The 72,089-nt window shown below is 39.2% G+C and overlaps 1 protein-coding gene across 1 annotated transcript; it reads right to left on the reverse strand.

Annotated features, from left to right (window-relative positions):
* Window positions 1–26,229: 26,229 nt before the first annotated feature.
* On the reverse strand, window positions 26,230–32,089 carry LOC136048388 (speedy protein A-like). Its single transcript, XM_065736038.1, is given in 8 exon segments — window positions 26,230–26,314; window positions 27,092–27,141; window positions 27,144–27,389; window positions 28,425–28,591; window positions 29,841–29,925; window positions 30,175–30,233; window positions 30,436–30,685; window positions 32,006–32,089. Coding segments are annotated over 8 exon segments (1,026 nt in total).
* Between the last annotated feature and the right edge of the window lie 40,000 nt (window positions 32,090–72,089).

Raw genomic sequence — 72,089 nt, forward strand, 5'->3', positions numbered from 1 at the left:
TGTGCAAATGAATTCAATCAATGTAGCAATAGCTGTATTGGACCAAAATTGACTGTGGTATTTCAGGCACGCTCCAGAAGTGACTATCCACCACTGCAAGAACAAAGAGTATGAGGTCAGCAAAAATCCCTCATTTCCAATCCAAATGAAAGCTAGCTATAAAGAACAAGTTCAGATTTCTGTTTAATTCCTATATTTAAAATTGTTTGATGAATTGTTACAATACTATACAGTAATATAAGCAATATCACGGAATCACAGAATTGTAGGGGTTGGAAGGGACCTGTAGAGATCATCTAGTCCAACCCCCCCCTTGCCAAAGCAGGCTCCCAAGACCAGGTTGCATCCAGGTGGGACTTGAACACCTCCAGAGAAGAATACTCCACAACTTTTCTGGACAGTCTGTTCCAGTGCTGTGTCACCCTTGCTGTGGAGAAGTTCCCATGCACATTTGTGCAGAACTTCCTATGCATCAGCTTATGACCATGTCTCCTTATCCTACCACCACACACTTCTGAGAAGAGTCCGTCCTCGTCCCTTTGCCTCCCACACCTTAGATATTTATAGACATAGATCACATCCCCTCTGAGTGTTCTTTTTTCATGGCTGAACACACCCAGGTCTCTCAGCCTCTCCTCATGAGGGAGGTGTTCCACGCCCTTTAGCATCTTTGTGGCCCTTTGCTGGACTCTTTTAAGGAGTTCCCTGTCTTTTTTGTACTGAGGAGCCTGAACTGGACACAATATCCCAGGTGAGGCCTCACCAGGGCAGAGTAGAGGGGAAAGATCACCTCTCTTCACTTGCTGGTCATGCTCTTTTTAATGCACCCCAGGATACCATTGGCCCTCTTGGCCACCAGGGCACACTGCTGGCTCATGGCCAGCCTGTCATCCACCAGGATATCCAGGTCCCTCTCCTCAGAGCTCATCACCAGCAGGTCACCCCCCCAACCTGTACTGGTGCATGTGGTTATTCTGCCCTTGGTGCAGCACTCTACACTTGTTCTTGTTAAATTTCATTTTGTTTTGGTTCCCTTCTACCGAGCTCTCCAGCCTGTCCAGGTCTCACTCATTGGCAGCACAGCCTCCTGGTATTTCAGCCATTCCTCCCAGCTTTGTATCATCAGCAAACTTGCTGAGGGTGTACTCAGCCAGTCAGCCAGTTCTCAACCCACCTCACCATCCACTCTTCCACACTTCCTCAGCCTTGTTATAAAGATGCTGTGAGAGACAGTGTCAAATGCCTTGCTGAAACCAAGCTAGACTACGTTCACTGCTCTCAAGCTCGACCTCCCCCTGGTGAACCCACGCTGACTACTCCTGACAACTCTCTTCCAATTGCCTAGAGATTGCATCCAGACCAAACTGTTCCATCAGCTTTCCAGGGACAGAGGTGAGGCTGAGTGGCCTGTAGTTTCCCAGATCCTCCTTCTTGCCCTTTTTGAAGATCAGAGTGACACTGGCTATCCTCCAGTCTTCAGGCTTCTCTCTCATTCTCCAAGACCTCTCAAAGATGATAGAGAGTAGTTTAGCAGCCACCTCTGCCAACTCCCTCAGCACACATGGATGTATCCAATCAGGGCCCATGGATTTACGTACACTGATGTTGCATAGATGCTCTAGGACATGTCCCTCGCCAAAGGGGAGCCTTCCATTCCCCAGACCCTTTCACTTACCACCACAGTCCAGGAGTCCCGAGGGGGAGCTACTACAGTGAAGACAAGCAAAGGAGGTATTCAGTATCTCTGTCTTCTCAGCATCCTCCATTTCAAGAACACCCCCTCATTTAGTAGGAGACCCACAGTTTCACACATTTTTGACATACTTAAAAAAACCTTTCATGTTATCCTTTATCGCCTTTGCCAGACCCAATTCCAGGTTGGATTTGGCCTTCCTTGTTGCATCCCTGCAGGTCCTGACAACATTTCTATATTCTTCCCAAGTGGTCAGACCCTTTTTCCACATTTCACAGACCTTTCTCTTCCCTTTGAATTTATGCATGAGCTCTTTGCTCATCCACACAGGTCTCCTGTCACCCTTGCCCAATTCCTTACTCACAGGGAAGAGCTGTTTAAATGCTCATCAGTTCTCACAGGTCGCCTTGCCTTCAGACACCCTAGCCCACAGGATAGCTCCAAGGTCCCCCAAAGAGATCAAAGTTGGCTCTCCAGAAGTCCAGGGTAGCAATCATATTTTTTGGTTTGCTTCTTCCACTCAAGATCTTGAACTCCACCATCTCATGACTGCTACATCCTAATATGCCCCTGAACTTCACTTCCTTAACAAGCCAATCCTAATTAGTAAGAACAAAGTTCAGTAACACCCCACTCCTCTTTGTCTCCTCTACCACCTGCATCAGAAAGTTATCTTCATCACACTGCAGGAACCATCTAGAGCGTGCACACCTGGCCATGTTGCTTTTGCAACAAAAATATCAGTAAGAAAATAATTACGAAGAGAAATAATATATTTCCTTAAATAGGTCCTGGTATGAAGTACCAATAATGCTAATGAAAAAGCTAACTTCTCTTGTTAATAAAAAATATTTTAATGTAGATTTGAATAACTAATTCGAGAAAAAAATATGTCAAATATGTCACCTTTCAAATTCTATCCCTAGATTTCATCACAGCATTATCAGGTAATAGAAATTGCTTCTGGCCATACTTATCTGCATATAATGCATGAAATTTTTAAGATATGGAAAGGTCTGTATGGAGGCCAGCTACTTCATCCATATCATATCTTAACATTTACTACTTCAATTTAAAACTAAATCTAATGCTTCTTCTATTTCTTTTGATATTAGAATCAGGAACAGGTAATATATGGGGAAAAATTCTCAGCAAAAGAAACTTCTATAGCTCCATTGACTTCAACAATTCATATCATCTACCAATCTGACGCTGTATCTTTAATCCGTCATTACAGTCTCAGCAATTTGCCTCACAGGTTTTTGTTTTTTTTTTTTGTCATCTTTGAATTCTTCTTACAATAAAATACAAAATAAACAATTTAACTTATTTGAAATTATTTATGTACCCGAAAACCCCAAATTTGTTCAGCTCCCAAGTGTTCTTCCAATTTCTTGAACAGTTTATTAGCACATATCACAATAGCATCCTAGAAATAGAAACTTCTTTTTCCTATTACTATCTCCTTTTCAGTCCGTAGGAGTTTTCTCCAGCTCTAGTCAGTGTCAGTATTCTCTTGGCCTAGGTAATGATCACATACTCTCAATGCAAAGAGCATACTGTTTAAAAAATGCAATGGGTAAAATATTTTTAAAATGAATTACAAATTACAGCATTAGCCATCTGCAGCTTGGTAACAAATAACTTGGAAACAAGTCTTGCCATAGACTTAACTATTCCCTGTGCTAAACAGAAAATGTGGGAGCTAGACAGGGTCAAGGCAGTATCAATGAACAGATGTACTCTGGTAGTTGGTTATGGCTCTGATTCAGGAATATATTTAAACATAGGGCTATGCTTAAAGACACTGCTGCATAGGGATGGATGTAAAGCTGTGCTTAGAGCTAAATGTTGGCTGAGACATCCTGCTAAATTGCATATATAAGAGCAAGGTCTCTTCTGCAGTCATGTTTTACACTGCAGTGACTGGTGTTGGGATATCTCCCATCGGGATGTGAAGCTCCATCAGATAGGAAGGAGTATTTATTTATTTATTTGGTTGGTTGGTTTGTTTTGCAATCTAGTGATTATATTATTATATTTATTTAAGGTAGACCAATTCTGATTCTGTCAGCAAATCAGGAGAGAATTCAGCTTGGACTCACAAGGAATTTATTTTTTCTTTCAAAACATCTGAGGGTATGTGAAGGTGAACCATTGCTATTGCAGTAGTTTTCTTCAAAATTAATCTAAATTTCATTAATTTCAACTCTAAATATCAGTCAGGCTCTTCCATTTTTCTCATCAGTTCTTGCTACTGACATACAGATAGATTGCATTTTAGAAGATAAATTATTGAGTTGTAAAATTCTATATCATTCTTTACTACATTTGCTGAGATACTTTTCTCATGTATGTTTGCAGAAATAATTGGATACCATCCAGAGACAACAAAATAGTAAAAAGTACAAAATGTTGATAAATGGTATCTTCTTTTGAGATATATTTTTCTATCTGCCTAAGGGACATCATTATGAATCCCACAATTCAAAGTGGACTTCTATATGAGTGTGTGAAATATTCTTACAGGACCATTTTAAAGCATATATTTGATGAGACAGTGCACGTATACTGAAGTTCTGAGGAATATGAATTTCAGCCTCTCCCCACTAATCATGATTTGGCTGATAACGGTCATTATGTCTAACCTCTCCAAATAGCTCACCTCTTTCCAAGAACATTTATATTATTGTCAGCTCTAGCAACTGTCACGCTCCAATATAAAGGAGGGAGACGAGGTTCTTTATATGTATATGTGATAAAGAGATGAAAAGCAAGGAGACTTGGCAGAAAGCAAGAGAGATATAATCACCACCGTGGATCCAGCGAGGTTCGTAGTAGGTCCGTTGATCTCAGGAACTTGTCTGGTCACCGCAGGGGATGGGAGATGGCAGCAAGCAGGCCTCAGGGTCCGTCCTAAGTCTCTTCGGGAGTTCTCCTCAAAGATTTTTTCTTTGGGAGTTCTTCTCCAAAATCCTTAGTTCAGTGAAGGCCTTTTATCCCCATTTCTCAGGAGGTTTATTTGTGTGTGACATGTCTGGCCCAACAGATAAGCCAGCAGCGGATGTGGCCTTCATTGCCATGCAGGAGCATTGTCTGTGTGGTGGTCAGCTTCTCCAAGCCATACCCCACCAGAAAAGACTATTTGCACCTATTTCTGCTTATCTTTACAACCTAGCAGAGACAATGAGGCACCATAACACCCATCCAGATAACCGGCAGTTATCAGTCAGAGTCTTGTCACCAGAAAAGGCCTTACGAAGCAAGCTTTGAGACAAAAGAAAGGAAAACAGTTTCTGTCTTTCACAGCAACTGCTTGAAAATTCTCAGTTCTATTCTCTTCTCCAAACCTAGAGCCTTTGAACATTTTAAGATGTCTGGTAGAAAAGAGTTAATTGTTAGAGCCAGAGAGATAATGAGCTCATCAAGCAAATCCAGTTGCTTCCTATACAAGGAAGAAAAAGGCACTAGCCAGTAGTGAAGGGAAGAAGATGATTTTATCTCAGGAGATGCAGCTGACATGAAAACACCAAGCACGTAACACCATCTGCTTAATGCCTAAAGTCACATTTGTATCACAGACTGGAAGAACCTTAATTTGAGGACCATGTTTGCTCTGAAGATAAAATAAAGAAGGGAGAGCGGTCCTCATTCTTCTGATCTGTTCTGCATATTGCACTATTTAATTTTTAAATTCAAAGGGAAAAAAAACCCAGCAAAAACAAACAAAAAACAACAAACTATTCAGAAATATATATGGATTCTTTGTGAGACATGGAAACTCAGGAGAGTAGTATACTAAAATGAAAAACCTTGGGAAAAATATAGTAGTGGCAATTCTCTGTACTCAACTGCAGTTTCCAAATCTGCATGGAAAGCCTCCAGAAAGAGTCAGCCTGCTCAAGTGGTGGTAAAGTTGGAAAGCAAAAGGTGATGTTGTGAGCTCTACTTGCTGCAAGAGCCCTTTTCTGACCCTAGTATGTTTGTTGTGGTTAGATGTTTTTTTGTTTTGTTTTTTTTCAATTATAAGAAGGATTAGTGAATCATTTCTTTAGTAAGTTAATTGTGCATTCAAGTATGGTGGAAATTTAAAATTAATCAGATATTCTAAATAACTTCTGTTTGTTTGTTTGTTTGGGTGCTTTTACTTTGTTTTGATTTGTTTCCTCTGGATTAGCAATGTTCTCATGAGCAGTTATGAAGAGCAGTTAGTGCTTGGTAAAGCCCTACTAACACTGACTGCATGCCAGCCGTACCGAGTGGAAAAGCCTGGAGAAGTGATTGCTCTTGTCATGCTGAAAAACAAAATATCTTTAAGGGCCACACTAGAAAGAATAATAAATCATAAATGAAAAAATATTAGAACCACTGTGATCAAAGCAGAATAACACTTTAATTTTGAGTTAGAATACAATGCAGAAAAATTCACTCTTCTCATTTCGCATCTAGTATGTGAGAAAAGCCTAGTATATTTATTGCCTGTAAGTTCTATTTGAGAGCACATTTAAGCAAGTTTACAAATGCTATGCTAAATATTTATTGATACAAATTGCATGGCACTGTCTCTGAACCTCACTGGAAACTGCTCCTAATATTTGATCTCAAGATACTGCACATGACAGCCCTGAAATTTAAAGCTAGACAGTAATTTTCAAAAGGATAATATACTGTCTTGTGTCATAGGAAAGAACTGAGTGAAGGTGGAGGGGATAGGTGTAACAAAGTTATACAGATACAGCTTCCAAAAGCTGTGTTGGAATAGGGTCTGTCAGTTGTCTCACTGCAATTTATAGGAGGAAGAGGTTCTTTTTAATCTGTGTATACCCAACAATGAGATTAAGACACAATGGGTCAAATGTTAGCTTGACCTGTTTATTACAAATCCTAGTTGCTTAGGGATATGGAGATGAGAAGATGGGTGATAGAAAAGAGATAAAAAAGCAAGGAGTCTTGGTAGAAAGGTAGAGAGTGAAAGTCACCTCTGTGCATCCAGCGAGGTTCGTAGTTCAGGCACTGATCTCCAGTAGTGATGGGTCACTCTGTTGTTTAGTTGATGATGTTGACCTTTTTTCCTTCTTCCATTTCTTTTTCTCTCTTCTAAATTCTTGATGAAGGTATAACTTATTTCTAGGTCCAAGGTGGTTGAGTCAGCTCTTTTTGGAGAGGCAGCTCCTGGCTTTTGGATCTACACAGGAACTCTTTTTGTTCCCATTTTCTGGGCCTTGCCAGTAGATAAGAGAAGATAGGGAAAAGACAAATTGTATCTTGCCTTCACTGGATACAGTGGTATAATTCCCCAATTTCCTGTATCAGATATCCAGTCACAGGCCAGATCTTCTGCCAGTAAACACTCTTGAGCAAAACACCTCCAAAGAAGTGCTTTCAGTTGTAAACACTGTACACAAAGGTTTGCTGGCTACGTAACACCCACCTAGATAATTTGTAATTGTCCAGTTAGAGTCTTATCACCAGAAAGATTCACCTCACAAAGAAAGCTTTGAGACAAAGAAAATCAGACTTAATGAAGTAGATATATATCTAATGCACTGGCATTACTCTGAAGCCAAAACTTTCATTTTTAGTATAAAAATTTCTTTCTATAGCAAGTTGAGACCAGTGAGATAAACAGGGCTGCACCTCCAAAATATGTGTGAAAGAAGCTATAATAACCAGAGTGAGGGAATCCAATGTTCTCTCAGTTCTGCTTTGTTTAATCCTGATAACATATTAAAACTATCAACTGTCAGAAGTAGAGGTACCCAGACAGAAACCTTACTCCGCCCTACATTTTAATTAATGGGATAAGTTTTTGTGGGTCGGGATTAATTAATAAGTACTCCTGCCTGCCAGTTTGTATCTAGTCTCCTAATAGACACAGCTTCCTCTTCAGAGTGAAGCCAACTTCAGGTAGGCTTAAGCAACAAAAATGAAGGTGGTTATTGAGAGAAGAAAGTGCATGAAAATGAAAATGAGTAATATGCAGTCTTCTGAGTCTTCCTATTTTGTGGCTTCTTACTCCTTGTCTGCTGCCCATGCATTTAAATCTACTTTAAGAACTCTTAGCTTTTATTTCACTTAATATAACTTTAGAGTCATTTCCATTTTTTGTGGTAGTTTATGGTCCTGTTGTAACCATGCTGTTCTATAATTTGTGTTTTAAAGCAGCTGTTGTTGTAAAGAAAAGTCCTCATTTTTTGTTCTCAGTTGTGGTCAGAATTTTGGTTTCTCTAAGCTTAAGCACTTGATTTTTCATCAGGCAGCCTAATGATTTTCCTTTGAAGGCTTGCAATCTGTCAATCTGTTATTTTAATGTAACCAGATTTGTATTTTATTACAGAACTTGGTTTGTTGGCAGATTTAGTCAAATGTTCTCAGCATACCTTGACAAGGTGAACGGGATAAAAGAGTTTTGTGACCTTCTTTGTAGAGGATAAAGGGCAGAGGCTCAGCTTCATTTTTATTCATAAGATTTTGGTTAGAAGAAATGAGGTTCTAATCCCACAGCTGAAGTGAGCAGAGGGAATCAATTTGCTTGTAGAATTTTTCAACAAAACACGTGACTGGTTCACAGCAAGAGCTTATTTATTTATTTATTTTTAAGTATCTTTCTTATAGCTTCCCAACTTCCATTCTTTGGTACTGGAGGCAAACACCTGATAATTCTCTTAATGTAGTTGCAGTTGGCTTTGAGGTGAAAATGGAGAGAATGAAAAAATAAAAGTTTCTGAGTAATCTGGAAAACTTGGGAAACGTGCTGAGACATGGCAGAAAGGCATGCTTGTTTCAGGCCCATGCATACAGAATCTGAATCTTCAAGTTTTTCTATAAGGAATATTAAATTGAACCTCAAATGAAGTAATTCTTACATGGCTCTTACGTTGTGTGGCTGAATTCCATCTGGAGTGAAAACTCTCACTTGAAGTCTGAAAATGTAAAAATCTAGTAGAACCAGAATTCAAATTGTATCTTAATATCAGGATTTCCTTTGTCTACCTGTAGACTTGGGCACTGATTCTGAGTGGAAAAAAATATATTATTTCATCATTTGTGAATTAGTAATAGCATTTTGTTGTGGTTTTGTGGTGCTGACACTGGTATTCCACATCAGGACATCATGTTGGGAGTTAAAGAGTTAATTAAGATTAAGTTAATTAAGAGTTAATGCTCTGGCGTAGAGCGGAAGAGGGGTGGAGGTCCGGACAGGACAGGACACCACACTCTCTCTCGGCTGCTGTGGAAGGAAAGCGTGTGTGCTTCAGCTGAAGAGCTGACTTTAGTAAAACTGAAGATTTGGTTTGGAAACATTTGTCTCTCCCAATTGTTCGATTTTGTTAGATTTAGTAAAGTTACTGTTCCTCCTCAAATCGTTGCCGTTTTTATATTTTTATTTTATTTTTTGACTCATCTGTTATCTCCGTGCCCTTCCCCATTTCCTCTGATCCTGGAGCACAGGGCTCTGCTCGGGCAGCCACGTGGCCACCTCTCCCTTTTTTCCTCCACCTCTCTCTTCTTTTTTCCCTTGACACACGCTGTGACACATTGATTTATAGTCTGTGATCCAAGGAAAATATTCTCACAGCTAGTGATCATTTTCAAGGTTTTTGAGATCTAAACCTATGATCTACCCTGTTATCTATTTTCTAAACTCATATTAAACTGCAGTCTTTCTAGTTGATCTAGTTCATCAAAGTTGAACTATTTATTTCTTTTTTCTTTTTCTCTTTTTTTTTTTTTCCAGTAATAGATATTGGCATCTGTATTGAGTTTCCATGGCAAGATTTTGGAAGGAAGGGGAAAACAGCAGGAGTACTCTTCTTGAGATATTAGGGGATGCTTACAATGATTACAATTGGTTTCAACTAGCTCCGCTCCAGTCCTATCCCTGGACCTAGATGATTTCATTAGCAGAGTTGTTGGTAAAAAGGAATTTAATAAAGGACAGAAAGAACTGGACAGGAAAACTAAGTGAGTGGGAAGGAGTAGAAGAAATGTGAAGGTTGGAGAAAGAGGTGTTCCATGTTGGAGCAAGCAACCTAGGCATGGATAACTCACCCAAGGGTGGTTGCTTAACCAGAGGGACTGTTGCCTCTGGATGAGCCCCCAGTGGAGTGAGTATACCCTGAAGGGACCCTACAGGGGGCTGTATTAGAGCAGAGAAAAAGAGTGAGGGAAGGAACAGTGGAGAGAAACCAGAATGTGACCCTTCACTGTCTACTCCATCACAGAAGGGTCTGAGCATAACCCGCAGCGATAATAGCGAGACCCTTAGTGAGAAGTTAGGCCCTGGAAAGTGGGGGAAGAAATGTGTTTTCCCAAAGCATATATTTTTTAAATTATTATTTTTTTTATTTCCTGCTACCCAAATGTCACGCTCCAATACAAAGGAGGGAGACGAGGTTCTTTGATTACGTGTATACCCGGCATGAGATTAAGAAGCAACGGTTCAAATGTTGATCCGACCAGTTTATTACCAATACTGAAAAGGGAGATGGGGAAGGCGGACACTGTTAGGGTGATGGGGAAGGGAAGGCGAGCCATAGGAAAGATAGGAAAGAAGCAAGGGCTTGTACAGCGCGGGGAAAGTCAGCAGCCAGGATCCCAGGGGCGGTCCGGTTGAGGCAGAAGAGCAGGGGCGGCAGAAGCGGGGAGAACAGCAGCAGCGACGGGCAGCCCTGAGCAGCAAGCAGCTGTCCTGGAGAAGCAGTTCACTTTTAGGTACTGCTGGACAAAATGAAACTCCTTGTCATCTGTCGCCTCTGCTTGAATATGAAATAGGTAGCAGTCTTAATTCTTCTTAGTTTAGAATAATATTTTGAGTTTGACTAAATTTGTGCAAAAAAAATACAGCCTAGAAATGAGAAACTATTATTTCCCATCACTGCGAGAGTTAATTTGCATAAGGGAATACATCAAGAAGACAGTAAGTTTTCAGTAGCCAGGAATAATTATTCACTTCCAATTAACAAAGAAATTATTTCAAAGTGAAGCCAGGGAATATGACATCCATGATAACCAATTGTTGTGAGAATTGGTGAGTGGCAGTGTTAATATTAACTATTAAAAATGTAACTATTAACTATTAAATTAACTATTTAGGCTTACCTTGATGATACTTATATAGTCCTTCTACCAATTGTGTCATTGTAGTTTGAGTTTGAGGTCTCTATTTTTTAATTATTTGTTAGAACATTAGCTAGAAAAAGTTAATAAGTTGTACCTGAATTCAGCAATGTGATCATTGACTAACTTGAACTTGATACATCACTTGTGCAATGAATACTTTGCCTAAACTGAACAAAATTTTATGAATAGAAACCTGATCAAAAGTCGTTTTAGTGCTCTGCTCTTAATTTAGGAATGGCTTACAATGTTGTATTTCTATGCAATCATATACTGTGAATGTAAAAAAAAAAAAATTGGCTCAGCCTCATACACTTCAGGCTCATACACTCATATACTCAGGCTCACACACTTCTATCATAGAATGGTTTGCATTCCCAGATCTCATTTAAAGGTTGATGGTGGAGGTGAGGATATCTCTGCCTACCTGAGGCCTTCCAGAGATTACCTTTGAAAGCTTTTTCATTTGTTTCTGCATCCCTGGCTGCTACAATGGGGCTGTGTCCTCATTTGCTGCAGCCAAGAACTTTTCCACCCTGCTATTCTCACTGTACTTTCTGTTACATTATAGTGTTACACAGACAGTGTAAAAAGTCAGTTGCCCTCCTGTTTATAAGCTCCCTTCAAGTGCTAGAAAGCTGCAATGAGGCTTTTTCTTCTCCAAGATACACAAACCTGATTCTCTCAACTTTGCTTCACAGGAAAGGTGCTGCAGCCCTTTGATCATCTTTGTGGCCTTCCTCTGAACCCACTCCAACAGCTCCACATATTTCTCATGCTGAGGGCCCTAGGACTCTCCAGATAGGTCCTTGTGAGGGTAGATTAGAGGGGGGACGATCACCTCCTTCTTCCTGATGGACACCTTTCTTCTGATACAGTCCAAGATGCTGTTGGTTTTCTGGGCTGTAAGTGCTCACTGTTGGCTTGTGTCAAGCTTTTAGTCCACCAAAACCCCCAAGTCCTTCTCCACAGGACTGATCTCAGTGAGTTCTTTTCCCTATCTGTACTCATTTCTAGGAAGGCCCAAGCCCAAGTGCAACACTTACCAATGTTGAACCTCATTAGGTTCATGTGGGCTCACTTTTCAGGTTTGTCTAGATCCCTTTGGATGGCATCCATCCCTCCTATTGTAGCAGCTGCATCACTCAGCTTGATGTCATCAGCAAACATGTAAAGGGTGCCCTCAGCCTTTCTATTCAGGTCATTGGATGCAATGTTGAAGAGCGCTTTTTCCAAGACAGGCCCCTGGGAGACACCATTCATCACTGCCCCCCTCTCCCCCCCACCTGGACATATAGACAATCACCTCAACCTTCTTGCTGTAACAATCCAACTAATTTCTTGTCTATTGAATTATGAAATATTGGTGAAAACACCCTTCAAAACCATCTCTGCTCAATTTAGAGATAAGAATGTCATGCAGGACCGTATCAAGTCTTGGTATATTATATCAGTTGTTCTTCCTTTGTCTGCTGATGCTGTCGCTCCATTGTATAAGGCTACCAGTTAGATCAGGCACGGTATGTCCTCAGTGAAGCCACAATGGCTGTCACAGATCACTTCCTTATCTTGCATGTGCCATAGCATAACTTCTAGAAGGATGTGCTCCGTGATTTTCCCAGGCACAGAGGTGAGGCTCTCTGGCCCTTAGTTCCCCATGTCTTCCTTTTTCCCTTTCTTAAAAATGGGTGTGATGTTTTTCTGTCATGGAAGACTTGCCTGACAGTCATGATTTCTCAAAAACGATGGAGAGCAGCATGGCAATTGTATTGGGCAGTCCCTTCAGGATCCTGGGATAAATGTTGTCAGGTCCCATAGACTTCTACAGACTTCTACATATTCAATCTAATCAGGTGGTCTCAGATTTGCTCTTTTCTTATGGTGGGAGGTATTTTGTTCCCCCCACCCCCCATCTAGAAGTTTAGGGACATGAAAGATAATGGAAAGCCTGACTGACAGCAAAGTTCAATGCAAAGGACATGCCAAGCACCTCAGCCTTCCCTATGTTTGTCATTGCCTTTTCTCCCTTCTCACTTATCAGGAGGATGCTTTCCTTGGCCTTTCTCTGCTGAATAGTGTACCTGTAGCAATCCCTTCTTGTTATTTTTTAAATCTGCTGAGTTCACTTTCATCTGTGTGTTGGTTTATTCATCTCTACATGTCTGGAAAGTGTTTCTGTATTCTTTCCATTTTACATGTCCCTGTTTCTGCTGCCTTTACATTTTCCTTCTTTTTCCCTGTTTTTGTTTTGTTTTGTTTTTCCCAGCAGGTCATTGCTCTGCCACGCATCAGTTTCCTGCCTTCTCTACTTGGTTTCTAATGCTGGGGGCTGGAAACTCTTGTGCTCTCAGAAAGGCAACCTTAAAGTGCTCCTTTTATGCTCTTTTCCAACTCAGCATTTGAGAACACATTCTTGTTTTTTCTTCTGTACATGGAGTGCTGTATTCTATTTTCTGTAGTATTTTCATAATTAGCCTCCTCTGCCTAAGTCAACTCAAAGCTGTGAAGCATATCAAATGTTGCAGAAATAGAACCTGTCCAACATAATGCTGCTTGACTGCCTTTATTCCCTGTTGCTGGTAATTCTTTTTCTTTTTTTTTTTTTTTTTTTTTTAGGTGTGGGAAGGGGAAAGAACCAAGGAGACAACGTTAGATCTTTTTATTTTCCAGGTATTTCATAATGACAGGGCTTTTAATACCGGAACTCATTTTTTTTCTTCAGTTTTTTGTTTGTTTGTTTGTCTGTGTGTTTGTTTGTTAGTTTGGTTTTGTTTATTGTATTCATGATTCTATATGCTGTTCAGATACGATTGCTCAGAGGTAAGCACCTTACAGAGCACCTGTTTCATTCACTGTCAAGTTTTGACTGAGGAGTGTAGTGTTACCTGATCCTTCTGTGGAGATGGCCACTTCCAACATGCTTTGCACTTTACAGGGACTCTATACATACTGTAGTGCCTCTTTGAGATGAAAGACACTTCAAAGCATAAGAATTGTTCTCCAGAGGTGAATCCTTTTGTCACTTAGCTGAAATTTCTCAAAGGTACTAGTGAGGTGGATAAGGTATTCTCTAAGACAGGGAGAATTTAGATCTGCCTCTCTTTAGCTTGAGGGAGAAATTGGATAATGGAGTAATACACTGTTTGGAAGGCCAAGTTCAAAGCACTTGTTTCTTTTGTGAAACTGGAGAACAGACACAGAGGTTTTGCTTCTGAGACAGAGACAAAGAGAGCAAGTGTGAGTACATTTGTTTCAGCACACCACTGAACCAGCTTTATTTTCCTTTGTTTTTCTTGTCAGGTTTAATTTTTAGCTCCCATCAATCCTTAGTTGGCCTGTTGCCCATTCATAAAGTTATCTGGGGCCTGTTGAAAGGATGGTGTGAATACAGTGATAAGCTCTTACCAAGAAGGATATACTTGTGGAATCACAATTACTGTGGTCTGAGGAGGAAGAAAAATGCTGTCAATCCGACAGCTGTTTTGCACCACATAGAGAACCTAAGCACTTCAATATAGGGTTACTGAATCTAAAAATCTAAGAGCTCAAATATCCTACAGAAATGCTAGGGAGAGTAAGGAGCTGGAACTTCTCTGCGGCGGTTAATCCCTTAGCTGCTAGACATTAGATTTTCTTTTTGATTACCTTTTGATTTTTCTTTTTCCAAATGGTTATTTCTACTCAAATTCTTCTCATCTTACAAGCTAAAATTGCACTTTGTTCTGAGGAATGTACTAATTGCTTTGCAGAGAAAAGAAATCGTATAGGGTGATGATAGCACGATGGTGTTGCTAAACACTTCTCTGAGCACACAGTTATTCACAATTTCACAGGAGAATGTCAGTCTGATTCTAAGCAAATCCATCCAAAAGGGAAAAAGTTTAGTCTTGTGATCCATGAAGAGTCTTGGAGGTTAATTCACCTTTCTGAAAACTCCTGAAATTCTTGACCATTTCAACAAGTGGGACTTCTTAATGTCATGAATCTTCTGTTGGATAAATAACACTAAGAATTCTCCAAGCAGAAATGTGGTGGGGTTAATAATTTGGGATTCAGAAAAAAAAAGGATTTTTCCTAGATAATTTTTTAGAAAAGTACGTAAAATACTCTGTGTTCGAGGGAAACAAAAATTGCCATTGCAAACTTACATCTGGAAATCAGATTTGCTGGAAAGCAGTTAGTTCCTAAGGATACGACAATTAAATTTCTCAAAAGAGGTAGATAATTGCCTTGTTTTGGAATCAAGCAAATTCTTCCTGTGGCTTTTCTAAGTAAAATTTGATTTGACCTTCTCTTTCACCATAAATAAATGTGAAGAGGGTTCAGCGATTCAGACAATGAATGCACTTTTCTGTTTGATTGTCATATTTTATCAGACTACCATTAAAAACAAAACAATAAAAAAAAAGCATGTCAGCCCAACCATCTCTACAGCTGTCTTCCCGAGCAGTACCAACTAATGAGCTCATTTTTCTTCCTTGGAATTCATTCATCCCATCCTCACGTGCTTTTGCTAGGCTTGTGAAATTTGCAGGATCTCTTCTCTTGGGAGATGTGTTTAGAAGAATTAGCAATTCAGTTTCTCTCCAGGAAGCAGTTCCTCTTGACTTCTCTAAAGCTGGTGGATTTAGGCAGTCTAAACAGTTTACCCTGTAAGCAATAAGATTTGAAACATAGATTTGACCGTATCTGAAACACGTATTCCTCTTTCTTTACATTTCCTACTTCCACCACTGTCTTCTGTTGTGTTGAGTACTTAAGAACCTATGAACAACTGAGAACCATGAGATTGGGTGAAGAAGTTTATAAGACCAACTATTGTCCTTGCATATCTCATTTTTATTTTTATTTATTTTTAAATTTATAAAGTTCCCTTAGTTTGACATTCATTGTGTAGGTTTGTGGGAAAGGATTTATCTTATCAGCTTAGTAACTTGACTTGATGTGGAAGTGGGATTGCTGTGTACATAATTGCCACACACGAGTATAGAAATTGGAGAAGGTTGGATCCTCTTCATATGCTAGGGAGTGAGTAGGGATCAGTGCTCAATATAAACAAGGAACAAAGGTCAGATGTGTGAAACTGCTCACAGTCAAACACTGTTCACATTGTTAAGCCCGAGTGAATTAAGATTTAGAGCTTTTATTTCTGATTTATCATAAAAATGAAAAACGTTAAGAAAGGAAACCCTTTCTTCTATTCACTGAAGGAGGAATACACTTACACAGCCTGGGCCTCTGGCTACAGAGACAGTATAAAAAGCTTCCATTTACAAGGAAAGATGCGTTATAAGGACTTACACATTGGAAACTCTCTTCTGATTGTATGTGCCCTGGAAATATGTTATTTCTCAATTGAAGGGGTTTTTTTGTTGTTGTTTTTTTGTTTTGTTTTGTTTTGGTTTTGGTCAGTTTTAGGCTTTCTAGTTGCAAACTGTGCTTCTCATGCAGCCATTCCAGATATTAATAGCAGAATACCTAATAATAATGTTACTATGCAGAAAATTTTAATAGTAAAATGACTTGGATTGTAGTGGTTAAAAATGTCCAACTTTGGGCAGGAGAAAATCTTTACTCGTTAGATATGAATTTTTTACCTAATAAACACTGATCTTGTTAAACTCCTATAGAAGAACATGTCCATTAACTTCAACTGTTTAATACGTTCTGATTCAATAATTGTTCTCTCTTATTTTTTAATTTAACTGTTCCTATGAGTTTATCGCTGCTCTGTGACATCCAGCCACTGAAGAGAAGCTCTGGATTACAAAAACTAGATAAATTAACCTGTGGTCTAGTTCAAAGTGTGTATTATTGGTTTGAGTATGTATGGAAAATCCTTGTCAGGCAAGCAAATCCAAAACCTAAATCCTATGTCAGGAAACGACCCTTTGTAATCGTGCATCTTAAAACAAACAAGCAAAATACTATACAATTATTCAGCCCCATATGAAAGAGTCTCAACTTGTTAGAACAAGATTGTGGAAGGCTGGCAATCACTAGTCAGGTTCTGCAGGGCTTCATTTTAGGGCCAGTTCCCTTTAGTGTTTCTATAAATGAACTGGGTATGGGAATTGAATGCATATTAAGTATGTTTGCTGATGTTGTTAAATTAGGAGGAGCTGTCAACTCCTCAGAGAATAGAAAGGCTTTGCAGAGAGCTCTCAGTGCATTAGTAAGCTGTGCAGTCACCCATCAACCACATGAATTTTGGCAAGAGTGAGTGCTGGATTCTGTACCCCGGATGGGCCAACCATAGCTGTATGTGAAGACAGGAGGATGAGAGGTCAAAAAGATGCCTCACAGGAAGGAATGTGGGGGCTGTGGTCCATGGAGAGTTAAATTCAGGTCAGCCATTTGACCTGACACTCAAGAAGGCAAACTGTATCCTGGACTGCATCAAGCCCAGCTGTACTAGCCAACCAATAGAAGGGATTGTCCCACTCCAGAGTGATACAACCTTGCTTTGAGGGCTGCATGCTGTCTTGGGCACCACAGTATAAAAAAAAGAAATGTAACTCCTAGTGTCCAAAGAAGGGCTACAACTCGCTCTCTACAACTACAGGAGAGGACACTGCAGCACAGTGGGGGTCAGCTTCTTTTCCCAGGTAGCTAGCAATAGGATGAGAGGGAATGTCATTACACTGTGTCAGAGGAGGTTCAGGTTGGACATTAGGAAAAATTTATTCTCAGAAAGGGTAGGTTTTGCATTAAATTACATGGTTTAGTGGTGTGGCTGTGATGGGTTGATGGTTGGACTAAATTATCTTAGTGGCCTTTTCCATCCTCAATGATTCTATGATAGAAAGATGGTGAGGGGTCTGGAGGGCAAGATTTACAAGAAGTTGCTGAGCTCCTGTAGTTTGTTCGATCAGAGGAGGCTGAGACTACAGCTCCTCACAAAGCAAGTGGAGGGGCAGTGCTGAGCTTCACTCTCTGGGGCCAATGATGGGACCTGAGGGAATGGCATGAAACTACATCAGGGGAGAGTCACATTGGATATTATGAAAAGTTTATTTCCCAGAGGCCAGTCAGGCACCGGGACGGGCTTCCCAGGGCAGTGGATGCAGCCCCAGGCTGACAGAGTTTGAGAAGCATTTGGACAACCCTCTGAAATACAGCATTTGAATTTAGGGTGGTCTCACAGAGAACTGGGATTTGCAGGACCCTTCTGACCCAGAATGCTTTATGATTCTATAAACAAAAAAAAGTAGACACTTCCTTGAGTTTCTATATATATATTTTTAATAAACTTTTCCTCAAATCTCAGTAACGTACATTTTAGACACCCCTCTGGAGAAAAATATATGTTCTGTTTATCATGAGGAGGGACACATTCATTGCCTGAAGACATCTTCTTGAACTAACGAGTAAAATAACCTAATAACTAATTGAAACTCAGTTGAAGTAAAGTCATTAGGAAAGTAGTATCATATCTAAGTAAATTAACTCAATTTTCTATCCTGAATTATCTAGCCATTGTGCTTTGATCACATTTGAATTGGATCATTAACTAATTAAAAGTGAAGCCAATTAATAATTGCAGACTCTTGTATAATGATACTCCTCTTTCACAAGGCTTTTCAAGAGAGAGTTTGGCTCTTTGAAAATTTTCTTCTGCACATGTTTAAGAATACATGAATGACAAGGAATGAGACTCTGGAAAGGAAAATATCCTTTAGACTAGAGTTAAGGAATTGTCCAGGAAACCAAACTTTTACTGAAATAACTTTTGTGTGTGTGTGTGTATGTGAATGCTTTTCAAGACTGTAACTCTTTGAATAATTTTTTAAGGATTATCATAATTTTTTAATAATAAAACAAATTCTCATTTTTGTTATTGGGAGGATTATAGGCTTTAAAAGACTTCACTGAAGAAGGCTAGCTAAGGTCAGCTTTAGCTTGCCTGATATGGTAATGCCATTCAGTTGAGCTAACAGCTAGGCTCAATGAGCCTCTCAAATCCATGACACAGAACCAATAATCTTGGATATCAATAATTAGTCATTTCTCAGCCATCTGTAGGGATCTTGAAGTCTCTGTATTTCCAGATCAGTTGGTGCAGAACTGGGAGCTTTTATCTTAAAGCTTTCCCTTCTATATTTTAAACCTTAGAGACTGAGGAGCTAAGGACCTACAATGCCTGTGAGATTAAGAAATGCTTTTCAAGCGAATGAGAAATTTTGTGAATTTCAAGCCTCTTATGGAGAAAAATATTTGCATTTTTTCAAGATATCATGTGAAAAAGGTGTCACTCTCCTGCAGCTGGAGCTTGTCCCGATGCTGTGTGGTTGAAGGCATCAACTGCATTTCCAAGCAACTTTGGAACATAAAAATCATTCTGCTTCTCAGGTCTCTGAATAAAAACAAGTAGCTGAATCAATACAAAACAAACAAAACTAACCCATTGCAAACAGGATGTTAGGTGGTTAAATGGAAAAAGCAAACATGGAAGAAAAAAAAAGAAAAAAAAGATTTTCTATCTCCTCGGTATATCAAACTCAACTAAGATACAAGTATGTCTAGAATATCTGCAAGATTGCAGAAGCATTAAGCAAATGCTTCTTTTGCTTAAGTTATATGAATTTGCAACGTCTAACTTTCTCCTCCTTCCTGACAGTATGGTTTCTGTGTTAAACTAAAGAATAATTGCCCTTCTAGTTTTGTCTCTGGGAAGAATGCTGACTATCTGCTCTCACTGTAACTCTGAACTAAGCAGCTTCCTGATTGAGAGAGAGGTTGTGTTATATATGGTGGTCGATCTCTTTCCAAATTCAGTGATGTAGATTTGTCAGATTTGGAAAAACATATTCTGATCAGGTGGCATTAAAGCTAATGTTAAAATGCTGAGCTATACAAAATGATATTATTACTGAAGGAACTGGGGCCACTTGGTCTGGACTGAAGTAACTGGGGCTGTTTAGTCCAGAGAACAGGAGGGGAGGACCTTACTGTCTCTTCAAATACCTGTAAGGTGACTGAAGCGAGAATGGGGTTGGTCTCTTCTCAATGGCGACAGGACAAAGGGAAATGGCCTCAAGTTGCAACAGGAGAGGATTAGGTTGGATTGGATAGGAAAATATTATTTACAGAAAAGGTTGTTAAGCACTGGAATAGGCTCCCCAGGGAGGTGGTTGAGTCACCATCCCTGAATGTGTTTAAAATCCATATGGATGTAGTGCTCAGGGACGTGAACTAGCTATGGGTTGTTAAGAGTAGTATGGTTAGGTTGCAGTTGGACTTGATGATCTTGAAAGTCTTTTCTAACCTGAACAAATCTATGGTTCTATTAAATCTAAGTTGCTGAAGGATAAAACATAAATCTTCACGTAAAATGAAAGCACCCATTACTGATTAATCAATGCAGCATAGAACATACTTATCTCATGGTCTTCAAATAAGTCACAGATGAAGTGATACGTGAGATTTTTGCTGGCCTTGTGCCCCAAGATAAATTTGCATTTAATTATCAACTTTGTTTAATTGGTGGGTCAAGAAATATGGGTCTGATTCCATTATGTTTGCTGTCGAAATGCCAGAAACAGATAATTGGACAGTGAAGTATGGGGAAAATAAAAGGAAGCCCTCCAAGTAAACTCTTGCTCCATGAAGTTCCTTCTTAATGAAGAATTTTCTCCTTATGTTTTGTGTCTTCTTTTGATTTTCTCTGAACAGTTTCATACTGCAGAAGCTGTTACTTAAAAAAAAAAAAATACATATATATAGATATAAATCTGACATTATCACCTCTGTGGAAAATACTGGTTTTAAACAGAGCTGTTATGAAGTAGGTAGGCAGTTAGGATTTAACACACAGGGGAAGTAACCCAATCTTAGCAGAAAAGAGTATGCAACTTATTGAGATAACACTTGTGTACAGGCAGTAAAACTTTTTTAGTATAAAATGCTTTACAAGAACAAACAACTTAAGCTGACACACATTTCTTCCATAACTCCAAAATAATTTCCCAAAGCAGCTATTTATGTTGCTTGTTTAAAATGCAGCATGAATGATTATGAGGTGACAAAGATTAACGAGACTTCATTGTTACTCAGTTGGGACTTATAAGATTGTGCATTGTCTGAAAGACTACTTAAAGAAAATGCTATTCAAGAAAATTGGAAAAAATCAATGGTAAAGCTCATTAATTTTAAATCTGAATTAGGTATTAATTCACACAGTTCTGCTTTCAAAGTTGTAAGAACACAATGCTATTATCTTGTTAATAAAATTGTTGGAACGATAAAATGTAAAGTTTATTTATTTTGTCAAGAAGTAATTATTTTTTACATCCAGTTCCTGCTGACAGTAGCATTGTTTCCACAGTGGAAAAACTTATTACAGTTGTATATGATTATTGTGTACCCATCATTTTGTCTTTAAAATATTCCATGATTCCAGAAGCCCAGAACAATTTTTTTTTTTCATACACATGTATTTCACATGATGAATTTTGTTATTTTTTCATCAATTTATGAATTGAAATTTTATTAATGCTATATAGCAACTCAAAATGTTACTATTTTAGAAGTCTTTTCAGGATGTTTCCCACAGATGAATTATTTTTTATCAATATTCATTCTTTCTAATAAATTGCTTTTCAATCTCACATTCCTCTTTTTTGTAACATCTTTTCATTGCACCAATCCTTCTGCCTTTATATTCTGTCATATGATTCTCCAAACGTGAATATCTTCTACCACGTGATGTTGGCATGGAGGGGCTGAGGAGGACTTCCTGTTGCCCCTGATAGTTGGAAGCTGTGCCCATAGGGTAGGCAATGGTCACTCCCCATTTAGCAGCTATCACACCTAAAGCCAGGGCAAAAATTTTGCCTGCTCTGAGATGTGGTCCTGTTGGGTCTGTACAAAGTCTGTGCCCGTTTTCTAGCAATATCAAAACTGTCGTTACTGAGCTACATTTGAGTGAGGCACTTGAGATGTGAGATATCAACATAGAGTCTAGCTTTGAATGTTCTTCCATGTTGTGTTTCTTGAGTGTGTTCTATTGATTCTATTTTGATGGAGTATGAGTTACATGTTTATTATTTATAATTGTATATTAAGAACAGCAATTTTTTTTTTTTCTGGTGTTACTAGTTTGTCATATGGACTGTCCCAGTTACAGTGTTGAGATTAAAACCTCTTCAAAATCACTGCTTCAAAAATGGTGTTGGTGTTTACAATTAGACTACTAGACTTGGAAGGAAAAAAATGTATTTAAGGGAGCACTTCTTCCAAGTATCACTAAGAACAAAATACTAGTGATTAGGAAAAAGGAAACTTCAGCACTACAGAATAATCAATATTTTAAGTTCAGGCCAAACTGTGTTGCTCTGAATACATGCCCTAAGTACTATTTATTTAAATAATTCATATCTGGCCTGTTTCCATTACGAAATAACTAAGCTGAAAAGTTATGTTTTAGTTGTCTTTCATGGATTCTTTGTAGAGGATATTATGAATAATGAAATCTCTTTTTGAGTTTGAAAGGTCATTTTACCACAGTACTTGGCAAAACTATTTTTTGTGTTATGCATTGCTAATTATATATTTAATTGGAAAATATACAGCATAATTTTCTCAGAGAACAAACGATTCTAGAAAGCTACAAATACAGATAAATGAAATAGTTTTCAAAGCTTTAGGGTGTCTGAACAGCTCTTGAATTATACTTGGAATTTTCTGTTGGAACAATTTACAATTGCTTTCAGTGCAGTACATTCGTCATATTAGGCAATTTTAGATTCAAAGTGTGCTGAGAAAAACTGAAAATGCATTCTGTATTTAGAAGTACATTGCACTGGTTAGCTATAAATCTTGTCTGGAAGCAGACTTCTTTAACTCCAACATGCATAGGCACTGCTAACAGTGCTCAGGCATACTGTGTTCTGGTTAGTTTCTAAATTTTAGAAACGTTCTATATTCTGTTACCATGAAAAGCAGTATATACAAGTTAGTGACAGGATTAAATCCACGTATGCAAACGAACACATATGTAATTCAACTCCTTTTCTGAAATAAGTGCTATTAAGTACTTATCACCAATTTTAGCAATTAAGATTAAAAAAAACCCAAATCATTCTTTGCTTCTGTGGCCAATTAAAAGTGCCATCAATCGCTTACAAGAAAACTGCTGCTGCTATACAAGAATCAGCCCCGCTGAACAGCTTGCTGCACTCTGTCATGGATCTCTTGTTCCTTCAGTCCTTTAAAAAAAAAAAAAAAGACCTTGGTTTGCTTCTGTTGGATGTCTATTTGTTTAATTTTTAAGCCTATGGCACTCACAATTCTCTTTTGTTTCGTACATCCTCAATGATCCACAGACAAGGAAATTTCTTTGACAGAGATACAGTTAGAGCTGTATAGGTAGATGAGGAGCAGGGAAGCCCACTGTGCTTTGCTCTCCTGGAATAATAACGCCTGCTGAAGAGAAACCTGTTTCCTGACTTGACTTGGGGTTCACAGTCCATCAGTTAACTTCATGATCCTCCTGTCTTGGAAGCTGTCATAGCAATCTTTCGAAGTGGAAGAGAAGTGGTGAGATAGCTGAATTTTGTAGATGCTGAAGGAGGTAATAGTGGAGATTCAGTTAACCTGAGGAGGCAGAGATTTTTATCTCCTGTTGTCCAGTAGAGTATATTAACTAGCAGCTCTAGATGGGCAGGGAGGTTGGACTTAGATGATCTCTAGAGATCTTTTCCAACCCCTACAATTCTACAATTCTGTGATTGAAATGTATATTCTCTGTTCAGTCCACTGATCCACAGCAAACAATTCACTCATGATATGAAAAAGAGCAGATGAATTGGTATGACTTGGTTAGTAATAGATGTGAGATCTACCTTTTGCAACTGGTGGCCAGAGCCTATAGGACAACCCATATCTCTGCTTCATCAGCACAGTGGAAGTGGAGGTTACTGATTTGCTCATCAGCACTGTGGATACTGAGGTCCTAGTCATGCATCTGCAACAACTTCTCTTGCTTCATCCCTTAGTTATTTCCAGACTCTCTCAATTGGCTTTGACTGTGGAATGAATGTGACTTTCCTGGCATGCAAAAATTGTGGAAGAGGTACATCTAATACTTCTGTGGTATGCTACATTGGCTTAACTGGCTGCTTGATCCCTTTATTGACAGGGAAGTGAATTTTGATGAAAGAGGTGTATTTGTCTAACATCACTTCCATTCTTGGCTTCAGCTTGTACATACAAGACATCTGTCCTTTCAAATTACTTGTCTAGTACAAGTCTCTTGTTATACTCTTTACTTCTGAAGTCTGTGAAACTCAGATGAAAACATCCATTCAGCAGAGGAGAAAAAGGTCCACGCTAACTTATGCAGTAACTTTTTAAAGACTGCTTTTGAAGAAGCCACAGGAGAATTAAAAAAAAAAAAAACATAAATAGCTCGAGACAAAAAACAAGTAACCGTACTTGTTCAAATAATTGTGGAAATAAAAGCAGCAAAAAAACACCTGATCTAGTAGACAACAGCTCAAATAGTAGAGGATAGAACTAAAAAAGATTTACTCAGCCATTGCCATAAATGCTAACACAGCTGTCAGGCATTTGGTGGAAAGTTGAAATTGACATTTCAACTTCTATATTTATTTGCAGGAGTGCTCGGAGTATTTACACAGATTAGAGCTGGAACAAGAAAACAAGAAAGGCACTAGATGAAATAGTTGCTTATCCGTAGTTGCCGTTTGGATGGAGCACTGTCATGAAGATTAGAAAAAAGATTAAGATATCCATGCAGGTGTTAAATGTTCACTGCGAGCACTAAAAGAAAGTGTATTTAAATGGTTCGGAATTAGGTTGAAAATGTTTAGCACTCCATGTTTTGTGACAAAGGAAGATATTGGCGAGGAAAAAAGCTTAAGTTGGATATTCTATGCATCCTCATGGTTTTGCTTCAGTTTTTGACCACATAGACTCTATGCTTAAAATCTTTTGTTACACTGTCTATGTGTGTATTTTTCAAATGAAACCTTATTCATTTGGAAGCTTTCAGCAGACATGGGCATCTGTACAACTGCTTAAATGTTTTTGCTGATAAAATGAAAAATAATGCTATAAACAAAACATGGTGTTCTCCATAGGAAAAGGATGCAGGTACTGACTGAACGTAATGGGTACATGTTGGGTACGTACCGCAGTACCTGACCGAGATGAACTCTCATTTAGTAATAATACATATCTGTGTAAGTTTATCATTTGAATTCAGTGTTTTTGAATGCCCTAATAAGCCAAAAACACTAAGCAAAAATATAATCAGAAATGTTTGTATTTTGAGAAAAGCAAAACAAAATACAAGAGACTGATTTTATGATGTTTTTTTTTTGTTGTTTACTTTCCTGTTAATGAAAAAGGAGGTACTAAGAGAAGGTTTGTGTTACTCAAGTAACCTTTTGTTATTCTAATGTGTAATATTCAAATGACAGATTGCACTAAGTAAATTCTTATTGAGGCTAAGGAACACCATCATACATGTTATAATTTCAACTGCTTTAGATGCATCTTAGTGTTTAGTTATTGTAGAAAAAAAGTGCTCTATATCTGATGGATATTAAACACTAGCTTTATGAAACTGCAATTACAGTTCTTTGGGATATTAGTAATGCTTTGTTTTAATCACTACAATGGCACTGATTGTAAGAACTCATCTGGGATTCACCTAGAACTAACATTTCCATTACGCATTTCACAGTAATTGAGCACTAGCTCAGTTACAAATGTTGAATTGCTGCCAAAATGTTTTTCACCTCTGTTTCCTCACAATTGATCTTTGTATACCTGTCATCCTGCTTCATTACCAATCAGACTGGTAATCTAAGGCTGGAATCTTGGTTAGTATAAATTGTAGATATGGATTATCTACATTATCTAAACTAGGATTACCCTAATTTACCAGATGTCTTTATACCATCTGGATAAGCCATACAAAAATACACTGTCCACCTTCATTATTTTGTGTGGGTAATATTCTTTCAGGGTATTCACCCTACACTGGAAATAACCAACATAAGAGGACCTGAAGTCATCTGTTAGACTACCACACTCCAATCACCATTCATGAACAGTACCATTTCCCGACAACGTGGAAACGCACTGCTCAGTGCCTTACAGTGCTGGACCGTCTCGCTGGCAGGATGCTCACTCAGGTGAGATGGTTGGAAACTGCTTCGCAGGAAATGTTGTATTTTCAAAATTTTATTTTCAAAAACAACAACTCCTATACTACCACTTAACCTATTGCTATACCAAATATACAAACAAATTACTAACCTAACCAATTACTAAACAAACCTATTACTATACCAAATATATAAACCAATTACTAACCAAACCTACTACTATACCTATTACTATGTTGCTATACGAAAACCATTTCATTTATAATAAATTAAAAGTTAAATATCCAAAGAGTAACATTTTTCGTATCTATCGTCTTCATTCAAGGTGTTCTCCCTCCTTCTGTTGGACAGGCTCTGACAGAAATCAGGAAAGGGAAAAAAAATGGTAAGAAAATAAGGTATTGGTGTCTGAGTTCTGAAATGCAAATGAAGCAGCTTCTGACTTCACTACATACCAACTGATTGCTATTGGTTTCTTTAAGAACAGTGTTTGCACAGCTCTCATGGAAACTGGAAGTCACCAAACTTGTTCTTTTGATAAAGCTGTGCTCATTTTTAAAAACAAAAACAAAACAAAAGCAAAAAAAAAAACAAAAAAAGCAAACAAAAACAGTTGTTGCTAAGTAAAGCTTTGGTTCGCCTCCAGCAGTGATGCCGGAATGGTATTTATTAGCTTTGCTATGATGCACCCAAACGGTCAAAATAGTCACAGCTCTCCATTAACTGCAACCTGAGGGTTAATTAACTGGAGTTCTAACCTTTATTATGTAAGTATACTAAGAGCATGGCAGTGTGTTCTTGCAGAGCTGAGGCCTTAAGGCAGGAACTTTGTGTCTCAAGGGTTCCACTCTCAACAGTAACAAACCAGTAGACACAACTGCTCTGAGTAACAGAGGCTTCTCCTGCAAAGGCTCTGGAGACAGCTTAGAGTAGTTCACTGCGTTAAGATCCCATTACAGGAAACGGTTTTCACAATAAACCCATATTCTTCTCCATACGCACCTCAAAGACAGAGCTGCACTTAAAGGAAACAGATCATCTCATCACACCAAGGATAAAGGGCTTACTGGAGTTGAATGGGCAAATACAGCCTCAGTTGTCTAAACTGATTCAAAAATATTTGTGGTATTAAAGCATACCTTGGGCAGAAGAAGGCGAAGAGTCAACCAGGCGTTTGTGGGAGGAGGTGCGTCCGTCATATCCTGGAATGAACACAACTTGGTCACTTCTAAAGTACTGTTAGATGAGGAGGAAGATGACGATAATCCCAGTCGTACAAATCTTCCTTTCTTACCACAAAGGCTGCAGGGCAGGGGGGAGTGGCCAGGCCCTTGAGGCGGCTGGGATTTGCCTGTGTTGTAACTTCTCTTGGCTCCTCCGTGGTGTTCAGGACGCTCTCGTTGCCATAAGTAATGCCCCGGAGCAAGAGCCATCACCTGTCAGAAAAGCCATTCCATCAGAAGCCATGGAAATAATTGGCAAACATACAACTAAGAACAAGGGATCCAATTCGTCTATGAAAACTAAGACTAGAGAAGAGCTATCTTACCTGCCTCAGTCTCACTAGAAGTTTTGCTCCCCCAGGCAAGGATAAGTGGATCGGTTATCATCAGATGTTTAAATGGGATCTGTAAAGCATCACCAATACCAGCTGACGCTTTGTTTGCTGGACTGCACATGCCATCCTTTACTATTAAACACAAAGTAGATGGATCTTCTGGCTCACAAAGTCACAAAGCTCACAACAACCAAGTTGGCAGAGTGTGCTGTGAAGCACGCTCCACTCTTGCCTTGCTCCTTGCGCTTTTCCCTTAAGCATCTCATTCCCTTTCGAGAGATGAGATGCTAAAAGGAGATCTCCTTTTCCACCAGCTGTAGCAAAGGTCACATCCTTCAAAAATATCAGGCTCTGTCAGACAGACAGATGCCACCTGGAAAGCGAGGAACGCCTTCCTCCCCCAGTGTTTAAAAAATGGAGACTGTAACAATGCATTGACAGAGCATGTTAAGTGTCCTTTCTTTTTTGAAATGCAGAGAAAAACCATTACCTTACAAAGTCAATTCAAGTTGTATTGTTTAAGAGAGTAAAATCTCACCTGAGGTGCTATTGGAAGGTTTCACTTTGCGTATAAACGTGACATTTGTAAAGCAAAGACACATACAAAAAATACTTCTACAGTGAATGATGTTCAGCAGCCAATAATGTGCTTTTAGTACAATTATTTGCATAAAGCAGAAAGATTACTGTCCTTAAAACTTCAGCTGGCAGCATAACAAAATATTCTAGCTTACCTTAAAACCATTATTTCAGAGACTGTATTTTAAAGACAAGAAAAAAACTGATTGAGGATAAGCTCTACCTTTTCCTTCCCATCTACTCACTTTGGGGAAGAACTTGTTACGTGTGGAGCTATACCGTTAATTGGTATTAATAGTGTAGATGCTGAAACTACAATTAAAACTGTCCCTACCTTTTCACAGCAGTGCCTTCCTACAAGAGCCCTGTAGTTAAGTCGCCTCCACAGTTGATCTTTTAACTTGATGAAAGCTGGGAAGAGCTGTATCCAGTTCTCTCCAAGGGCCCATGGGATAATCTCAAATTCTCCACCGTCTTCTTCCACCAAGTGTGCAAGATACATTGAAGTACATACATATATATGTATATACGTGAGTTTGCACCTGTGTTTTTCAATCTCAAATCGTTATATTAACGTGAGTTCTAATACTCAAATACATAGTAGTTATTTTCCCTCATGTTGCGAGGAAGAAAGTTACTGACAAAACAGTCTTCTTTCCAGGTTACCGTATGTACTGAATCAGAAAGTGTCATGTGTAGATATAGATAAATATAAACTTATGGTAAGCTATTAAAGGAACTCTTTACCCTAGAGCCTCCTAAATAAATAGGCATGTAAGAACTAACACATCCTGACAGGTTTCACCTACTTTTATCTAGTCCCCCTTACAAATTATACCTAAAAAAATGACTACCATTAGTCTCCTCCCTTGCAAGAACACAAGTTTTCTCTCTGGTCCCAGCCCAGGGAGACCCTTTGTCCCTTTCTAGTCCTCTCTGTCTGTTTGGGGCCTGTTTTGACTCCTTTCATTGGAGGCAGACAGCTTCCTCCTCCATCTTCTGTGGATGCTTATGGCAGAAGGAACAACCACCTTTCCCCCTGCACTAGCATGCAAACCAGAGCAGCGTTATAGGAAAAGACCGCCCGTGCTCCGTGACACTATGAACCAAAGTACTGAATCTGTCGCTGTGGAAGATACCCTTGGCCAGATACAGAAGTCTATAGGCTCAATAAAGGCAGGCTCACCACTGCACTGCTGTCTCAATGGATAGGATTTTCTGGAAGCGTCCAGGAGAGACATTCTCAGAAATTACTTAGCTATGTTTTTACTGCTGACTCAAATCACCTTGTGGGAAACCTCACTAGTAGGTTGTGCAGCATTATGAATCGTTTCAGAATAAATGACTTGAAAGCTTGCAAAGATATTAAATGGGCGCTTGCAAGAGAAACGGAAGACCTTCCCACGTCTTACCTATTTTGCTGCATTTATTTTACTGCATATTTATTTTCATGCAGAAGAAGTTCAGACATTTGCAGTTTTGTAGGCAGTCCGTGCTATAAATTACAATTCCAGTGCAAACATCCCTGCACTTCTACTCAAGTTGGAAACTGGGAAAACTATGTTGAATTTGCACTAATTATATGTAAACTGAAGATCACGTTTCTTCGCTTCCTATAGAACCCAAACATCTACAGGCTGGTTATGACATCTGACTGTCTATGGGAATCCTCAGTAGCGTTAAAAAAAAAAAGGGTCAACCTAATGCAAAAAATATGCTAATAAAACCAGATAACTTCAGAATACTTACAGAGCAACAAAGAAATTGAGCCTGGTATGCTCACTGGTGGAGAAGTTGGCCCTCTTGAAATAAACGAATGTCATTGCCAGAAGGTACTGTTGTAAAACGCAAAATGTTACATTCGTTATTATGCATTAATATATTATTTCAACAAAACATTGCATAAAACTTCTCGAATGTTTATCCCACACCAACATGTGTCTCATCAACAGGGAAAGCATAAATTGAAGTTTCTCAAAGCTCAAATATTAGAAGAAAAATACAACTGGTATTCTTATTATAGTACCAAGGGATTAACAGCAGATTTCCACCTCAGATAGATTACACTGACTACAAACACTTACCTTGTCTGCAATTTTACAGCAGCGGTCCATCAACAGGAACTTCTGAAGCAGATCATCATCTGCAACAAAGATGCTCATCAGCAGTTCATTTCAGCCTTTTTGTATTTTAACTTAAGCATTAAATACACAGTGGAATTCAACAACATCAAAACACGTTTGACCTAAGACATCGCTGTTAGTATCTACATCAACAGCACTCTCCAACTCATCACTTTAAGAGCTTTCTACCATTCAGTCAATTGGTATCTAGCATCGACCTACCGAACAGTTTAAGGAATGCTGTCACTTCCTGATGCGGAGCAGCAAAGTACGGTTTCTCAGGGTGTTCATGTGTGCCATCAGGAGCCCTTTTAATAAAACCTCCTCCCTGGCAATGTTGTCCCTTGTGGGATCCCTTCCTGAAGCTGTTCTGCTTTCTGCAGTGAAGGGATCTGGGAGGACTGGGTTTGCCTTCAGCAGCGGAAGGTAGGAGACGCCTCAGGCCACGATTGACTGCAGAAACCCAAGGTTCCTGTTGAAAAAGAAGTTAACTAGAAGAATGGGCAAATTCAGCGATAGTTCTCTGTGTTTTGTTTAAACACAGCATTTTCAGCAGAGCTTGCCTGTCTGCCGATACAAAAATAATCACGAAATCACAGAGTTGTAGGGGTTTAAGGGACCTCCAGAGATCATCGAGCCCAACCTCCCTGCCCCGAGCAGCTCCCAGCCCAGGTTGCACAGGTAGGCATCCACGTGGGTCTTGATCGTCTCCAGAGAAGGAGACTCCACCACCTCTCTGTGCAGCTGTGCCAGTGCTCCGTCACTGCACTGAGAAGAAGTTCACACACGCTCATGTGGAAGTTCCTGTGCTTCAGTTTGTGGCCACTTCTCCTTGTCCTATCACCATGCACCACTGAGAAGAGTCCAGCTTTGTCCCTTTGCCTCCTGCTCCTTAGATATTTATAAATATTCCCCTCCGAATCTTCTTTTCTCAAGGCTGAACACACCCAGGTCTCTCAGCCTTTCCTCATAAGACAGGTGCTGCAGGCCCTTCATCATCTTCGTGGCCCTCCGCTGGACTCTTTCCTAGAGATCTGTCTTTTTTGTACCAGGGAGCCCAGAATTGGACACAATAGTCCAGACGAGGACTCAGCAGGGCAGAGCAGAGAGGGGGATCACCTCTCTTGACCTGCAGGCAACGCACTTTTTAATGCGCCCCAGGATGCCATTGGCCTTCTTGGCCACCAGGGCTCGCTGCTGGCTCGTGGCCAGCCTGTCACCCACCAGGACACCCAGGTCCCTCTGCTCAGAGCTCCTCTCCAGCAGCTCATCCCCCAACCTTTACTGGTGCACGCGCTTCTTCCTCCCTAGGTGCAAGACTCTATGCTTGCTCTTGTCAAACCACATCTGGTTCCTCTGTGTGCAGCTGTTCATTCTGCCCAGGTCTCTGAATGGCAGCACAGCCTTCCAGCTGTCAGCCATTCCTCCCAGCTTTGTATCACCAGCAAGCCTAATCCTAACCCTAAACTGGTGGATTCTATCCCCTCATCAAGGTGCTGAAATCAGGGTAGACTGCATGCACTGCTCTCCCCTCATCCACCCAGCCAGTGATGACACCATGGAAAGCCACCAGGTTGGTGGAGCACGACCTCCCCCTGGTGAACCCACGCTGCCTACTCCTGATATCCCCCTTATCTTGCAATTGCCTGGAGCTTGCATCCAGAACAAGCTGCTTCATCACCTTCCTAGGGACGGAGGTGAGGCTGACTGACTGCAGTTCCCTGGATCCTCCTGCTGGCCCTTTTTGAAGAGCAGAGTGACACCGGCTGTCCTCTGCTCTTCAGGCACCTACTGAGTCTCCTTTAACGTTGTAGCTCTGATTTGTGCCCAGAAACAAGGGGATACTGAGAGAAGTGTGAGGAAAGCTACTTGTCATCAGGAGAAAGCAGCTTAACCCCTTCAGCAGGGCCTATGCAGGGGGGACGCTGCCTGACTCAGGCTCGCAGGAGCCTGCCAGGCTCTTATTTCACTCTCACACTTACGAGAAACGGAATCAGCCAAAAAAGCATCCGCAAATACAAGGCGATGAATCGCAGCAAGAGCTGGCCGAACACCAACCGCATCTCGCCACGAACCGACCGCATCTCGCCACGAACCGACCGCATCTCGCCACGACCTAACCGCTCCTCGACAAACCGCCTCTCACTCCGCGCGGGTGAGCCTGGAGTGGCGTCTTTGGCAACCAATCGGAGCGCAGCAGCTGCCGCCTCAGCCAATCAGGTGCCCGTTGCCCTGGGCAACGGCGCTCCGGCACCGCCCCGCAGGCGCCAGCCAATCAGACGAGAGAACGTTTGCCGCTCGGCGGGATGCTGCCCCGGGCTCCAACGCCGCTGCCTTGCAGTGCCGCCTGATGCCGTGGCTGTTACCTCGTCTCTGACAAACTGTTCTGAAACCCGGCCCAGCTTTAACTCTGACAGATGCGCAGCAACGCTGGAAAAGCTTTCGACCTTCGGCAAAAGAAACACAGTAATGAAAATACAGCAGTCAGCTTATATGTATTATAAAATTTCTGTAGTAGGTGATGGAAGGGCCAAGGTGCTGCTGGAACTTGTTCTCTCTATCAAGGAAGGGTGGCTTTGAGCATGGCAGTTATGGAACCGTGGAGTTCAGTGTCCTGTGTGGAAGATGCAAAATAGTAAGAAAGACTGAAACACTGGAGTTGGAGAGAGCCAACTTTGTCCTCTTAAAGGACCTACTTGAAGGTATCCCTTGGCTTAGAACACTGGAAGGGGTCTTGTGTCTATGCTTGAGCATTACTTTCTCTGCACCCAGGAGTAGTGCATCCCCAAAAGTAAGAAATTAAGCAAGAAAGGGCAGGAGACCTGCGTGGGCAAGCAAGGAGACTGTATATACTAGAAGGGTACAAGGAAGAGATGGGATGAGGAAGGCGAAGGCCCACTTGGAACCACCTCTGGTGTGAGAGGTCAAGGATAACAGAAGCTTACAGGTTTGTCAACATCAAAAAGGAGATTAGGGAGTGTGTGGGCCTGCTACTTGATGAGGTGGGGGCCCCAGTAATGGGGGATGTGAAGAGGCAGAGGCACTGAGTGCCTTCTTTGCTTCAGTCATCACCTCTAAGACCACTCCTTGGGAATCCTGGATCCCAGAGGAAAGAGTCTTTGGGGAAAGATGATGTTATGGTTTTATGATTTTTGGTACTGGTATTCCACATCATAACATCATGTAGTGCATTTAGAGTTAAAGAGTTAATGCTCCAGCTCCGTGGATCATCGATAGTTCCAGGTATACCTGTCTCAGAAGAGAAGAACTCCATTCCCCAGAGGACTTTGTGATGCTTTGCGTTCTTACGTGTTTACGCTCAGAGGGAAACATAAAAACTGTCTGCGGTCACGGGACACTCTCTTCCCTTTGGGATGGACTCAGCAGTGGGTGCTCGCTGCCGTCCGCCTTCAGTGTTAGCGTAAGGCCTTCGGTTTATCGGACACTCTCTCTTGCTCATTTTATTTGATTTATTAGCTTTAATTCCAATTATATTGTATTATATTGTGTTATTTTGCTTTCCGATATCTTATTTAGTAAATTAGCTTTCCTCCTCAGATCGTTGCCGCTGTTTTGTTCCTAGGCCCATCTCCCTTTTCCCTTCTCTCTTTCCCCCTTCCCCTTTCCTGGGTCGTGGGTCCGTGGGTCCCCTGCACCAATCGTCACGGAACCGGGCCGAACCTGCCCGTAAACCGTTGACATTTTTGGTGCCCAACGTGGGGCAAAAACATCTGCCTTAGCCGAGCAGAGACATACTTTTAGAGTGAATCTCTGTCTCTCGTTAGCAGGCTTATCTGTACTGCAGGTGCTGTACGGCAAAACACGACCTTGAAGTCTGGGCGTACTGCCAGTTGTCCTGGGATATTTGTAAACTTTTTGGGTACTGCCAGCTAGTTTTAGAAAAGAAAAAAAAATGCTTTCTCTTTTTAAACTGGTCTTAAAGGGACTGCATTTCATCGGTTTTTCCCTTGTAATGCTCAGAACGTACTGAGACTTAATTAAGTTTGCCAGTCTGATCCATGGAGCTTGGTCTGTATATGATAAACTAAAAACACTGATGGACATACCTACCTGGCTTTTGTATATGATGTGGCATTCAGTTCTGGAGGGAGTAACTCCAGATGAAGTTGCTAACTCTATGGAACTTGTGATTTTTAAACAGACTCCTGGCCTCTCCTTTGAATTCATTATGCGTTTTCTGAATGCCCATCCAATGCTTGTTATGATTGTGGTGTCAGTCTCCCTGCATGTACTTTTACTCAGTATTTGTATTTATAATATTTTGAGAAAACCCTCCCCAGAGCCAGAGAATACTGACTGGCAGGGAGTTTGGAGGGACTTAGGAGAGACTTTAGAGAGATGGGCATCACCGGTGTCATGGAACTTTTCTCCTGAACACCTGCAAGATCCTGAGAACTTAAGCAGATATTTGAGACAGGGATGTTGCGGCTCAAACAGATCTGAGGAGGCCCAAATTATTTGGGGTCTGGCTTATGCTTACCGGGCCTTATTCAATACTATCCCAGAGAGGCGTAGAGTTTTTGAAATAGAGCGAGAGAGTCTCCGAGCCGAAAGGGACAGTCTCCTGATCCAGAAAGAGAGTCTTTTAACTGACAATCAGACTCTCCAGTCCAATCTAGACGCCCTCCAATACGAGCGAGACGCCCTCCAGACTGAGAAAAACACCCTCCAGACTGAGAGAGACACCCTCCAATCTGAGAGAGACGCCCTCCAGACTGAGAGAGATACCCTCCAGTCTCAACAAGAAGCTCTTCAATCCAGCGTGGACGCCCTCCAGACCAAGAGAGATGCCCTCCAGACTGAGAAAGACACTCGCCAGTCTCAACAAGAAGCCCTCCAGACCGAGAGAGGCGCCCTCCAACCTGAAAGAGACACCCTCCAGTCTGAGCGAGAAACCCTCCTGTCTGAACGGTACTCCTTCAGAACTGAGCGAGGTACCTACCAGCCACAATAGCCCCTGCTCCCCAGCCAGGTGGGGGAAAGGAATAATAGAGTGTATTGGACTGTGTGGATTCGATGGCCTGGCACATCAAAACCACAAAAATATAAGGCACTGGTGGACACTGGTGCACAGTGCACTCTAATGCCCTCGAGTCACCAAGGGACAGACTTAATCTATATTTCTGGGGTGACTGGGGGTTCCCAAGAGTTAACCTTGTTGGAGGCTGAAATAAGCCTCACTGGTAAAGACTGGCAAAAACATCCTATTGTGACTGGCCCAGGGGCTCCATGTATACTTGGTATTGATTACCTCAAAAGGGGATATTTTAAGGATCCCAAAGGGTATCGATGGGCCTTTGGAATAGCTGCTGTGGACGCAGACAACGTTAAGCAGCTGTCTGCTTTGCCTGGCCTATCAGAAGATCCGTCTGTTGTGGGGTTGCTCCAAGTGGAGGAGCAACAGGTACCGGTTGCTGCAAAAACGGTGCACAGACGGCAGTACCGCACCAACAGGGATTCCTTGCTCCCCATTCATAACTTGATTCGTCAGCTAGAGAGCCAGGGAGTGATCAGCAAAACTCACTCACCTTTTAACAGCCCCATATGGCCGGTGCATAAAGCCAGTGGAGAATGGAGGCTGACGGTAGATTACCGGGGCCTGAATGAAGTCACACCCCCACTGAGTGCTGCTGTGCCGGACATGCTACAACTCCAGTACGAACTGGAGTCAAAAGCAGCCAAGTGGTATGCCACCATTGACATTGCTAATGCCTTCTTCTCAATTCCTTTGGCCACAGAATGCAGGCCACAGTTTGCCTTCACCTGGAGGGGCGTCCAATACACCTGGAACCGTTTGCCCCAGGGGTGGAAGCACAGCCCAACCATTTGTCACGGGTTGGTCCAAACTGCATTGGAACAGGGCGGTGCTCCTGTGCACTTACAATACATTGATGATATCATTGTGTGGGGCAATACAGCAGGGGAAGTTTTTGAGAGAGAGAATAATCCAGATCCTTCTGCAAGCTGGCTTTGCTATCAAGCGAAGCAAAGTGAAAGGGCCTGCACAGGAAATTCAGTTACTAGGTATAAAGTGGCAAGATGGACGTCGTCACATCCCTACAGATGTGATTAACAAAATCACTGCCATGTCTCCACCCACTAGTAAGACAGAGACCCAAGCTTTTTTGGGTGTAGTGGGCTTTTGGAGAATGCATGTTCCAAACTACAGTCTCATTGTGAGCCCTCTCTATCGGGTGACGCGGAAGAAGAATGATTTTGTGTGGGGCCCTGAGCAGCAGCAGGCTTTTGAGCAAATTAAGCAGGAGATAGCCCGTGCCGTGGCCCTGGGGCCAGTGCGGACGGGACAGGATGTAAAGAACATCCTCTACACTGCTGCTGGAAAGGAAGGTCCCACTTGGAGTTTGTGGCAAAGAGCTCCTGGAGAGACCCGAGGCCGACCCCTTGGATTCTGGAGTCGGGCGTACAGGGGGTCTGAGGAGCGCTACACTCCAACTGAGAAGGAGATCTTAGCCGCGTACGAGGGGGTTTGAGCTGCTTCCGAAGTAATCGGTACTGAAACGCAGCTCCTCCTGGCACCTCGATTGCCAGTGCTGAACTGGATGTTCAAGGGAAAGGATCCCTCTACCCATCATGCTACTGATGCCACTTGGAGTAAGTGGATTGCGCTGATTACACAGCGAGCTCGGATGGGGAACCTCAGTCATCCAGGAATCCTAGAAGTGATCGATCATGGACTGGCCTGAAGGTAAAAAGTTTGGAACAACACCAGCAGAGGAGGTATCACGTGCCAAAGAGGCCCCACCATATAATGAACTACCAGACAATGAAAAGAGATACGCCCTGTTCACAGATGGATCATGTCGCATTGTGGGTAAGCACCGCAGATGGAAATCTGCTGTGTGGAGCCCCACACGACGAGTTGCTGAGGCCACTGAAGGAAAAGGAGAATCAAGACAATTTGCAGAGGTAAAGGCTGTCCAGCTGGCCTTAGATGTGGCTGAACGAGAGAGGTGGCCAGTGCTTTATCTTTACACTGACTCATGGATGGTGGCAAATGCTTTATGGGGGTGGTTACAGCAATGGGAACAAAATGGTTGGCAACGGAGGGGTAAACCTATTTGGGCTGCTGAACTGTGGAGAGACATTGCTGCCCGAATAAAGAATATGGTTGTAAAGGTGCGCGATGTAGATGCTCATGTTCCTAAGAGCCGGGCAACTGAGGAACAACAAAATAACCATCAGGTAGATCGAGCTGCCAAAGTTAAGGTGGCTCAAGCAGACTTGGACTGGCAACACAAGAGTGAATTATTTTTAGCTCGATGGGCCCATGAGACCTCTGGCCATCAAGGAAGAGATGCAACATATAAATGGGCTAGAGACCGAGGGGTGGACTTAACTATGGATGCTATTGCACAGGTTATCCATGACTGTGATACATGTGCCACAATTAAACAAGCCAAGAGGATGAAACCTCTTTGGGAGGAAGGGCGATGGCAAAAGTATAAATATGGGGAGGCGTGGCAGGTTGATTATATCACCTTGCCACGATCTCGCAATGGTAAGCGTTATGTGCTCACCATGGTGGAAGCAACCACTGGGTGGCTTGAAACATATGCAGTACCCCATGCTACCGCCCGAAACACCATCTTAGGGCTCGAGAAACAAGTCCTATGGCGACATGGCACTCCAGAGAGAATTGAGTCCGATAATGGGACTCATTTCAAAAATTCTCTTGTAAATACTTGGGCCAAAGATCATGGCATTGAATGGATTTATCATATCCCCTATCACGCACCAGCTTCTGGTAAAATTGAAAGGTACAATGGGTTGTTAAAAACCACATTGAAAGCAATGGGTGGCGGAACATTTAAGCACTGGGAGAAGCATTTGTCAGAAGCCACCTGGTTGGTCAACTCTCGAGGATACATCAATCGCGATGGTCCTGCCCAATCCAGATCTCTACCTGCTGTAGAAGGAGATAAGGTCCCTGTAGTACATGTGAAGAACATGTTGGGAAAAGCAGTTTGGGTCCTTCCAGCTTCTGGAAAGGGCAAACCTCTACGTGGAACTGTTTTTGCTCAGGGACCTGGGTCCACTTGGTGGGTGATGCAGAAGAATGTGGATATTCAGTGTGTACCACAAGGGAATTTGATGTTGGGCGAGTGCAGTCGTTAATTCCATGTATATACATATATACGTTGTGTGTATTTAATGCATGTCAATCATAGTTCTTCTATACATATATATCAAACATGATGTAGTGATGTGGAATAAGGGGTGGAATGTCATGGTTTTATGATTTTTGGTACTGGTATTCCACATCATAACATCATGTAGTGCATTTAGAGTTAAAGAGTTAATGTTCCAGCTCCGTGGATCATCAATAGTTCCAGGTATACCTGTCTCAGAAGAGAAGAACTCCATTCCCCAGAGGACTTTGTGATGCTTTGCGTTCTTACATGTTTCTGCTCAGAGGGAAAGATAAAAACTGTCTGCGGTCACGGGACACGCTCTTTCCTTTGGGATGGACTCAGCAGTGGGTGCTCGCTGCCGTCCGCCTTCAGCGTTAGCGTAAGGCCTTCGGTTTATCGGACACTCTCTCTTGCTCATTTTATTTGATTTATTAGCTTTAATTCCAATTATATTGTATTATATTGTGTTATTTTGCTTTCCGATATCTTATTTAGTAAATTAGCTTTCCTCCTCAGATCGTTGCCTCTGTTTTGTTCCTAGGCCCATCTCCCTTTTCCCTTCTCTCTTTCCCCCTTCCCCTTTCCTGGGTCGTGGGTCTGTGGGTCCCCCGCACCAATTGTCACGGAACCGGGCCGAACCTGCCCGTAAACCGTTGACAGATGACTTCCTCCTGATTGTGGAGAAGGCGATCAAAGATCATTTAGGCAAAATCAGTGCCCCCAAATCCCTAAACTCTACTGGACTACTGTGTCCAGTTCTAGTCTCTGCAGGTTAAGAGGGATGGGAAGCTTGTAGGGAGAGTCATGAGGATGGCAGCAAAGATGATGAGAGGACTGAAGCATTTCCCTTCTGAGGCTGTTTGGCCTAGAGTACGGTAGGTGGGGTGGAATTTCACTAATGTTAGTCAATATATTAAGTAGAACGGGGCAGTGTTCACAGACTTGAAGAATTTCTACATGAAGAGAAAGAAGAGTGATAGAATAGGCTGGCTGGGGAGACTGTGGAGTCTGCTTTTCCAGGAATATTCTAGTTGAGTCTGGATGCTTTCCCACGTGACATGCTTGTAGGGAAGCTACTTTAGCAAGGGAGAAGGAACAGATGGTCTCCGGAGGGGCTTTTCCAATCCCTACGGCTCTGTGATTCTGCTCTTGTTGCAGGCTGCAGCAAAGCATTTTGCAGGTAGGTCTGGCCTGGACATGTGAGCAGTCTAATTTTTGGTGGGATGAAGGAGGTGAGTGCTTGTTCACTCACCTCATGGCTTCCTCACAAGGAGTTCTGCTACAAATTCTGGTCGTGACTGGTTCTAACATGCTTGTTTGTATATGCACTTACCTACAAAAAAAAATACAAAGGTTTTGCTATATTATTAAGGACGACAGAAAATACTGATACTGATGTATTGATTGTTTTAGCTCAAATGTATTAACACATTTATATGAATTAACATGTAACTAATATGTATTATTTAACATCTGGTAAAAACTTGTTCTTGGAATTATGTCAGCAGTGAGTGCATTTGATTTTGAATGATTTTACAAAATGATGACCCACACATCCATTAGGTAACACATATGATCTAGCTCTCATAGGACATATCAAATATTCAGAGTTTTTTATGGTCTGGAAATACAAGTGTGGATTATGAGTAGAATATGAATTTGTTTCCAGATCTGGAAATGTATGTATTTCCTGCTGTGTTTCCTTTGTTGTGGAATATTGAGCATGCATAGCCATTGTCTCCTGGAATAATGAAAACGTGATTGTATGGGAACTGTTGAATCAGGGCCTGAACCACTGATTGATCACCTGAGGCAAGCACTGAGTCAGCTGCAGGAGCACAGGTGAAGGCAATGTACCTGTGTGATGGGAAGGGGTGGAGTCTGTCTCCACCTCTTCTAGACCCCATTTAAGGGCTGACCACCCCTGGGGAAGGATTTCTTGTTGGAGATCCCTCCCGTGTGGAGTCATTAGCTTGCCTTGACCGTTGTAAAGGTCAGCCTTCCTTTTCTTTTTCAGTAGTCTGTGTACCCTCTGTATAAAGCCATACAGAAATATACCATGCTCTGTACTATTCCATCTGAAGTCCTTTCTTTAGGATTATTTGCCCTACAGTAATATTGTAAGAAATGTTTGCTTAGATGTGAGTGAAAATTGATCAGTACTTTTTTTTTAAAAAAGTAATGTCATGAAAGACTAGAAATTGACTAAAATGTAACTGTGAATCATTTTGTGCTATAATAAATAAATCACCAATCTTGAAAATTTTATTTTGTAGAGCTAGTAGTCAAGGAGTGGGCTAATGTGATTACCCGGTGACACGTTTAATGAGAAATGGATGTTTGGAATATTGACTCACAAGAAACTGTAAAAATATGTTGTAGTTAAAATTAGGATATTAAAACACAAGGGAAAGTATATTGAGTGAACGAAGTATATTTCTATCACAGTAAACACCATCAAAATTAAACCGCAAGGGAAGGGCAAATTATTCTTATTAAACATGAAGTTAAGCAACATAATATTTCATGTATTAAATCTTTAAAAGGAGAAATATGGCAAAGTTAAACTACTACAAATATTTATCTGGACTCAGGCTTGTTTGCATCTTTTACATAGATGCTATTCAGCAAATGAGGAAAAGGCAGAAAAATAAACATTTATCAGATACAAAAAAAAATCCAGCTCGAAATCTAGTGGATTTGATAGTGGTTTCCTTTTTCTTAAACCAAGTCAGTATAAGTCCTTGCTTGAATTAAACAGTACTCGACTAGGATAAATGGTTTAATTTGAGAGAGTTTGTTAACGGTGAACAGTTTTGTGTTATCATGCTGTGATTCATTCTTGGAACTGTAAGTGGAGGAAGTGCAACAGCTGACTGTCTTTGACTTTTGACTACTTGAATGTCAGATCTTTTCTTTCAAAAGGTTATGTACGTGGTAGGACATGAGCTGGAGTTTTACCATAGTGAGTGTACCTGACACCGACTGATTCTTGCCAGACAAGTCTGGTGTTGTTGGGCATTTGGAGCAGCTGGTCTCGTTGTGAATAGGAATGATTGGATATTGAAAGAGACAAGGTGGTGATGAACATACCTGGTACAAAACTAAAAAAGGGTATTTTGCGCAATGTTGTGACTTAGCAGAGATACCTTGCTTTCTTGAAATTTATTTGCTTTGCTGTTTGAACAGCTAATAAACTTCACTAGGTACTACTATAATCAGTTACAGCACCTTCTAAAACTTCTGAATTCTATTAGAATGAATGGAATGCTGAATTGACAAGGCAGAAATACCACTGCTCTCACACTAGCAGTCACTTGTAAAGGAGTAATAGGTTGCACTTCATTTGAATTTAGTTGTGCAGTGTTTAGCATTATTACTGAAGACAAATAGAGAAGAGAGCTGTGTTTTTGTAGGAATGCGTAGGGATCATCATTTGTAGGGACACGTTTTTTGGGGGGGAAATGGATTCATTCACTTTCTACTTAGAAATAGGCTTTTTGTATTGATACATTTATGTTCTTTTGTGATCTTTATAGCCACGCTCTCCTATGTAATTCACACTGTGATTAGAACTCAATAATCTCCTTTGTACAATTAAAATTCTAGAGTTAGTGTGGAAGTTCAGTGTTTAGTTTTTCAACTTTGTTCTCCAAACTGGCTATTAATGATTTTTACCTAAATCCTTTCCCTATTATTTAATTAATAGCAAGGTAGGACAACATATGATTTCAATCACAATATATCATGGACCTAGATATTTTTTTTATTTCTGACATAACTTCTGCTTAAAATTTTGCTTTGGCTTTAGGTTGAGAAGGTAAGTTTGTTTGTTTGTTTTTCCATCTTTGTGTAAACAGTGATTATAGTTAGCAGCATAGTGTTTAATTGGTGCAAGAACCAAAGCACGGACAGTAAGAACTTCCAGAGGTGTCAGGTTGGTTCCTACCACTGGATGTCTCACTGTTTGATTGATTTGGTTATCATTTGGTTAGTCTTTTTTGTGTGTTGGTTTGGGTTGTTGGTTTTTTCGTTTTGTTTTTTTAAATGTACCTGTGTTTTGCCAGTTTCTATTTCCTGAACATGAGAGAGATGCAGTGATTTCTTTCTGTAGGTATACATTTTTACAGGGGGTAAAAATGTAGACGTTCAGATAAAATTAAATATTTTATAAATTTGCTAATTGTTCAATCTTTAAGTTTGTATTTTCTTCTAAAATACACTTAGTATTGTATTTACGTTGTATATATTGCCACCAGAGAGATGGATCAGAATTCTATGACTGACATGGGTTGTTAGAAATAAGCCCCATATCTTCACCTTAGAATAATTTCTTTATCATGAGCATGTTATAAAGATCAACTTAGAGTGAACAGTGAAATACTAATACAGGCCAGCAGGTGTTTAGAAATGTACACATGTAAATATGGAATAATAATTTTAAAACACGTTTAACTGTTTCTTTACAATTACTGAAGATAAGCTAGATTGACTTTAGTGCAGAAGAACTCTACTTTAGATTTTATGTATGCTGACATTGTGAATGCATTAGGATGCAATTTACAAGTGAGCGAATAAATCAGTTTTCAGACTGGATTAATTTACTATGGTCTGGACAAATGCACAGAAATAATAAAAATGATCAACATGTTGGTATTGCATGCTACCTCCTACAATGTTTTTTTGCATAAAAAGGGCAAGAAAGTGGAAAATGTCCATACATCATGTATTTAATTGGCAGACTCTGGTTACTAGAGTAGAAGGTTATTTTCATTCTTAATGTACCTAATATGAATTTAGTATTTGAGAAAGGTTGGTAGGTGAAAGATCAGATTTAAGGTTGACTCATGAAAGGTTTAGTACTATAGGACTGACAGCTTTCAGAATCTGACAGTAGTTAGATGAAGAACCAAAAATCAGAGACATTTCCACTGCCATCTTCTTACTGTTCCAAGCCCTGACCACAATGCATCTATTTTGATCTAGAATTCTTGTGTAGCTCTAAGATGTACAGCTTCAAATCCTAACTGTTTGGTGAAATGTATTTGCAAGAAGGCTGATTGCAATAATAGCAGTGGTTCTGTTCAAGATCTCAACCTTCTGGAAACTGGCATGAGAGGCCATGTGAGGCATCATAATGCAGCCAATACTTTTTCTGAGGCATCTCCCAGGTGAGGGATGAAAGCATTAAATCTTTAGCAAACCAGTTACTCTTCTCTGTAGTGGCAAAACTTGCTAGAGATGTGATGGGAAGCATCCTAACTCAAGCTTCAGTAAAATTTCTTTCTCAAAAATAGTAAAAAACAAATATGTTGCAAATGAAATGTTTGGTATCCAGCCCATTTTCTCTCAAAGAGAATTGGAAGGTAATTGATCAAGTTTGTACATCATATTCATAAGTATGTTTCCTTTAGAGTGTTGCTTTTCAGAAAAAAAAAGTCTTACAACCTAAACGTAATATATGATAGTTTTGCTCTTAATAATAAGACCTTTCAGTAGTATTTCCTGTGTCTTACATTTGTGCTATGTGCAAATAGAGTAGCTAAAGCCTGTGCTATTTATTTATCAAGAGAATCAGATCTCCGGAGATAAGACATCTTAAACTTCAGTTCCATTATGTGGTGAGAAAGTCCTGTAGCATGGACTTAGAGTAAAACTTGTCAGTATTGTAAGCGTAGTTCATTTAGGAACTTTAGTTGCTTGAGAAACAATTAAGAAGGGTGTGGTATCAAGTTCTTGTGCATAAGCACTAGGAAAGTGAATTGCACAGCATAAGGAATTGGCTGCAGTACCAGCATGCTGAAGACTAAAGAAGGGATTGTTCAGGGCTATTCCATGCAGTGTGCTGATAATTCTGATAATAATGAAAGTTTTAAAAAATGACCTTAAGATCTCTTGGTCCCACTACCTTTGATTCACTGAATTTGACTCATTTGTATAGGAATTCCCAAATGTTATCCAAATAATGTGCATTAACAGGATATTGATTTCACTTGAGGCAAACATCAATGTTTATTGAAAGGAGAAATAAATATTGACTGCAGTAAAGTCAAAGTCAATATTTACCTCAGAGAACTATAAACCTTAATGTTCACTGCAATGCAAAGTAAATATGCAGTGTTCACAGTTTACATCTTGATGGATCTGTGGATATACATACGGTGCTGCCATTGCTATTTACATGTAAAATATTACTGTCTTGATAAAGATGTAAAAAGAATTTCAAAGATGTAGATTGTTCACTGATGGCAGCATAGCTATGAAAATATGACCTGATAATTTTGCATTATTTAATAGTATCACGGCCTTTGGTTAAAAATATTTAATTTACATTCTCAATTAGTGAGGATTTTGCTGTGATGGATTCTTATTCCCAAGAGTAATGTTTGCAGTGTACTTGCTGCAAATATGAACTTTTACTAATTACAAGAATGGTCATTGTTTTTTAAGCCAACTCGAATCTAATCAAGTATTTGGCAAACATGATTTTTGTGCTTTTAAGGTATCGTGCCTGAAAGAAAATATTTATTAAAATGTATGTATTAATAAGGGTATGATCTTTGAGCTTGATCTAAGTAATTATTTGTTAGGAAAAAGGATTTCAGGCCAGTTTATTGCTGTATTCTAGTTGGTTATTAAATGAAGCGGCGCTAAGAGTTCACTCAGACCCAGGCTGAGCAGTTGACAGGATGGGGATCTCTATTTGGAAGTAAAAATAGCAAATGATGTAAATGGAGATGATGTTCCTCCAACGTGTCTTTGTTTGACCTGTTAATGAAGACTAGTTTGAAACTCATGGCACTTACATATCGATATAAGATTCTGTTATGTCACTTGTCTCGGGAGTTGATTATGAATGACTTTTGTCACGAATAAACGGGCAATGGCTGGTAAGGGTCAAGGTACAAATAACTGATGAGGAAGACAGGTCATGACCTATGCTCCTTCAAACTCTCGTGTGTATATTTACTGATTCTAAGAACCGCTGTTTCTGAGGATAACAATTACTACTATCTGTAGTATGAAAAAAAATAAAAATCATTACACTGATGAAGATTTAACTGCAGTGTTACTTTTGTTCAAATGTTAAATAGTTTCCTTTAGATGTCTGCTTTCCAAGCCAAACAGAGTAAAATATCCAGGGTTTTCATCCCTGTAGTGGTGGATCTAAAGCTTAATCTTTTACCATTTGGTTTATTTTGCTAACTGTCTTCATCTTTTCTTCACAGAATATTTTCTTTGGAAGGAAAGAATAATTTAGGTTCTTAGATCCTTAGCATTTTCACGCTCACTACGGTGATTAAAGCACAGAAAAGTTGCTCTGAGTTAAACCTTCTGTTTTGATTAAAGTGACAGCAACGTAGTGCCTTTTTTGACATTATCTGTTTTGTCCAAAAAGGGAATGTTTTCTGCTCTGCTTGTGTTCTCTCCTCGCTTCTGGGTGGTAATCCTCAGCACTGAGTGCAACATGCAGTGTGTATGCAGAATTTTAGTCATTTTTAATGTAATAGGTGACTTCTGGCCCTATTTGTAAGCTGAGAAATCATGTTCTGATGCAAACAGGTGAACTTTACATTTTGACATGTGTGTGCTTTTTCATGTGCATAACCCTTTGGTATTGCTACACTTTTCAGATAATTAGGAATTGAAAATGATGTTTCACACAGAACTAGATGCAGGAGGAGATGAACTCAATGAGACTTCCAAAGTAAAGGAGGCACTGGAATGAGTTTACTGAATTCTCTCACGATTGAACCAATGTTTCTGCTGAGAAACAAGGTTCTTTTCAGATAAGTTGCAGACTATATATCAAAAATGGAGGTAATAGTTCAAATTTTCAGTTCTAGTTTTAAAACTGCCAGAACAAAAAACGTAATGCCCCCTTTTATAAGACACGGATTGGTGATTTGACTTCTTCATAGAGAATGCTGTCACTGAATCTGCTGCCAGGAAAATGCTGAAGCAAGCTCTCTGAGTTTCAAAGGAGGCACTGCTGCCTTTGAAATAATCTTGTAGGTACTATATGATGGAATACTAAATAGAAGACTGTCTCAGGTCTTTTGACAACGTTCTATTATAATGACTTTATGCCTGTTATATCAAATGATTGATGTAGATGTAATCATTGTGGTTGACGGATGTTAGTGTAGCAAGGTGACATTTGATTTGCATTCTGTTTGAATTCTGATTAGCTTAAAGAATAAATCTGTGCAGTGTGGTTAGAAAGAGTTTACTTGTACCTTTGCGAATAAACTGGTGTCTGACTGGCATTTATTTATTTTTTATCAGTGCAGAAGGGTCAGCAATTCTGATTATTCAGACTTTAAAGTGAATTTTAATGTTTGTGAAAGGAACTAGATTGACAGCCACTGGAATAGAAATCCTTCCAGCATCTGCAAAACAAGGCAAGAAGGGTGATCCTGTCCTTTCTGGAGTCTCTTTATTCTTACTCATGATAGAATAATGTTAATGATCTCAGATCTGATGAAGACTTCATTTTGACTGTGTGTGGCTTTATGTCATAACCTGCTGTGTGAAACCATGTGGGAGTTTGAAGTAAAGAACAATTGTGCAGCCTGTTTCATATGGGCAAAAACAAGGAGTTGCTGATAGAGTAACTGTGATAGAGATGACAGAGATAAAAAAAACGTGTGGAATTTCAGTTACTTTCATCTTCCTCTCTGCACCTTCTTTCATCTCAAAGCTATTATAGAGCAAGAGCAGTGAATGATTTCTTACTGTGAAGGTCAAAAAAAAATATTTTCTCTTGGATATATAAATAATTCCAGTTGTTATTTTATTTCTTAGCTCTTATTATTATTCTGGCCTACTTCTTGTTTTCAGTTAAGTTCAGCTGAGTCTCTTGTTGAGACTTGAAGAGCTGAGGTAGTCATTCCAGCTCCTAACTACTGAAGTCTGTATGTACCTGTGTCCAGCTGAGACAGAGTTCATTACTTCATAGAGGCCCCTATGGTGCTAAGTTTCATCTTTGTGAGCAGCCATGCATTGATACGACACCAGTGTTTGGGCTGCTGCTACGAAACACTCCTCAGTATCAAGGCTTCTTATTTCTTCATTTTTGTTCTGCCAACTTCCTTCAGCACCTAAACTGGGGATGGGCAAGAATCTTACAAGGGACCATAACTTGGGCAGCTGACTCAGTTTGATCTAATGGATATTTGCCATGTAACATCATCCTTGGCAATAAAAACAGAGGCAGGTTTTGTTAGCTGACCGTTGCTCAGAAACTGCCACAGGCCACTGGTATGTGGTGTAAGGTTGTGAATGATTGCCTTTGCATTGCTTTTTTCTTTTTCTTATTTTTAACTTACTAAACTATGTTTGTCTCAAATCATGAGTTTTCTTGGTTTTGCTCTTCCTATTTATTCTTATCTCTGTCCTACTGGGGGCTGGGGGAAGTGAGTGAACAAGCGAGCATATGTGCGATGCTTAGCTGCCGCCTGCCGTCAACCCCTAACAATGTGATTATTTTATGAAGCTGAAATTGAAATGCTAGTCTTAGAAATATTTTGGACAGGTGAATTGGACTCCAGCTGCTGCATGATTGCAGTTGTAGAAGACCTATATGCTTACGCCTTCATGGAAAAAAAAAAAAACCCACAAAAACAACCCACCTTAGATATATGGGTCAGATGGGAGTTAAAGTATTCTACAGGAAGATATCTAATCTGGACAATAATTGATACATGACTGAGAAGCACAGAAGCATTAATCTGCTGCTCAGTGTGAAGATAGCTGTGAGGCTCCCAATAGCTAGCCCAGATGACAATAAATGACAGCTGTGAGATTTACAAGCCTTCCTGTCATTTCTTGTCCCAGGGTACTAGCAGATAATGTATGTAAGCAGATTTGTCAGAAGTGGTGAACTATCATAATTGAAATAAGCAGGTACATCAGGAGAGATTTCAGGCACGCCTCCAAATGCTTGTTTTTCTGATGATATAGGGCCCAAGCCTTAAGTGTGTGTGTCTTTGTTTTGGAGGATGCCAGGAAATACAAGCACAGGTTGTTTTCTTCACTGCTTTCTCAACATGTCGTTCAAGAGAGAAAATAAATGATAAATAATCAGAAATTCCCATGTAATTTTTTTTTTCATTTAAAAAAGAAATGGCAATCCGAGCAATTCAAATTTTACTGATTTACTCAAGTGTCATCAGGTATTGGCATCTGGGTCACTCATTTTGTTCCTGTGTGTTCATCTTTAGACTGTTCAACCTAGTGATGGCTGAAACTTGTGTGGAAGCTCAATTTTCAGAGATTTTGGCTGATATAGCCAAATACAGATATTGCTACTTTATCTTTTATTTGCCATCTTTCAGTGGCAAGCTCATAAATCACAAGAAATGCTTTTCTTATTTAATGAGGGTGACAAAGCAGTCTTCTGAACATGTGCATACCCACACGACTTTCATTTTAGCTCCTACCGTTTCTGTTTGGGAGGTCACATGGAATGGAAATAAATAATTGTATAAGAATCTACTTTCTTCCTCTCAATGCCCTTTAAAGTTTAAAAAACAGACTGGCACTGGTTTGTCTTGTGTTTTAATGTTCTGGATCTTGATGTCATCGGCGTCTATTTGAAGATACATCAGAACTTAATTGTTAGTTAAAAAATGTGGAAATGTGTTAATTCAGATGACTTTCTTAAAGTTGAGCTTTTGACCTGACTTTTTATATGAGTAATGTGTATTTTATGTTTTCTTTGAAAGTGTGGCTAGGCTGTGGAAAAAGCTACTGCTCCTTTATGTTCAGGCTACTGCAGAGAGGCTTTCATAGTCTTGTTGGGGAAATGGGAAATCAATATTTTGTTGTTGTTGCTGTTGTTGTTGTTGTCATTGAGAGAACTGAGCATGTTCCACCAGAAGAAAATGTCTTATTTCGTTTAAGCACCCACAAAAGTTACAATTGAGTACACTAAATTAACACTTATAGGGAGCATTTAGCATAGGATGAAGACTATGAAGACTAGTTGTTTTACAGAACACAAGACATCTAGTTTGTCCCCTATTATTCCACAGCCTGTAACATTTCACTCTATGTAGCTTCACTTAGAGACTTGTCTTTTAAAAGCATATTTTCAAAAAGGCTCTGAGGTTTAACTTTAAATTACTGAGAGAAGAACAATGTTTTCAGTAGTACCAGTGGTTAATCACCATCACTGTTAAACATTTATGACTTAAACTTAATTTGAATTTGTCTGGATTTAATGTCAAGCCCTTTCTTAATGCTTTGATTTTTTTCCTCTACTAGATTTGAAGAGCACTTGAGCACCTTGTACTTAGTCTCTGTGAATGTGCTTGAACCCTGGTTACTTCTCAATCTTCTTTTTGAGCTGATTGAGCAATTTCACTCTATCAGTTTGAGATGTTTTGTCCAATCACTGAGCAATTTTTGAGGCTGCTGCTTTTCTTTTTCTGGTTTGTTTTTTGTTTGCTTTAAACACCACCTTCAATTTTTCAACACAAGTGTTGAAAGTTGTTCACAAAGTGAACAACATTAGGGGATATGGTATTACATCATTTATTACAGTGATATTGTATTTAGAGAAATAACCACCTTTCTACTCTATTGCTTGTATATGACCTTTTCTGTTAAGTATGGGCTGCATTCTTTTTTTTTTCCCCTAAATCTGTGAGGTTAATGGTATCAAAATGTGCTTGATCTAGAACATCTGCTTTACCACGTACTATAAAATACAGCATTGAAAACAAGCTACTTACAGTTTATTATATGCTTTCAAGGCGAGAAGACTCAGTAAGTGTATTTTGGAAAATATTCATGTGAATTAAATAAGCTTCAGAACTTATTTTTAAATATTGTTAGCATAAGTAATATTTTAGGTGCTGTCATATCACTAGATAATGGTAGTTTGTATGGTATCCAAACATTACTTCTCTTTGCAAAGATGTTTTAAATGATCTCTTCATATTTGATTTGCAGTCAAATATGTCTATAATCTCCCTTAATTGTTAATGTGAATTAAATCCGCTAATAAAGCAGTTGGAAAAACCTCACAGAAATACCTTCTGACCTAAGCAACAGTTCAATTTTGAAATTGTTCATATCCTGTGTTCTCTCAGCTCTTATGTTTAAGCTTATGAATTCATAGACTGCTGCTGCTGATTTTTTACATTTCCAGAACTTAGTTTTGTGAAGAATTCAACAAAATAAAACTTGTGTTAAATAGTTGTTTGATTTTCAGGTTCATATGCACCAAAATTCTTTGAGTTTTCCTCTCCTAAAAGTTTAAATATTCTGAAGTATTTGAGGTGACAGATGACTTAAATACTGTCGCAAAGTCAACTTAATGTTGAAATTACTTTTCTGTTCTTCAATTCCCTCAGAAGATCAAATGAAGCTTTTGAGTTGATTGAGCACCAATTTTAGGAATGAATTATTAACACAACATTATTTCAGTGTTACCTAACCTGTTTGCTTGTCTCTTTGGATCTGCCTGATGTGTGATGACTGAAAAAATATGCGCCATTAAATGTACAATTAAAATTAAAATATGACTTGAAGAATGCATTCATCCTATGACAAAGCCTGAATTCAGCTTGTAACAAAACTTGAGGTTACTGTTTAATGGAACCTGATTCCTTATTGGCCCATTACTGGAACAGTTAAAATTACTAGAGGTTCTCAGCCAAGTATTATTGCACATCACCATTCTGGTGATATAAGATAGGTAGAAGTATGCAGGAAAGAAAGAACAAAGTTTAAAAAATAATAATCAATTGCTTCAAAGGAATTGATGTCTGTCCTACTTACAGAGGGAATAAAAATCTTTGTTTTTTTTCTTTGCCACTATTCTAAGTAGAGACATTGATAAATCTTAATTGAAAGAGATCACACTTGTGGTATTCCCATAATTATTTTCTGTGTTCTTGGTCCAGGTCCACACCAATTCTAACACATTTCTAAAGTGTATCTGTATCAAAATACTATACAAATCTTTTTCCATCCCTAGTACATTGAGAGGAATAGTGAAGAGGAGAAGGAGTGCTCTGGTAGGATGTAGTTACTCTGCTTTTGCAGATCTGGTGGAGATTCATCTTTTCTGGGAAAGGTAGTGAGTACTAACAAGTTTAACTACTAATGGAGAAAACGAGCGAATCTGTAAATGTCACTGGGCATACTCAGATAAACTAGAAATTGTACCTTTGTTTAGTGATAGCTTCTCAGGAGAAAGCTTAAGGATTGAGCAGCCTAGGGATTGTTCTTTCCAGTTCAAATATGATACTGACAAACTGTGCTGTGACATGCACTCCATAGTTTAAAAAGAAAGCATCGATACATTGAGGACTTATGGAGAAATCATGGGAACTTGATAGCAGCATGGTAGGGTGAAGATGGAAAACCTTCAGTCCTACTCGCTAGCCCTTAAAAAAAATTCTAGTGGCCAGTATGATTAAGACAAATGAAGTCTCCATGAAAGGTAATAACCCACCTGCTCTTTTTGAGTGCAAGAAAAAAAATTGATTGGATTTAAACCCTTGCTTTTAAGGTAAGATCTTATTAAAAATATTCAACTATATGATTCATTTATTATAATAATATTTTTGCCTGATACAGGAAGTTGAAAAAATACACTTAGTAACCTTCCTGGGTAGTTTTGCCAGTAGTAGAGGATGTACTATGAATCATTTGGATTAAGACTCCCATGAAATCTTGCAGGCATTAAATGTCTTTATGTATTTACATACTGGTAGGCAGCTTATTGCAATATTCAGATGGTAAGTTCACAAAGGTTTATGTAAAGTGCGTTTTCCACTGAAACTACTTTGAACTCAAAGTCCTATGAAATATGGATTGGTGCTCAATTTAAATCCTGTCTCACCCTGCTCATTCACTCTTGCTTTGTTTCTGCTGGAAAGAGATCTACATTTTTGAAGTGCAGAGAGAGTTTACCATATCTCTCAAAATGCTAAGAAACAGAAAACAACTTTCTGAGCTGAGGGATCATGTATTCTGACCTTGTGTCCTGTCATGAAGTTTAGATGTAAACTTTAGACCTAATATATGTGTATTTATGAAGTAGTATTGAGATTCTACTTCTGATGATTTTACCACAGTTGGCAACTAAGAATGATAGTTAACACTAGACAAAAACTTGAAACAAACAAAAGAACTTGAATCAATATTTCACATAGGATATATGGATTAAAAAAAGAAATTCAAACTGAAAGCCTAGACCAAATGAGAAAGATTACTAATGGTAGAAATATATTGTTTTAAAGAGTTGCCAAAATAGCATCAAGATGTAGTCTTTTCACTGCAGTTAGGAAAAATTACTGTGTCCCATCGTTACGATGATGCTCAGAGTATGCATTGTTACTTCTTGCAATGTGACAGTCAGATGAAACCACTACAGAGTATGTGGAAGTCACGAAAAATACACAATAAATTTGACATTCTCAGGGGGATTTTCCTTTTACTGCTAGCTGCTGGGCCCTCCTGTTTGAAAAATTAGTCTTTCAAATGCTGAATAACGCAGATAATTTGAGAAGTATAGTCTGTCAATAGGAAGATAAAAGAGAAGAAAACAAGGCAACAGGAACATGATTAACCCTAAATGGATGGCAGGGAGAAAATATAAAAGGAAGCGAATCCGAATAAAGAAGGTGTTGGTATGACAAGGAGAAGAAAGACTCAGATGAGGGAAAGAAGAAAATAAACTACAGTATATCGGAAATAGAATCTGTGAGATTCTGTGATCTAGGAATGTTTTCAAAGCTCTGTGGCCTCCCTTAATCCTCCACATATATTGCTTTGAAAATATGCCTATTTGATCTTTTATCTTAAGGTTTTTTTTTTTTTTTAATAAAGCATCATTTGACCTCCCCAAAAAGGTCCATGCTGATACTGCTAACAGTGACCAGCATTTTGTCTTCCAGTGGTTGAAACCCATATCTGAAACCCATTCTGATCTCTTTATTTTTGTGATTTCTATTTCTTTTGCACTTCTTTGTTGCTTTTGCTGTGAGTATTTACCTCTTGTTTTCTCTGCTTTTTATGTCTTTTTTTTTTCTTTACTTGCAGGCTAATCTTAAATACATATATATCATTTCTAGAATGAGATGTAATATAGAAAGTAATCATTTATTTTTGCCATGTGCTACTATATTGATATCCCTCAGTGCTGACCTAGAGGGATGTCGACCAGCTCTTATTATCTAAGCTAAATTTCCTTGAAGAAATGGTGCTATCTTGTGCCAAACACTTTTGTGTTATCAAATAATGTTTTATAAAAGTCTAAGAAAGCTCACTAAAGAAAATAATTTAATGGAATTAAAAAGTCAGTAAGAAGGCAAAGAGATCAAACTGATTCAAGCAAGTATTCCCATAATGTTGACAATCTGATGTGTTTAAAATAGTAATTTTTTTATGTATTTGTATTTTAAATAGTAAATTTGGGATTAACTTTGGCAGAAAACTTAGAACACTCTGTTTTGCATATTTAGAGTCGATAGCAGTTTTGCATGAGTAAAAATGGCTGGTTTGGCTCCCCCATGATTCATTGATACCATGATAAGATTTGTTAGATTCAGCTAAGGGTAGCAGACAATAATGCAGCTGATTACTAAAGCAGAAGATGTAAATTCACATTTCTATGCATTAAAAAGGCTTAGAATTCTGGAATTTTAATATGAAATACAATGAAGTGTATCAAATAAGATTCCCCTACCTTGCTTTGTAATAATAAATTGCAGTGTGCTCTTTCAAATGAAAATGAAGAATATCTTTAAAAGAGTCCTTTCCTTCTAAGGTTGAGAAAATATCTTGTTTTACTAAAATCTCATTAAACAGTCTTACATCTTGTGTTGTGATTGTGTGTTCCTTTTTCTTCTTTAAGTGATGTCAGTGGCTCACCAAGCTGGTTTGGCCTGGTTCTGTGACAGTTGGTGCGGGAGCCCCACACCTGGGGAAGGGAGAAGGGGAAAGTGGGTCTAGGAGATGGGCCTAGAAACAAAACAGCAGCAACGATCTAAGGAGGAAAGCTGATTTACTAAACAAGATCTCAGAAAGTAAAATAAAATTAGAATTAAAGCTAATAAATCAAATAAAATGAGCAAGAGAGAGCGTCTGATAAACCGAAGGCCTTACGGTAACGCTGAAGGCGGACGGCAGCGAGCACCCACTGCTGAGTCCATCCCAAAGGGAAGAGTAGATGCAACCATATTTGTTTCTCAGGGAAGTAGGGACTAGTTCCCTGCACTTCCATAAACACAAGTGGAATTTTCAGAGTTACTATTTTCCTCTTAATTGAATGGTGGCCATGACAGCCATATACTGTCACCAGATCATGATGCACTTCAGCAATGGTGAGTCTTTGCAGAGGAGGATTGGTACCCACTAAAAAGCCTCCACTCTATCCAGTGTTAGCTTCTTGCAGTGTATGTCACAAAGGAGAAAACAAAATGAAGATATAATAGAATAATGCTTTTCTTTTGAGTTTTATATTCAAAGTCTATCTTGAATTATATAAAGGGTTCTTGACCACATCCCAACTTACATTATTAAAAAAATAAATACCTTTTAAGTTTAAAATATTTTCTGAATGTCATCTTTAGCAAAGGTGAATAAGAGAATGTCTTTTTAGTCACTAGAAAATAACAGATGATGTTTATTTTGTCTCCTAAAATAAAATTTTAATAACGTATTTGTAATAGGAAAAAAAAAAAAGATGCATCGATCATGTAGTTCCCAGAATGTCTAAGTGTTCTGGGATCTCTGCTGCCAGCTGCTGTTCTTGTTCCCTTAAAGTACATGTGTATCTGATGATCAACAACAAAGAACAACCCCCTCAAAAAACAGCAAAATCAAGATACAAGTGTTTGCTACATAAATAATGAAAGATGTAACACCTCTTTTTTTTTTTTTTTAAACAGCTACTAATTTAAAATTACTTACTGTATTTTTATCCATCAGATAATCTTTTTACCATGAAGTACATGACAGGCAGTGTGAGAAATTCATAGAAGTGCAGAGAATTCAGAATAATGACAGATATTCAAATACTAAGTAGTTATTGTGGAAGGGTTGTCTGGAGCTTCCTATATATGTAAGCATTAATGACCCATTGAGATAACTTATGATGATGTCTCCCTTTCATTAAATACTTATTTTCATGTGAAGATATTTGTTTATCTGATTGTTGTGATTATTCACACCAGTAATCACAATGGTGATTATGTGCACTCAGTGTTACATGCATGATGACGTGATCAAATACATAAGAAAATTATTGCTTGACTGTATGCATGTAAATGTACAAAAGCTGAGTGATCTTCATTCTAGCATTAAATATTGCTAAACTTTCAGTGCTGATACATTGTACAAATGATTCTACCTATAATACTTAGCTATTAGGAGCTTATCAGCGAAAGTAAAGGGTAGTTGTTTTCCTAAGTGATCTGTAAAGGCAGAAAAATTGTTTTTAATAGAGCTTTAGCTTTCCTAAGTAACATGGAACGTATATTTATGTTGCCAATAGATGGCAGTGTCGCTCTTCAGGAGAGTACTGTAAGGTACTTAACGATTAATGTTAATGTAAATTACTTCAGCAGAAGTTATTATCTCAGTAAATGTTGTTCTACTTCATTTTTTTCCAAGTTCTTTGCCTATTTTTGCTCTAAGATAGAAGGAACAGTCCTGGAATGGAACAGAAGTTAAGGTTGTTTGACTGAAAATATAGTACAACAAGAAAAGCTTTGAAAGAAAAATGTATTTAGTATATACGTGGATGTATTTTTCAATCCCAGTACTTAATTTGAGCTGAAAATCTTAATGCCTTTATTTTTTTATTTTTATTTTTTATCAGGAAAGCCTACATTTGTTCATCGAGCACCAAGATCAAATACTGAGAATAGGACTTTGCTTATGAAGGTAACAGGACCTGAGCCAAGCAGAACTGGGAAAAAAAAATAATAAATAAAAATAAAAAAGCTGAATGAATATTTTGTAAAACCTTAAGATTGTTGTGTAAATAGAACCACATTTTAAAAGACAGGTTTTTATAAAGCCTACCTTAAGAAACTCTTTTTTTTCATTCTTGTTGTTAATCTATTGAGTTTGGTCCCAGATGTCAGGGTCTGATAATATAGGATCCTATCTGGACTTCTTGAAGGATAGATTACTTTGAAATTATAGTATTCAGCCATCCACAAATGAATAATTAAATGTATACTTGCTCAACACTGATTGACTTTAGCAAGGGGTGGGAAGACTTGGGAAAGAGCATGGCAGTGGAGTACAGGAACAAAATTACAAAGCTTTTTATAGTACCATTTCTGGGCTTAAGCTTTTCAGTGAGCTCTCTCCATGAGAGGGCACAAGTGAGAGAGAATTCTTGTAGGGAAAGAAAAGACATTTATGAAGGGCATTTGAGGTTGGCAGTATCTGGAAGCTCTCTGCTGAAAGGCAGACAGGCAAGAAGGCAATCAGATCAGGGGAAGCACAGCTTGTAGCATACAAGTTCTTCCATTCTCAATTTTCAGTGCTTTAGGGTGTAGAGTAGCATATCCTTGCTTGAAAAAGGACGGTTTCTCAAAGAAGTGTTCTACCTTCTTGAATAGTTTACTATGCCGTAATTTCCATCATTCATATAATCCTTGTTTTCTGTCTGAGTCTGGTTTTGTAAAACATTAATAAATGTTTTTAGTTTCACGTGGGCCTAAAACATGGGACTAAAAAAGCTCAGCTTTCTGATAAATTACCTCAGTTCACGTGACACCTTTCAGACAAGACACAGTGCCTGTCTTATAGGTGATGATGTCAGATTATTACTGCAGAAACTGAAGGATGACGGTGAGCGTACTGGATATCATCTGATGCTGGGCCCGGAGTTTGTACCAGATCCTTATGATTCTTTATAGCAAAGCAAGGGAGATTTTTAGTTCTTAGAATCACTTGGAAATACATACAGAATTTGATTTATCCTCTGCTGATAACTGAAAGCAAGGAGGGTTAATATATCCTCTAAAAGGGGGCCTCTTTTTCATTGTTAATTGCAAGGAAAACAACTCCAGCTTACAATATGTTCTACTCCTAGGGATTAAATGTAGCTGACATAGATCATAATATTTGTTCTTACATAGGCAACAGACTCATTAACAACAAAATTTCTGATTTCCATTGTTAGAGATTGACAAATGTGATCCTATGAAAGCCAGTCTTGCACTCTCTCCACTGTTTATTTCATTTGCTTTTTCTTTCTACCACTTCCATTCTAATATCAGTTCATCCCTTTAAGATAGAGTCTTAGAGATCTGGGTGGCCAATGAGGACAGACAGGATGTCATGTTGATCGAACGTAGAATCACCATGTGCTGTGTCAGTAGATCTTTTGTTTCTTGAAACGCTGTTCCTCAGAAGGCATGGGATTTATTTATTTATTGGTGTTTGAATTGGTGAATCATATCAGAATTACTGCCCTGTTTTATTTCATGTACTTCATGGAAAGATGCCTGTTCACTCTGATCAGTGTCGTCTATTCTGTAGTGTTCTTGACAGATGAAACGTTGGCCTCTTAGTGCATTTGGCTTTGGTGGTCCAGGCTTCTGAAGATCTTAGGGAAATATTTGAAAATGAGTTTTATTTTCACAACTGTGATGCAATTACAAGACATTATATTTCACCCTACTCAACAAGGTATCTGTGTTGACGATGATCTGTAAATTGCTATAGAACTGATAAAGTCTAGAAGCATTTTCTTTGGTTCTGATTTTTATATTTCTTTGTTTTAATTGTCATTAAAAACAGACAAAAAAAACCTCACTGTGCATGTGCATATTCTTGCTCTGTGGGTTTGGGATGTATTGGTTTTTTTTCCTGGGAAATAACACAGGATAGGGTACTGGTAATGAGGGCAAACGGATTTATTGCTGAGCAAGTTGTACACTGTTTGACAGAAAATTCCTGATGTTGATGTAGCTGGTGCTGCCTCCTGACATTTTCTGTATCTTTTCTTTAGTTTGGAGTTCTGAGTGGTATTTATGGGTTTAATCAATTTTAGCTTTTAATAGGTAAATCCATTCCATAAGCAGTGATAGATCATTGCTGAGAAAAGATGAATGGAAGAATGTTGTTTTATTTCACTATATGTCCTGTCTTTTTTTTTTTTTTTTCAGGTTACAGGCCTTCTTTTCTTAGTACAACCTAATTAGAGGATTAGATTTGTTTATTTATTGTAAAAAAAGCCAATATAGACAATACTTCTTCAGTCTTCTGTATTTACTGTCTTCAAAAAGTGCTAGTAAGGACTATTGTTTCAGAAGTAAATCTGTTCCATCCGTTTACACTGAATTAATGTCAGGAATTCCAAGTGCCTCTGTGTTTATTTCCATCCATCTAGTTATCATTGTTATTTTTGAATCTGGAAGTCTCTGAAGAATCAGTCATATTCACAAAACACTACAGATGGCCTCCTAAGCTAGTCTATCTGATATTCTTTTCTGAATGTAACATAAAATGTGGATTTAAGAATGTGAAAAAATTTCGAGCTGTTCTTCTCCACCTTCACTCTTAGCTTTGTAAGTTGATTTGTGATAGATAATAATCACAGGCTGTAAGAAGAGTGATGAAACTGAGAGAATATAATCATTAATATTATATACCATGATAAAATTATGATCTTATAATATGATGAAAAGCACCTTTGTAATGATGTCACATTAGCCTGAAAAATCTATTTAGTGGATCATGATATTATTCTAGTGTCTTTTTAACAGTTCTATTAGGGCATGCAGGAACTGTGTGCACTTCAAAATAAATTTACATACTATTAATGTCTTTTTAATCTCAACTGTCTAAACACTGTATTTTTCAAAATACTTCTGACATACTAAAAACAAAATTAAATTTCAAACTAGAAAATGAATGCCCTGAATTATGTCTTCTAAAGCATATATATTATTTTTCTCCACCTTTCCAGAAACAGCTTCAACAAAACCTAAACCTACTTATAGTATATGTTATGTCAGCTTTAATTTCATGAATAAATAGCTGGAACAAATCACTTGAAAAATAGTAAAATCCTATGTTAATTTTCCTAGTATGTTCTGTTCTCCTTTGTGTTGGAATGCATTTTCTGGGGTGTGACCACGTACGTTTTCTTTCTTTGTATAAAAGCTAAATTTGTTTCTAAGTGCCTAAAAAGGACTTATGCTTTTAAGTTGCTTAGGTACTTGTGAAAATCTTGACCTTCAGAGTCTCATATTAGATATCAAATTTTGAAAAATGGTATACTAACAATCAGTATAAAATATACATTTTGATGATATCAAAGTCAGTTTATTCTATCAGTTGTTACCAAATCCAATCTAGAATGTAGCCACTAGAAAGTTCAGTACAACTTAAAGACTACTAGAGGTGACCAAGCATGATGAGTGAACACAAACTGGTAGTTCTGCTGCAGTTTGGGTTTCTGGGATGATGGTTCTACTACCTTGATCATCTTACTATGATCCTGAAAAATGCTCTGCCTAGTCCAGGACAAAACCACATCTAAAAATGAGTGAAGGTGATAAGAACATGAATGTGTTTCTGTCATTGCTCTTCCCATGTGTTCTTTCATGTTTATCCCTTGTGGTGGTTTTAAGATTTTTTGTTATTGGTATTTCACATCATAACATCATGTAGTGCACTGGGAGTTAACCCTGGTTCATGACATCAGAGGTGAACGTTGGTAGAATGGCAGAAGAGGTTAAACCTTCCACAAATGTTCCATTACATGTTGCTGTGTGACAGATGGCAACGGAGAGGCAGTTTGACAAAATGATGCCCAACACGGAAACGTGTATGAAGCAAAGGTGTGATAGTGAACTCCACCACGTGGAAAAAAAATGGTTCTGGTTGACATTCATCAGTGCTTGCTTAATACTTATGGATATGAGCACAGAGGGGCAGTGTGTAATGCGTTTCAGGACTGGTGACAGTGACTGTGGGTTACATGTGCTGGTGCAGATTTTGAGGAGCATGGCATGCAGCCTCATGTTCATTACTGGCAAAAATTCACAGCTAATGGTGGTTACTGTTGAAACACAGTTTCATAGCTGAGAATCTATCGAACTGTGTTAGTATACTCATTTTATCTGTTGTCATTTCCATGAAAATAAACAGGAGGCATTACTTTCAGAGCAACCCACATCTATGTGACCCAAGGCAATTCCTCTTCGCTCAACGTGGCCCAGGCAAACCAAAAGGTCGGATGCTTGTGCTATACACCATCTGCAGCACATCTTGTTCTCCCAGGTCCCAGGAGCCTATCTCCTGGGTAGTTTGTTTGCCTGGGTTACACAGCAGGCAGAAGTTTTCCTGAAGGGAGCTGTTTCCTCACAGCTGACTGTTGTGGTTTTGTGATTTTTGCTGCCAGTATTCCAGATCAGAACGTCACGCTGGTATTCCACATCATGTTGGGAGTTGAAGAGTTAATGCTCTTGCGGGGACACCAGCCACTCTGGCATGCTTTCCTCTAGGCTTGCTGCGGAGATAAAGCACGTGTGCTTCCCCTGCGGTTTTACTAACATAAGTGCTCATACCTTTGTTAGTCTCTCTCCGAGTTTGTTCAGTTTTCTTAGATTTAGTGAAGTTACCATTCCTCTTCAAATCGTTGACGTTGTCTGTTTTATTTATTCCCATCTGTTATCTCCCTACCCCTCCCCCCCAAGTGCATGGCTCTGCTCAGGTGGCTGCATTGCCACCAATGCTGGTTTTTTATTTCGTTTTTTTTTCCCCTTCCTTCTCTCCCTCCTTTTTCCTTGTGTCCCTGTCACGGATAACACCATCATAGTACCTCAAAGGGGTTTGATGCTGGGTGCAAATGATCAAAAATACCTATTGTTTGACATCAGTTGCAACACAATATTGCATGTCATCATTGCTATGGTTGTTATAGGCCTTGAAAGCACTATTACAGTAGGAACTACCCAAAGAACAGTGAATTCTCATGGAGTCAGAACTAGCTTCAGCATGCAGTAATCCAACACTGGATCATCTCTCTTGTACTGAAGGACTGCTATGACTAATAGAACTCAAAGTTATGAACCAAATGAACTTCTTGAATGGAGAATTTACGTGGATGGACCATAGGCTATGGGAATGAGATGTGTGTACACATCAAAAAGATAGGTGACGGTAATTAGGACATATAAGATGATTACAGGACCTAAGCATAGTGGGCATGGGACAGAATGAGGGGTGGAAATCCCCTTAGTTTCAGCAGGGACAGAGCAGTTTTTCTCCAAAGTGGCTGGTATGATGCTATGTTTTGGAGAACTGCAAAGTTGGGATGGCCACCCCCCCCCTTTCATCCCAGCAAAAACTACTTGAATCAGCTTTTCTCACCTTACTGACACGCCCTGGAGCTCCAGTTGGTGCTGCAGGGATCACAGAAGCAGGCAGACTGGGCAAATGGAGCTGGGCACACAACAAGCAGCAGCCAAAGTGTCTGCTTCCCTGCTTACAGGGTCCCCCAGCCACTGCCTCCATTGCAAAGACACCAGCCTTCATTACAACAAGGTTGTCCTGTACAGAGTCAACCATGGTGGCATCTTGACGCTCCTGAATTTATCTGTGTAATGATAATGTTCCAGTAGGAAGTTACAAGTGAGATTGCCAACTCATAGAGACAACCTATAGCAGTGGATGCTAAGTGGGATACAGAATTCTACATTGAAGCCTAAGTTTTCTCCCATCTCTCCTTCCTATAGAGCTTCTTCATCGCACTTGAACAGCACTCTAGTACTTTCCCCTCTTCAACCTCAGTGCCAATTTATATAGATAGTATACAAATAATACAAAAGAGAAGATGGCTCACCTTCAGGATGACAAGGCTTGCAGGGAACTCCTCATGGGAGGGATCTCCAAGAAGAGATCACATCAACATTAGATGTTCCCTCCTGAGTAGATGTCCACAAATGTGATTAAAAATATATCGAGTTTTTAAGGAATTCTTCATAGTGATACCTTCCATCTCTGCCCCTACAGGGAAAATCTCAGAAATATTAAGGAGAGAAAAGGGTGACAAAAGCTGATGCCTGATGTACGAAGGACATAATTTATTTGTAAACTCAGGCTGTTCTTGCTTTAGATAATTGCTTGTATTTTATGATTTATTTACACACAATGACTGGAAACGCTCACCTAAGCTCTAGTATGTTTGTTAAATTCATTTCATTCTGTCCTTGGCCACGTTCTTCTCACTGCAGCAGTGGTATAAAACTGCCCTGTCTTTGGCAACACAGCTGCCTAAGCAGAGCTACCCTCTCCGTGGAGGAGGGGGGGAGAAGTAACAGATGGGTCAAAAACAAAACAAAACAAACCAAAAAAAAAAACAGCGGGAGATCTTACATTAGTAAAAGTGCAGGGGAAGCACACCTGCTTTTTCTCCAGGGCAAGCTAATAGAAGGAGAAAAGCCGGCCAGAGCCTGCAGCTGGTGTCCATCCAGGAGCTCCACCCCTCTTCTGCTCCCCGCCAAAGCATTAACTCTTCACTCCCAACATGATGTGGAATACCAGCAGCAAAAATAAAATCACAAAACCACAACAGGTACACTAAAGATACCCTCCTCCTTCTGCTTTTCCCACCATGTGGCCCTAGGTACTTTAAGCAATCCTACAAATAGCCTCGTTTTGCCCAGGGCAGGAATGACCCAGACTGTTTTGCTCAGTGATATCACATTATCACAAAATTGTAGGGGTTGGAAGGGACCTCTAGAGATCATCTAGTACAACTGCCCTGCCACAGCAGGCTCCCTAGAACAGGATGTTCAGGTAGGCATCCAGGCAGGTCTTGAATATCTCCAGAGAAGGAGACTCCACAACTTATCTGGGCAAACTGTTCCAGTGCTCTACACACTCTTCCCCTATTCTGAAAAGGGAATTGCCTATCACAATTACCCTTCTGTCCTTCCTGGCAGAGGCAGTGTCAAGGCATAGTCCCCCTCTTAGGCAGATCCTCCTTTGCCTCCCCACTCACCTCTTATCAGTTTCCAGCACTCCAAATCTATTGCTTAGGGGACCTCTGGAAGTGGGATATGCAGGAAGGGGGTGCGCCTTTGACAGCGAGCCAGGACTTTTTTGCAGCCTTCCTTACATGTCAGATCTGACTGTGACAGGGCAGAGGGTCCGCCACTCTTTTAAGGCTTTTTCCCTGGTATCTCTCCCTCTGTCCCACCAGCAGTTCGCTGCAGCATCCAATCTCCTGCTCACACTCCCTGATGGCTCTCAGTCTCTCCACCTCCTTCCTGAGCTTCACCACCAGGCTGGGCAGCTCATCCACCTGCTTGCACCCCACCCCTAGCAGCAGCAGGCTCAGGCACTTCTTGCAGACAGAGGTCTGAACTGCCACATTTCTAGGCAGGCCCTCTGTCTAAGTCACCACAGTCTTCTTGTGGCAGACTTGGTTATGAGATTGTTTCAGAAATGAGTCCCATTGTCTGACTCAGTTCTTCATGGGGTGCCATGTCACCTCAAGGCCTGCTTTTCTGGTCCCTTGCTTTTGGGCTGTAGCACAGTGCATGGGATCTGTTCCCAGCCCTCTGGTGGTTGCTTCCATCATTGTAAACATGTGGCACTTGGCTGGACAACGGCTGTAAACTCGCTCACTCCAAGGAGCCAGTTTCTTTCTTTTTCTTCTTCTCCCATTTTAGTGGTGGCCTCACTCCACCTTCATCTTAATTTATGATCTTCTCTCTTTGTTAAATGTTCTGGCTTTTGTAGACATTTTTTCTTCTTGTTTATAGGGGACAACAGTTACAGGCACTGGTTGGTTCTCTGGTTGATCTGTGAGACTTATTACAGGGATTGGAGTGACCACAAGTCTAGTTGTGAGGGTCGTGCGAGGTCTACTCAACTGCAGGGTCCTTCAGAAGGGTTACAGTACCCACAGGTCTGTCACCAGGATTGTGGGAACTTCAGGGCCTGTTTCAGGACTGGAGCAGCTGCAGTATCTGTTAGAAGGGTTGGAGCAGCAGCAGAGCCTGTCACAGGAGCTGGGGTGACCACAGGGCTGCAGAGGCTGCAATTTGGCTGTTCATCATTGGATCATTGTGCTTTGTTTTCAATTTTTGGAACTATGATTACATTCACTTGTAGCTATTATTAGATAATATAAATGAATTAGAAGCTGCAGATGTCTAGACATCAGTACTAAGCACTAGTGTCTGTTGCCTAATGTACTCAATATTAAAAAAAAAAAAAAGAAAAAAACGGTTGCTAGTTTGCCAAATACGTAAAAAAAGAAATCAAGTTCCAAATTAGGTCCCTTCTGAGAATATCAACTCATACTTTCTAATAGTTCTCATTTATCTCATGTATTTATGGAACAGATATGTTTTCTAAATTAGGCTTATTAAGCGTTCTTTCAGTGTTGTTGTACTTGGCACATATCCTTTCAAACATTTCATGGTAGCTGCTTGTTGAAAGTCAGAAAGAACTTTCTCTTACATCCTCCCACCCATACATACAATCAAAAATGAGGGAAGGGAGAAAAAACCTTCAGTTCCTTCTATTTCTGTAGTAGGATGGTCTGGGATTTGGGAAGGCAAAATCCTTGCTGTTGTCCTCCTGTATACATTTATGAAGCCATAATGGATCTTTAAGTTAGAACTACTGATAGATATTCCAGATGGGGATCATTTTGTTCATTTAATCTGATGTTGTGCTTATCAGAGATAGGGACCTTGTGCAAGGATCTCTGTATTGGGATTTATTTATTTTTTTAATCTTGCTGATTGCTAATTCATGTCTTCATTGGTCTTGAGGCTTTTCTTTTACCTCAGCACCAAGTGGGTTTTCTTTTTGTTTTTTGTTAGTTTTTAAATATTGGATTTACTACTTCTTCACTGCACAAACAAGAGAAATGTTGGGTTTTTTTTTCCATTTATGTGGAAATTATAATCAGGAAGTGATCAACACCACATGCTTGTAAAATATGCAAAATTCCTTGCAGTTATGAAATGGACACATATGAAATACGTTGTTGTTGTTATTCTGGATTCATTCATTATCTATCTCCATTTGGTTTAGTATTTTTAATCCTTTCAAACTCTTGGCCTTGGTTATACCTTGTGAAAACGAATTCCAAAAGCTAATTAGGTTCATGTTGATAAGCACTTTGTTTTAATATTATTCTCTTTAAGTTTCGTTGGACGTAACCTGGAGTTCTGCAGTTTTGAATTTAAATGCTAACACTAAACAAAAAATATTGAGCAGTTTGCAAATTTGTGAACTTTTTGTTATCAAAAATTTTCTCTAAGACCACTTAGATCCCATCTCTTAAAATGCAGTTACTCTGCCTGGTTATTCTTGATGTTTCTTAACATTTACAAATCTTTTCTACTTTTGCTATGACCAAGTCTGATTATCTTATCTGTCCTACATATTTTCAAGCAGAAAAATCCATGACAGTTCTTGAGCTGGTGCCTTTTGAAAAGTTTGCTCTACTCCATTCCATGTTTTGAAACACAGTTTTCTTTTCTGAGTAGTATAGAGAACTGCAGAAAAATCACTATTCGTTCATCTGTAGTGATAACTGTATCTCAGTCCCGAGGTATTAAAAAAACAAACAAACATTGAAATCATTCACTTTAGTGCAAAAGTTAATTATTATTAACACATTTTAAACGCATCCTTTTTCCTAACATTTCTAAACACAATTCCATAAATATTAAAATAATTTTCTTCTCTGGCAACTTGTCATAGCAGAAGTAAAGGCAGTACATTTTGCAGTGTGATCATAAATTGCATATAACTTTTCATGAAGACAATAACATGTTGTCAGGCAACCCCAGAAAAACTCAAGGAAACGTATATATGTGATATCATTTTTACAGTACCAGTTGATGTATGTTAAACAAGTTATCAAATTGGGAAAATAGTTAAGTTTTAGTATTTATCATTGTTTAATTCAAAGAGGGTTTGCTCTTCCAGATTTTACTTATGCAATTCTAGCAGGTGATATATCAATTCTTAAAAAATAAGAAAAAATATCTTTGCAAACCTGTAGTCAGATTCAAATCAGAGATGGTTGGTTATACACATAGTAAATTCCTGTTGCCAGCCTTCTATCCTTTGTTTAATGCATGTCTTTAAGTCAAAATCACCTAAAACCTTTTTATTCCCCATCAAAATCGTGATCATCTTTAATATTATTGAAAAATTATTGGCATATTCAGTGCACAGAAAACTAACCAACCTTAAACGGTATATTAGTTTGCCAAGGAACTGTCAGTGTAAAGTCTGCTATTTTTCATTCCTTTTCATTTTTCTTTCCTCTTGTTCATTTTCTGCTTGTGTTAGTAGGGTGCTATTTTTCTGAAGATGTTTACAATGATCGTTATTCAGTGCTCATGGTAAACCTTCAGTTAACAAGCTTTAATGCAGCATGTATCATCCCATTATCTAGTCGTACTTTTCTTCTTTGTCTTTTCCAGTTATTTGTTTATTGCTGATAAGCATTTCCCTCTCAATTACTATTTTTAAAGTGTTTTTTTTCAGTGTCTATACGTACACAATAACATCCTGTACAGTGACTGTCATATATTTAGAGGTATACATGATTCTGTTAAATAAAGTCCTAAACATAAATGTGTTTTAACCAAGAAAACAACCCAAGCCATTTATTTATTTATGAAATTTTCATGCAAAGGGATCTCTGAAAGACAGAAAATCTCAGCAAAATCACTAGGTGCTGACTGTGTGCTAAAGCTACAGCTACATTATAAGAAAATAGATTTGTTTTCCTTTGAAATTACTAAGCTCTTGAATTTAGTAGTAAAATAATTTCACTTAAACATGACAATGAAGAGAATTCAGTAGTCCGATTTGCCATCTCTTCCAAGAAGAAAGTACACACTGAAGCAGGGGTATGAAGTTAGCTTGTCACAGATTAATCTGTTTTCAGCATTGCTAATTAGCAGTTCATAGTGTTTACCAATCATCAGAAATCAGCTTAATACAATATTATTTCTGGTTCCTTAATGTCCTTCTATTTGTCTTTTTTTTTTTCCAGCCCTTTCTGATGGAAGTGTTTGCTAAATTGGCTGCATTGAGCCCATTTACCCACCTAAAACTCATGATGTCACTCAAAAAGTCCAAATAATCCATTATAAAATGTTTTTCAACGAGGAAGACACTTGCCAAAGATTACACAACTATTAATCCCTTAGTGCGCTGGTAGTGTGTTTCTACATAGTCTTCATATGTTCAGTCAATAACTCTTCTCAGAATGTCTGATTTTTCTTCTCAATTTTTCCTGTAGGGTGGATTCTTTTCCACTTGGTGAGTTGCTGCCAGTGGGAACATTACTGGAGTTCAAAGGGGAGGAAGTGTTTGGGATAAATCCATAAATGCATTAAAAGTAATACTGCATTACAAATACGTTTGTTTAGGGTTAAGAGAAATAGCAATGAAAACCCAGCAGAATGCCATGCTTTAAAATATCAAAAATACTTTCTTTAAAGTTTTGCATCCGCCTAAAAGGACGTACCTTGATTCAGATTGTAGAGCCCTGAAATTTCCTCAGATTTTAGGATGTAATTAATGACAGTTTTCCGTTAAAAACAGAGAAGGTTTTAAAAGTAGGTTTAAAAGAACAGCAATTGCTGTAAGTGGTGATTTCAATAAACGCCAACAGAGACATCTTTACAATTGAAGTACTTAAGTGTTATTTTTATTATGGGCTAATGGGCACTTTCTTCCTCACTAATTGGTTTCTCTCAATTAAAACTATTATGGTATCAAATATATGAATATGAAAATAGCATTTAAGTTGGTATTTCATTATACACAAGTCAAGAAATATGTAGTTAATTTATTTCCCTACAACATCTTCATCCCTCTGAGTGTATGTACTCCAGTGAAAGGCTTTATTTTTTTTTACAACTGTACTACATGAATGCATAAATATTAAAAATAAAACAGAAGTTATATTTAAAAGAGTAATTTCAGAGTTACCCTACTAGTTGCTTTGACTTAAAATCAGGATATACAGTGCCACATATAACCACATTCTAGCTATTAAACAGCTAATAGAGTATAAGCATTTCTGTATCAATGGTCGTATTGGAGGGAATAATCCTTCTCTACTTGTGCTGGAAATTGTGCACAGTAATGGATGTCTATAGATACTTTTCTGTGTTTTCATAGGTCAGGGTCCACGAATCAGTGGTCTTGATGTGTATTACAGGGGAGTTATATTGTAATGATATATAACATTGATATATAACTGATATAATAATAATAATATATGGCCTGCAGTCACCCTAGAAATAAATTGAGTTTGTCCCTAGGTGACTCAAGGGCATTAGAGTGCACAGTAATCAGGTGACAATAAGTTCATTTGGGTGGCATGAAAAGTCTTTTCTCAAACCTTGAATTTCATTCATTTTCAGAGGTTGAGTAGTAATGGTGACAGTGTCTTCCTTACCTCCTACTCTTTCAGGACTTGTTACCCTCCTTCACGTTTGTGACCTTACTGGGGATCTCAGCCCTCCCTCTGGATACCTTGGATCTCAGAGCCACTTCTTTGGACCTCTTTCCTCCTCTTCTCTTACAATGTCTGCTTCCCCTACTTTCTCCTCCTCCTCTTTCTTCTGTTCTAAGGGAGTCAAGATTCTTATCATTTTCCATCCTCTTACAGGGGCAACTGACATCAATTCTGGTGCCTCCTGTGGTTGATCAGGTTGGTCAGTTTCAATGCTCTCACTGTCCAGCTCAGCTGGCATCTGTCTCATTCAGCTATAAGCTTGTTCAGCTTTGAGTATGACTTGATGAGCCTGAATGTGGGCTCATTTGGTTTGGAGACTGAATATTTTGAACTGGAAGGCGTCTCGCTTAGTTTGGAGGGAGTCCTGTTTGAACTGGAGTAAAGTTCCATGACATCAGTGATGCCCATTTCTCTAAAGTCTCTCCCGAGTCCCTCCACTCTCCCTGAAACTCAGTATTCTCTAGCTTTGGGGAAGGCTTCCTCAAAGTATTATAAGGAACGATACTGGGTGAAATGATGAGGAGTACATTCAGGGAGACTGACACCATGATCATTATGATCATCGGATGAGCATTCAAAAAATGCATAAAGGATTCAAGGGGGAGACCAGGAGCCTGTTTAAAAATTACAAGTTCTGTAGAATTAGCAACTCTCTGGAGTTGTATGCCACATCATGTGCAGATACCAATTAGGTATTTCCAAAGGAATTTATAATTTATCGTATACACCTGTATCTCCATGGATCAGACTGGCACACAATTTTAATTAAGTATCAGTACATTCTGAGCATTAAAAGAGAAAAAGCAATCCCTTTAAGAGAATGCAATCCCTGTAAGAGCAGAATGCAATCCCTTTAAGAGCAGTTTTACAATAAAAAGCATTTATTTCTCTTTACCGAAGCAAGTTGGCAGCACCCAAAAGGTTTACAAATATCCCAGAAAAAATTGGCAGTCTGTCTGGACTTCAAGGCTGTTTTCGGTACAGCACCTGCAGTACAGATAAGCCTGCTAATGATGCTCTTTGAGAGCAGAGCGAGATTTAGTTCTGAAAATACATCTTTACCCAGGCAAGGCAGCTTATCCCCGGCATCTCCACTGGTTTATGGGTTGGTTTGGCCTGGTTCCATGACAAATGGGGATGGAGGGACCCACAGACCCTAGGATAGGGAAAAGGGAAAAAGGGAAAGGGCAAGGAGATGGGCCTAAAAACAAAACAGTGTCAGTGATCTGAGGAGGAAAGCTAATTCACTAAATAAGATATCGGAAGGCAAAATAACACAGTATAATACAATATAATCAGAATTGAGGCTAATAAATAAAATGAGAGTGTCCAAAACCAATAAAACCATGACAAGTATGTATTATCACAACCTACTAGTATTATCCCTGTATGATAACTAAGTAGGTAACTGTAAATGAAGTCATAAGTCATAAAGTGAAGCTATGTAAAATTATTGTGAGCTGGGAATTTGTTACCTCTAATGATTGACGTATATGTCATTTCTAAAATGACATTAAAAAATTAAGAATGTGACAATGAGTAGTATTTAATGAAAATTATGATAGATGTTTGCACCTAGTACAATGCTTTCTCAGGGATAAATTCTCCAATTATATTTAATTTTCATTGTATTGACTTCAGCAGGTTAATCTGTTATGGAATATTATCCTGATGGGGACATGCTGAAACTTTTCCACTTAATCTGCTTCAATACTGAGTACTGTAGGTTATTACAAGAGCATCAGTGCTCACCCTGAAGTCAATGGGAGAACTGCCATAGATTTCACTAGTGTATAACTAATTCTTCTGTGAGTAGAAATCATACCCATGGGCTACACTGAGGCAGCTCTGCACTCCCTGAACTACCTGAACACTTAAGATTAAACCAGCTGAAAGTTCTTGGATGAGGAAACAGTGTTTTTATAGCCTCAAAATTCAGTTCAGTGGTTCAGATCACACTTCAGGAAACTCCAAATCTCTGTGCATATGCTTCTTCTGAACTGAGTAGATTTTGGATTTGGGAAAGTCTTTCATGCTAATGATACTGATGAGAACAGAGTAAATAAGCTGCAGTGTCACATCACGTATGATGTAAAAGACAAAGGTACTCTTCAGATTTGAAATTAGAAATCTAAATTCTGATCATTTAATATAGTAGGATTAACAGTGAGAGCGGGATGTGGTGTACAATGAATTTTACATTGTTTATGTTTTAAAATCTGGTATATTGGTCTTAATAGAATAAAAGATACATACACAGACTACAGTTGTTTTTTTTCCCCATTTTAATCTTCCTCTTCAAATATTGCCTTTACATAAAAAAAGGAAAAAAAAACACAAATATATAGATGAAACATCTGCAGTGAGATTGAGCATGAGATGTTTCAGCCTTGTTATCTTCTGACAAAGTTGTAGCAAGCTGTAGCAAGAATGGAAGCACCTTCTCACCCTTGGCTTGATTATTGCCCCTGCTGTGATGTTGTAATCACCACTTTTTAAGCTTACTGTTGTACAGTAGAGCAGTTTCAAAACTACAATACTGCAGGCTTTAAACTTCCAAATGAAACAGAGTTAGAGTTGATTGATTCTTTATTTTTTTTTATTTTTTTTCCATCTCTCTTACAGAGTCCAGAGAAAAATTCAGCTTTCGCTCCAGAATTTGTGGATGTGTAGTTTATATGTGTGTACATGCTAGTTTTATGTGCATATGTGCATTTGACCAGTTGAAATCATTAGCTTCTCTTATCTGATGGAATGCTATTCAAAATTGTCATGACTTAGAACTGAATTCACTTAACTGTGAATGAAGAAATAACTCTGACTTCAGCACTTTTAATCACTCTTTTTAGTCTGTCAAGCAGCCTGACGGATGTTCAATTACATAGCAATACCTATCTCAGAATAGGCTCGTTTCACACACCTTGAAGAAGTTTATTACATTCTTCTCTGTCCTACTTTAAATATTTCCATTCAATTGTAAGTGTATGATATCAGGTTAGAGTTAAACAAAATTACTGGCTTTCAATTTAGAGATGAACTACAGTGAAAATAGAACGCTGTGGCAGTTTAAAGTGTTGCCCCTGAGACCGAATCTTGAATAACTTGGTATGTCCACGCATCTCTAAATTTAAAATGAGTTAATTTAATGCATGCTTAGGGATTTAGTCCTTGCCCTCTGGTCTCTGCTGTAA

Source organism: Cyrtonyx montezumae, unplaced genomic scaffold (assembly GCF_038088225.1).
Source record: "Cyrtonyx montezumae isolate F1298 unplaced genomic scaffold, pur_monq_1.0 scaffold_2, whole genome shotgun sequence".
In the NCBI taxonomy this organism is placed as follows: Eukaryota; Metazoa; Chordata; class Aves; order Galliformes; family Odontophoridae; genus Cyrtonyx; species Cyrtonyx montezumae.